The sequence below is a fragment of the Lathyrus oleraceus genome, chromosome 1 (genome assembly GCF_024323335.1).
Source record: "Lathyrus oleraceus cultivar Zhongwan6 chromosome 1, CAAS_Psat_ZW6_1.0, whole genome shotgun sequence".
NCBI classification, from domain to species: Eukaryota; Viridiplantae; Streptophyta; class Magnoliopsida; order Fabales; family Fabaceae; genus Lathyrus; species Lathyrus oleraceus.
In genome coordinates, this window is record NC_066579.1 from 95,067,783 (window position 1) to 95,139,871 (window position 72,089).

Consider the following 72,089-nt stretch of genomic DNA (forward strand, 5'->3'; position numbering starts at 1 on the left):
AAGGTAGGGGTATGCAGCCTACCCCCCACTATTCAGTTGAGTCTTCTCCTTGCTCCCATTACATGGTTGTAGCATGGAGATCAAAAGCCCAAGATCTGTGCAGTGCACATTGAGTCAGAGTCTCCGAGTATAGAAGGGTCCCCCCATTCTGGACCCATGCTCATTTGTCAGACGCTCTCCCTGGTTAGGGATAAGAGCTGTGAGGTCTGATCCTCACTTCACCTTTCATCTGCTTCACCTTAGCCTCGTAATGGCAAGGTTAAGAGCAAACACAACCTGTACAGACGATTGCTTAGGCAGTCAAACCTGATTGATTGAGCCCCCTTGTTTGGCTATAGTGCGTGTTATGTGGATATCTGATTGACATGTTTGTTTGAGATACCTGTTCTCATTTGATGATATATGATTGTATGCTTGTGTGCTAGCTTCTTTCCTGGTTAGGTTAGTTTGCTTATGCAAGTAGGATAGAAAACCGAACTTAGGGTTAACGATGCATGACAACATTAGGCTCGAGTCTCAGCTCCCTAGTTGTGTATCTTTCCCCGGTTTCTGGTTAGCAATTTAGTCCCTTTCAGGGGAACTACATCGCCCTGATCCTCGTTCCAGACGAGGTATGTAGGCAGGTGGTCGTGCGAGACCACTCCGGGCAACCTTTTTATTTTTTTGCGTGTGTTTACTTGTTATCTGACTGTGTGTTTGGCTCGGATGCCGACGTAAGCCCAGTGATTGGCTGTCGGGCTCCACGTTTGCCGTTTTGAGTGTGTTTTGGTTCGGATGCCGACGTAATTCCATCAAGTGGTTGTCGGGCTCCATGTTTGCCACCCTTGCTTGTTTGTATGTTTTGTGTTGTTTGGCGTGCGTAAGCCGAACTACAGTGGCTCTGATTCTTGTTCCAGACAAGATATGTAGGCATAAGGTGCGATACCTTATCGAGCTCGTTCCTCTTAACCCCACCTGCGTTCCCTGTGTGTGTGTGATGTTTTAGCAACCTATTCTTTATTCTAGGACGTGGATCCCGTCGAGTACGACGGACGTGAGGGGTGCTAATACCTTCCCCTTGCGTAACCGACTCCCGAACCCATTCTCTTGGTCGCGAGACCATGTCTTTTCCAGGTTTCTCTGAGCGTTTCCTTTCCCTATCTTGGGATAAATAACGTTTAGTGGCGGCTCTGTGTGTTTTTATTTTTGAGTCTCGCCGGTTGATTTTTCGCAGGATGCGACAGCTGGCGACTCTGCTGGGGACACCCTCGATGTAGACCTATGCTGGTCCATCGTCCTTAAGCGAGTCCCTCCTAGCGTTTTAGGATTGGTTTGGGTTGCTTATTGTGTGTTGTTTATTTATTGCATTTATTATTCTAACCCATGTATATATGTGCATTAAATACTTGCATGCATCATACTATCATGTTGTTGCCGTCCTCTGCAGGTGGTTCTGTTGTTTGGGGTGGGTGTTCTGAGTGGGGCTAAAACCCAGGCCCGAGTATACACCTAGGATTAGCGTGGTCTCGCGTCGCTTACATGTCGGTTGGGCATGATGTTGCGATGTGACATACCACAAGCCGGACGAGGTTCATCTGAGAAGTGCTCTTCCAGTGGGGTTTTCCACTTTGGTTGGGTTATCTCTTTTGAGCTGTTGACTCTGGTGACCGATCATTTCCCGGATCTGTGGTTTAGACGATCTCAGGAGAGCTACAATGGCACACCCGAAAGGGCAAACCCATTGAGTATCTCTGCCCGATTGTCGAGACTATTATCCGCCTTAGGATGACCTGTTTAGAATTTACCTGTGAGGGGAGGGTTGATTATTTCAGACGCATTGCTCAGATGGTGACTTTTGGTTCCGTGGATCAGAGACATATTTATGAGTCGGATTTATGGTTATTTATTGCCGTGACGCCGGAGTGCTGTCCGTGATTTATCAGTGGGGATCCGTTTATTTCAGGATTCCCCGGGTCGAGATATTTATCAGTGGGGATCCGTTTATTTCGGATTCCCTGGGCCGATTCAGATGGTGATGGTGTGTCTGCTCCGAGACCAGTGGTGATGATGATGATGTATCTATCTTCCGTTTATTTCGGAACCCGTGGGTCTGATTGATGATTGTACACTCCTCAGATGGTTATGATCAGTTCAGAGATCAGATTCAGTACAGATGATCAGATGGCTTGGAGGATGGCAACGCATTGCATTCATTCATCAGCATCATTACATCTTGCATTAATTACATCTAACACATGTTTACCCATATGCAGGGACCCCTTTGATCGAGATCCTGGTTGAGAGATTTTCTATCCAGACATGAGAAGACCCGGTTTGAAGGATGATGTGGCCTACAGTTTCTTTGATCCAGACATCAGTGTGCTGAAGGATATGATAGCATTGATTACACCTGACCATGTGGGGTTGTTTCGTGAGATGTATGGGGGCATTCTGAAGGTGGTTTTCAGGCTCATGGACAGAGACAGGAGCGCCATCCATACTCTACTTCAGTTTTACGATCCTGAGCTGAGGTGTTTTGTCTTCCCAGATTATGTGCTAGGGCCCATGATGGAGGATTATGCTGATATTCTGAGTATCCAGATCAGGGATCAGGTTCCTTTCCGTGTTACCAAGGACGAACCTGATATTGGTGGGATTTCTCGTGCCTTCTATCTGAGTCCAGAGGCGGTGAAGGGTAATCTGAAGGAGAAGGGGAAGTTGCCTGGTTTTCATCTGAGTTTCCTAGAGGCTAAGGCTAAAGAGCAGTCAGAATTGGGGAATTGGGAAGCTGTCTGTGCTTTGGTTGCTGCGGGCATTTATGGGATCATTCTGTTTCCGAACCAGAAGAACTTTGTGGATATCAATGCCATCCGCCTGTTTATTCGAAGGAATCCTATCCCTACATTGATTGGAGATGTCTATTATTCGGTTCATAACCGGAATGAGAAGAGGCGTGGGGGATTAATTCGATGCTGTGCGCAGTTACTATTCAAGTGGTTTATGGGTTACTTGCCATCCAAGGGTGCTTTTGTTCTTCTAGGTCAGAATGTTAATTGGGCGACCAAACTGATGGGTTTGAGGGCTAAGGACATAGATTGGACTCACAGTAGTGGAGTTGGACAGGATTTCATATGCAGTTGCAGGGGTTTTCCCAATGTGCCGCTTATAGGGATCCAGGGTTGCATTAATTACAACCCGACACTTCTTAAGAGGCAGATGGGATTCGCTATGGAGCTTCCACCATACAAGAGTGATGTTCAGGAATCTGTGTACTTCCTAGTTGAGGGTAATCAGGATAGGGTGAAGCAGATATCCGAGGCATGGCGCAGCATTCAGAGAAAAGGCAAGGCTTCTTGGGGTAAAGCTAACAACAGATCTTTTCCTCCGTTCGATGATTGGCTCAGAAAGAGAGTGGAGCTTACTTGTCTACCGTTTCCTATGGTCGATCCGTGGTATCCGTTGGTTGAGGAGACTCCTTCTACTGTTAGTATGGATGAGTTCTTAGAGATGAAGCGGGAGAGAGATCAGTTGCTTGCAGAGAAGACAGAATTGGAGATGAGTGTTGCTCGGGTTCAGAGGGTTAATCAGGAGCTCAAGGAAAAGATGGAAGATCAAGACAAGCGACATGCCTTGGAAGCCAAACGCTTTGAGATGGATACAGCCTACTATGGGAAGATTAGCCAGGATTTAGCATCGTCCAACCGGGAGCATGACATCACGAAGGAGAAGCTATTCAGAGCATCAAAGGTGATCGAAGATGAGAAGAGGAGGCAAATCCTGGTGAGGGATCAGAGAGATGAGAGAGCCAGAGTCCTCGCTGCAGAGTGGGAAGCGGAGAAAGCAAAGATCAGGGCTGAGAGAGATCATTACATGGCAGAGAGAGACCACTACTTCAGGCAGATGAAGATTCATCAGAAAGAAGTTGGGAGACTGCAGCAGGAGAACACCGAGCTCAGGTTCGCCGTAGAGTTCGCGAGGATGGAAGATGAGATAGGGTCGTCTGTGGGACCCTCATCTGGCTAGATCTTTCATTTGTGTTGGATTACCGTCAGGCTTGTTGACGGAATTCACTTTGCTTGTATTTCTTCCCTGACTTTGGAGATTTATATCTGGCCTGATGTATGACTATGGCACTGATTGTGCACTCTTTGGTTATGTAATGATGGTTTCTATTCAGTGATGGTTTTCAAGCTTTATTTGCTTTACCGTATGCACTTACACAAGCACACACATGGTTGGGGGTATTCTTGCTAAATCGCATATCTCCGATCTGCACAATGAAATCCAACCCTGCAAATCAAGATATTGATGCCGGATTATTATTTGTCTCAGTGATACCAGGATCAAGAGACAAAGTGTCCTTCATATGGATAGACACTGCATCCATGCATTAATCATAATAACTGTGTTTTATTTTGCAGGTAACTGTTACTAACGCGCTTGTTTGTCACAGGAATCATTGCTCGCGCTCGAAGGACAGTACCTTTGCACTCAACACGCCCTCACAGATATTATACCAGACGCAATACTCCCAGACTCATGGAGCTTCCCAGTGCTGATATGCTTGAATTGAAGGATAAAATGAACGAACTGATCAATATAATGCAAGGCTTTGCAATTGGTCAGAAGGCTCTCGCAGACAAGGTTGAGAAACTCGAGCGGGTTTCTGCTGTGAACAGTGGGGTCAACCTGGATGGAGTCTCCAACCAGGGGCAGGGATCCAGAGATGGTGGAAAGAGGACGACTGTGGGCCTCGTGAACAATGCTGGTGGTCAACCTGGGCCTAGTCAAAATATGAAGGACAATTTTGTGCCTCCGTTTTATGGCTTTGATGATGATCAGGAAGAGGACAGAGAGGCTGATCAATTTTCCATACAGAACGAGCCTTTTGTGCCTTACAATATTCCTCCACAGAATAAAGAAATTCAGCTGCTGGCTGAGAAAATAAAGGTCTTGGAGAGTTATGCCACGCCTGGGGTGGTAAATATGTCCAACATGGGGCTGGTGGAGGGGATTGTAATCCCTCAGAAATTCAAGGCGCCCGCATTCGACAAATACAATGGCAGTTCTTGCCCGGAAACTCATCTCCAGGCATTTGTCCGCAAAATCTCAGCATACACCGCGGATCAAAAACTGTGGATGTACTTTTTCCAGGACAGCCTGTCTGGAGGTTCCTTGGAATGGTATACCAAGCTGAAATCTGCTGACATCAAAAGCTGGCAAGATCTTGGGGATGCGTTCTTCAAGCAGTACCAGTTCAACGCAGATATGGCTCCGAGCCGTACCCAGCTGCAGGGTATGTCTCAAAAGCACAATGAGGGCTTTAAGGAGTATGCTCAGCGATGGAGGGAACTGGCTGCTAGGGTGCAACCTCCGCTTGTGGATAGGGAGATGTCGAACTTGTTTATGGGGACCCTGCAGGGGCCGTTTGCAGAAAGAATGGTGGGCTGTCCTGTCACCAATTTCTCTGACATTGTGGTGGCAGGAGAAAGAATCGAAAGTTGGTTAAAACTGGGAAAAATTCAGGGTAATGCTTCCGCATCTTCTTCCGGTTCGAAAAAGCCGTTTGGTAATAACGGTGGGCAGAGGAAGAAAGAGGGAGACACCAGTGCAGTTTACACTCAACGTGGACCCAGTAGGGACCGTTACTTCCAGCACAATGCTGCGGTAACAATTCCTGCTGAGTCTCAGCCAGCACAACCGCAACAGCAGCAACAGCAACAGAGACAACAACCCTTTCAGCAGAGGCAGCAAAGGGCTGGTTATCAGATCCGGGGCAGAGCACAGGATCGTCAGTTTGATAGGCCTCCAGTGAGCTATGCTTTCTTGTTTAAGAAGCTGCAAGATTTGGGCCTAGTGCAGACTAGAACTCTGGCGCCTTTGAGACCTGATCAAAGGCCGACCAGCTATGATGAGAACGCGAAGTGTGAATTCCACTCAGGTGCGCCTGGGCATAATATTGAGAACTGTAAAGCTTTTAAGCACACAGTTCAGGATTTAGTGGATTCCAAAGCAATCAATTTCGCACCATCTCCCAATGTCAACGCAAATCCCATGCCCGCGCATGGTCAACGGGGAGTAAATGCAATCTTCGAGGAGATGAGGGTTGGATTGTCTGAGATTGATCAGTTGAGGACGCCCTTGGCTGAGTTGAAGAGTCAATTGTTGAGAAATGGGGTATATCCGGGCTGCGGGTCTGAGTGTGCTGAGTGCACTATGTCGGTGAACGGTTGTGAGCTTCTGAGGAAGCATGTCCAGGGTCTGATGGATAATGGTGATATTTTGATTGAGAGGGCTGATGAGGAGAAGGAAGAAGTCTCCACCATAACCATTTTCTATGATCCGGTTGATTTGTCGAACCTTACTGAAGAGGCTCCAGTTACCATCACGGTACCTGGGCCGATTCCCTATGACAAAGATGATGCCGTACCGTGGCATTATGGGGGAGAGGTGTACTGTAATGGGGAGAGGATTGAAGAGCAATCTGCTAGTGAAACCGCCGTGCTAAAGGTGGATAATGCCGGTCCCAGCGGTTTCACTCGCAGCGGTAGGCTGTTTGCTCCTGATGCGTTGAGGAGAGGGGAGGAAGAAAAAGAGAAAAAAGAAAAGGCCGAGGCTTTAGCCAGGGCAAAGGGAAAGGCTGTGATTGAGAATAGTGGAAGTACTCCTGTGATGACACCGGCGCCCGCGGGGTCGGATAACAAAATTGATGATGATGCGGAGGAGTTCCTCAGAATCATTAAAAAGTCAGAGTATAAATTGGTCGATCACTTGCAGCAAACTCCTTCCAAGATCTCAATTCTTTCTTTGTTGCTGAGCTCAGAAGGGCATAGGGAGGCCTTATTGAAAATTCTGAAGAAAGCCTATGTGCCTCAGGAGATCACAATCAACCAACTGGAGACGGTCGTATCCAACGTGCATGCCAGCCATGGGTTGGGCTTTACTGATATGGATTTGACCGTAGATGGCAGAAACCACAACCGGGCTTTACACATTGCGATGGAATGCAAAGGAGCCGTGCTTTCGCATGTGCTGGTTGATACCGGCTCCTCTTTGAATGTGTTGCCTAAGAAGGCCCTGGCAAAGCTAAACTGTGATGGGCTGATTTTGACCCCGACTGATCTGATTGTGCGGGCATTTGATGGGTCAAAACGGGCTGTGTTTGGGGAGGTGGAATTGCCAGTAAAGATTGGACCCGAGGTGTTCAAGTCGACTTTCTACGTCATGGACATTCAGCCGGCATACAGTTGCCTGTTGGGTCGCCCATGGATTCATGCTGCGGGAGCAGTTACATCGACTTTGCACCAGAAGCTGAAATATGTCTGGGGAGGTCAGGTTGTCACGGTCTGCGGAGAGGAGGACATCTTTGTCAGCCACCTGTCTTCGTTCAAGTACGTGGAGATGGATGGTGAAATATGGGAGACGCCTAGCCAGGCATTTGAAACCGTCAAGGTGGAGAATGCCCTGTTCGCGAAGGAAGAAGAGAAACCATCCATCGCTTCATATAAGCAGGCTGCTGAGGTGGTCAAAAGTGGAGAAGCTCTTGGTTGGGGCAAAATGATGGAGGTTCCAGAGAAAAAGGATCGCTTTGGGGTTGGATATCAACCGGGCCGAGGCTCAGGGCGAGGAAGAGGAGGTCGTACGTCTGTAACCTTCACAAGCGCCGGAATGCTGGATCCGGATCACGTTTGCATGCTGGGTGAAGACTCTGATAGCGACTGCGACATCGACCAATGGATAAAGCCGTGCGCACCAGGGATGGAAATCCACAACTGGAGGGCCGAAGAAATCATCCGGGTCACTCTCCTCGAAGAGTAATATTTTTCTTGTTTTCTTTCTTATATGCATGCAAACCATACGTGTTGCCCGACACGTAATGGTCCATTGTAAGGGCCACCTCATGTTCATAATTTGCATTTCTGCATCATTAATAAATGGATGTTTTTCAGTCAAAAAACGGTGTTCCCTGTCTTTCATTTATTTTTGCAGTTTAAAAACAAATAAAAATGGCAATGTTTATTTTCATTTTTCCTTTTTGATTTGTCTCGTCCCAAAGTCGAAAAATAATTCTCCGGATCTCGTTGATAACAATTTGGTTACCCCTCATATGACTTCGACAATCCGAGCAATCAGGCTGAAGAAGAAGGCAAAGAAGATTGTGATCTACTGGAATTAACCAGGTTGTTGAGACAAGAGGAGAAGGTGATTCAGCCGCCCGAGGAGCGGGTTGAGATTGTTATTCCACGCACCGCCGAGGTCAGGAAGGAGATGAAAATTAGAGCCGCTTCAGAGGCGAATCGAGAGCAGAATGGTAGCCTTGTTGAAGGAGCAGGTGGACGCATTCACTTGGTCATGTCAGGATATGCCAAGGTCGAATACCGGTGTCGTTGTGCACAAGCTCCCATAGAAAGGAGACTGTCCTCTAGAGAAGCGAAACGCCAGTGCCTTGTCAGAAAGCCATGTTGACTTTGTTTCATGATACGATTCGTCATGAAATCAAATGCTATGACATGATAGCAAAGTCCCAAACAGAAGAGGAGCATCTGGCAGACCGGGGCAGGTCGTTTGACCAGTTGAAACAATTCAAACTGAGGTTGAATTCGAGTAAGTGCACTATCAGAGTGCGGTCCGGTAAGATGTTGGGGTTCATTGTAAGGGAGGAATCGAGGTTCATCCTGCTTTAAAAAAAAAAAAAAAAAAAAAAAAAGAACAATAAAAGAAAAGCCTGAACCGAGAATAAAAAGGGGTTCGTGGTTTCTTAGAAAGATTGAACTACCTGTCATGGTTCACATCTCATCTAACAGCCACAGGCGAACCTATGTTCAAGATGTTGAAAAAAGATCAAACGGTCAGGTGAAATAATGATTGCCAAGGGGCATTGAAAAAAATAAAAGAAAAGTTGCAGGAACCTCTGATTCTGATACCTTCTGAGGAAGGAGCAATCTTCAATCTCGTACTTGACGGCCTTTGAGGGGTCTATGAGGTGTGTACTGGGGCAGCATGACGAGTCTTGTCGAAAAGAGCATGCAATTTGCCTTAGCAAAAAGTTTACCGACTGTGAAACAATACATTCACTGTTCGAGAAAACTTGCTGTACTTTGGCATAGGCTGCTCGCTGACTGAGACAGTATGCTGATTCATGTCACTTTGCGGATTTCCAAAAAGGATCCGATCAAGTAGGGGTTTGAGGAGCTAGCATCGACCGGATGGGTTGCAAGAGTGCAAAATAATGTTGACTGATTTGGGATACTCTCAGAAAGCAATCAAGGGGTGTATTGTCTGATTACATCGCTCCGCAACCCATTGAGGGTTATCAACCGATGAAGTTTGAGTTCCCTGATGAGGACATCTCGAGGTACTCAAATCGAAAGATTGAGAGTGACCGATCCCGGAGGAGGGGCCTGACCCCAAATCCGAACGGATTCTGATGTCTGATGGGGAGGTTAAGGAGAATAAGCTTTTGTTGCCCGGATAACGTTTGAATGCACCAACGATGGCGGCGGAATACGAAGTTGGTATCCTGGGTATCGAACGTCGGTACGTACATCTACTGGGGCAACTCCTTTCTCATTGGTATATGGAATGGAGGCGGTATTACCTGGTGAGGTTCAGATTCCCTCTTTGAGAGTCCTGAGGGACGTGAAGTTGCGAGAGGCTGAATGGGTGAGGACCCGGTACGAAGAGTTGAGCCTGATTGAGGAAAAGAGGCTAGTAGCCATCTGTCATGGGCAGTTGTACCAGCAAAGGATGAAGCGTGCTTTTGGCAGAAAGGTACGACCTCGGGTATATTACGTAGGTGATATGGTGCTGAAAAGGATCCTTCCTCCTCAAAACGATCGTAGGGGCAAATGGACACCGCATTATGAAGGTCCATTCGTGGTCAAGAAGGTCTTCTCTGGCGGAGCCTTGTTGCTAACGACCATGGATGGCGAGGATTTTCCATCCCCTGTGAATGCGGACGCAGTTAAAAAATACTTCGTATGAAGAGACCCGCTGGACGAAAAGAACAAAATAGTCCAGGCAAAAATGGGCATCCCGGCGAACCAAAAACAGAAAGAAAGGTTCGGGCAAAAATTAGGGATAAAATGAAAAATTGTACACTCGGCAAGTCGAAAACCTGGAAAGGCGACTTGGGCAAAAATGGGTATCCCGGTGGACTGAAAACCCGAAAGGGCGGTCCAGGCAAAAGAGGGATTGAAACGAACAATTGCGTCCCGCATGATCGTTTGCGCTTTGGTTAAAGCATCATGGATAATACCCGGTAGGGATCAGTTGGAATCGTCTTGTTCAGAAGGCAGAAAGCATGGAGAGTCTGAGGACATATGGGGTGTGACCGAGTTGGAACTCGATGAGATCACGGGTTTCACATTGCCATTAGGATAGATTTTTCCTTTTGTGCAATTACCTCTTTTCAGGAATTGCTTCCTTTTGTATTGCTCAATTTGAGCCACACACTTTTTCCAATCAATAAAATGCATATTCAGTCAAATAATTTTGTTTTTGTTTTTCATTACCGCTTTGATTGCAAAAACATCCGGATATTTTTGATAAAGAATCTTGCATTTTAAAACATACAGGTTTCCTTCCAATGCATGTTTATAAGATTGAAGGCTTGAAATCTTATTTGGAAGGTTGGGTGACCCAAGTGTTGAAATCTTGACACGCCTGGGGCACGGTTTTATCTAACGATCTGTTTTGCAGGAGCTGTTGGATATTTTCACTCACTTGCAGGTTGTGATGTGGGAGCTTTGTAACAGATCCCCAGAGAGTTCGCTCAGGAACGTAAGTGGCGAAGACGTTGCGACGTACGACGGTCCTTAATGGTAATCAAGAAGACTCTTCAAAGTCGGAAGACTTGAAAGTATGCGATTCCCCGCAGAGTCCGATCAGGGACGAGTGTATGAAGAAAGGACGGAGAGACGACGAGACGTCCGACGACCTTTGGAATTAATCAAGAAGACTCTTCAAAGTCGGAAGATTGGAATTTCTGTATAAAACCCAGGAGTACGTCTCTCGTCGAGCGCGGAGCGACTTGGAATACAAGATGATGGAGCAGAAAAGGTCCAGATGAGTCTGGGAGTTCTCCAAAGTGGAAAGCTGATATGAGTATTGGAGGTGGATACCGTGGTTCGACGAGTCGACGGGTGTTTTGTACCAACTTTTTTCCCAGCTAGGTCCCCAAGCAGAGTAATGAGGACCAAATTCCCCAGCAGATTCCAGATCTGTGGGTTCCCCAGCCGAGTCGGGATGGTTATACCGGCAGGTAAATGGAGCTTCCTCAGCAGCCAGGCCAGAAGGTTGTTATTCCCCGAGTGGAGCGGGCTCTTTTCAAAGAAATATATCTCCAACAGCGTTCATCCTATCGGAGGATTGAACAAGTTCCCGTAGTGGACAGATATCGGCATCCCCAGCTGAGTTGATTCTACCTATGGATTGCATGGGTTGTCCCAGCGGAGTAGTATGCAGTTCCCTAGCAGGATCAGGATGGTTATCCCCGGCAGGTGATAGAGTGATGTTTCCCCAGATGAGTCTGGAGATTGCTGTTCCCCTGGCAGAGTCTCTGTGAGTATTTCCCCAGTAAAGTCCGCAGGTATCTGTGAGGGTTTTCCCGAAGCGGAGTCAGGATTGATATCCTCAGCAAGTCAAGATTGTTGTATCCCCACAGAGTGTTGGTGGTGCTTATCCCCAGCAGTTTCTCGAGCGGATTGGGTGCAAAGGAGGTTCTTCCCCAGCAAGGGTTGCCTTTTCCCAGCAGCAGTGTTATTCCCCAGCAGGGTGGAATTGGAGCGGTGACGAGTTCCTCAGCAGAGTGTCTCATGCTCCCCAGAAGAGTCCCTTGAGGGGGATACCTTTTATGCATTCATCATAAAAAAAATAAACATGGCATATTGCATAGAAAAATAAATAATCGCGTAGCATTTCCATAATTATGGAGCATTACGCAGAAAAAATCAATCATGCATCATTGCGAGCATAAGCTAGTCTCAAACCGTGGTTACTGTTCGAGAAGTGGTTTTGCCCAAAGGTGAAGAGGTGTTACTCCGAGGAGTTCAGCATCGTGATTAAATCAAAGGTATTTCCCCAGTAGTGCGATACTGGAGTAATTGTTTTCCGTCGGACAGAGATGGAAAGGTTATGCGATCAGCGCAATTCAAGCCTTGGTTACCGATTGGAGTCTTTACTTCGCCTGAGGGTGAAGATATTACTTTGAGGAGTTTAGCATCATAGCGTCAGATCAGCAATGTTCCCCAGTAGTGCGATATTGGAGGAGATGTTTCCGTCGGACAGAGATGGAGATAAAATCAGAAGACGTTACGCGATCAGCGCGATTTTCGGGGTTCAAATGGAGAAAAGAAATGCTGAGGCATGTTCTGGGGTTCAAACGGAGAAAAGGAGATACTGAGGTATGTTCTGGGGTTCAAATGGAGTTGGAGTTGAAGATTGTATCCGGGATGCGGTCCGCAGGATTATCTTCTGTTCATGTGTCGCCTTAGACTCTGGCGGAGGCCAATGGAGGTCGTTATAGGTGTCTTCTGAGGAAGAGATGCACACGCTACCTTCCTTTTGTGAAGGTTTACCCTCTGACATGTCGCCCTCAGAGTGGTTTGGTGTTATTTCCGACGTTGCCAGCGGAATTATCACGGGAGAATGGAGAAAAGGATATGCTGAGGCATTTTCCTGGGGTTCAAATGGAGAAAGGATATGCTGAGGCATTTTCCGGGGTTCAAATGGAGAAAGGGAGATGTTGAGGCATTTTCTGGAGAACGGGGTTCATATTGGCGATCGCGAGTTATCGTCAGGCGACTGGGGTTCAAACTGGAGATTGGGGTTCACTATTTTGGCAAAGAAGGAGTGCTGAGGCATTTTTCGGGGTTCAAATGCAGAGATCTGAGGATCATTTGCGCAAAGAGAAAATTTCGGGGTCCAAGAAAAAGAAGATAAGAAAGAAGATGTTGGGGTTCAAATGCAGAGGTCTGAGGATCGTTTGCACAAGCAGAAAATTTTCGGGGTTCAAGAAAAGCAAAAAAACAAAAAGAAGAGAGATAATAATCCTGAGCGGATGTGTGGTGTTCAGGCCATGGTTATCCCTGAGTTACCATTTATTTTGGTATCCAGGCTGACGTTGTTCAGAGTTTGTTTCTTCGCCGATGCTGACAGGCGTTGTTAATTATTATCCCATCAGAGTGCAAATTGTTCGTCTGTTCTTGGTATTCAATTACTCTTCATCCTGATCATCCGAAAGCCGAGGCTATTTCGTATCGACAGGTTCACAGTGGATTGAATAGGGGCAGCTGTAACACCTCAAAATTTGCCCTCCTCTCTTGGGACTAGGATTAACATATTACATATCATTTTAGGTCATTAGGCATTGCATGTTGCATATCATGTGGTTACATTGTGCAAGTCATCCTCACAAGTCTTGGTCAGAAGATGAAGAGGTCAAGTGCAAGCCTAGGGTTTCATTGGACTGGTTATTGATCATCTGAGGAGGGGGCAGTTCAAATTAGGGTTTTGTGATTCTCAAAGGATGTTGGTATTCATCTTGATTGAAATGATACATCATCATCATCATGGTTGGTTATCATCAGAAGAATCAAGTGATTGAAGCAGATTCCTTGAGATTAGGGTTTTGACCACTGGTCAACCCTAATCAGTTGTATGGGGCCAATCAGGGCATAATCAGGAGATGGGGTTTGTGAAGGTTATGGGGTTCATTATGTGATTATATTGTGCTTATTGAGGCTAGGGTATCACCCTTGAGCCATTTCAGTTGAAGATTGGAGCTCAGATTGATCTATGCATTGCCAGATTCATCTATCAGATGAAAAGTCAACTGTGGTCAACTGTACATGATCGGATAGATTTGAAGGTGAAAATGAGTTGGATACACTTCATTCATGTTGGAACAAGTGATATTTGACATCTCAAAGCTTAAGAATGGAGAAAATCAAGTCAGGACAAAAACTGCCAAAAATAGACAGTGACTTGTAATTGAAGTTTCCAAAAATGGAAAGTTTTGGACCTCAAGGCCACGTGTCCAAGGAAGCTTCAAATGAAAATTTGTTCAACATGAAAGTTGTAGATCTTGTTCTCACCTTTCCAAAAAGTCCAAGAACTTGAAAATCCAATGTATGGTTGGAAAATTAGGGATCAGTGAAATTCAGAAATGACCCGTAATCAGGAGGCCATAATTTCCACATACTTTGTCCAAATTGCAAGTTCTTTATATGCACAAACTCCATTTGACATGTACTTTGAGGGTGCATCATTGGATTTTCCCAAAAATGGCCAAGGTAAAAAGTCACTTTTCAACTGGACAGTTGAATTGGACCAGGGGCAAAATTGTCCAACTGTCAAAATATTTGGAATTTTGAGATGGGACTTTTTCCAACACCTCAGGAATGGCATTTAGAATGTGTTTGAATCCTCATTTCATGGCTAGGCTTTGCAAATTGAGTTTTGGTTTGAAAAGTGCAATGGTTGAAATTGGACATTATGCCATCAAAGGGTGAAATTGCGAAATACATGACCAATTGAAATGAGAATTGTTTCTACACATTACATATGGTATTTTGGACTTGTTGGAACCAAATTTGAGCTGGCATGTGCTGTCATGTGGAAGTTACAATTATGCCCTCACTTGTTAATAACCAATTTCACTTAACATTTCCAAATTGCTAATTATGTGATTAGAGCTTGGATTAAGTGCACATATATATTCATAATCATTGGTTAAACATAACAGAAATCACATTCTCCAAAGTTGGATCTCAAAACTCTCCAAATTCTCTCAAAAACCCTCAAGAACACAAACACCTTCAATCTCAAGTTTCTTCATCAAATCTCCACCAATTCACACGATTCTTGTTGCATTCAACCACAATCATCATCTTGTACATCTGTTTGGATAGTTTGGAAGGAAAGGAAGGCTGCATCGTGACTGTTCCAAATCTCATCATCCATGGCAAATCCGAATTGTGGACACTAGAAGACATGGCAATCGATCTCAAGCTCGTCATTCAACTTCTTGAAGTCTCTAGTGCACTTGTTTGAAGGAATCGAGTGCGAAGAACACACATACGTTTCTGCCATTTCCAGGTACCTTCGAAATTCGTTCGTCATGATTCGTTCAATGATTATGTGCGTGTTGTAGAACTTGCTACGTAGAGCATCATGATAGCCTTAGTTTTGAGAATGGTTGACTGTAGCGTGAGAAATCGCGATTTGAAAGTATGAACACAAACCCTAGGTTGCTCGATTCAGGAATTTTAGGAACTTTTAGGATGTAATAATGTGATATTTGTGTTCCTCGCATTGAGACGGTTCGAACGAGCTATCGCTTGCCAATTTCCATTGAGTTTCAATGTTCATCGTGATTTTCATTTTCTGGGCAAACTCTTGGTTGAAGACGATGAAACAAGGCTGTAGATCCAATTTTCTGTTTGAAATTTCAAATTAGAGGTTTACCGCCCGCGCCACTGTTATTTACGATTATGCCATTGTGATATTTAATTAATTTTGTTTAATTCTTAAAAAATTATAAAGACCTTAAAAAATTCACAAAAAATAGTAGAAAAATCCTAAAAATATGGAGATTTTTTCTTTGACTTTGTTGTTGAGTTTAGAATTTGTTTGACCTATTGGTCAAAGTTGTGCATGGCAAAAATATTGTTTGACCTAGACTTATTTCACATGTGCTCAAAATTGATACATTTTACCATTTGGTTCATGAAATGCTCATAGTGTTAAATAAATTCTTGAAAATTTTTGTGATGATTGTGGACTAATTGATGTTCATTTATATGTAAATTTCATGCATTTTTGATACCTGGTCAATGAGCAGCAAATTCTGGAACTTAGGTGTGACAATTTGTGTCACACCTCATTATGTCAACTTGCTGGATTTTTTTGATTGGCTTATACTTGTTGAAATTGATTGAAATTTTGCATGATGCTTAGTTAACATGTTAGGAAGCTATGAGAATTTTTGTGGAATTTTACACTGAATTTTCAAATTGATTGTGAATTTTCCTTTCTGGTGGTTGAATTTGCAAGCTCATGTGACATAGGTTAGTAGAATGATTGGGAAATGCTCATATGGTATTGTATGGTCATGAAATTTGGTATGAATGTTGTAGACACATAATGTGACATCCCTGTTTTGGTCTCATCCATTTCTTTATTGTTTTTATTGAGTTATGAATTTTTGAAGTGGATGTATGCATTGATGTTGTGGTTTGAAGCATGAAATTGTGACTGTTTTTGTTGATTTTCATTGACATGGTTCTATTTGCCCAATTGAGCTCAAATTTGACATGGTAGACCTTGATTGCCCCCTGTTTAGGTGTAATTAATTTGAGAATTTTTGGATGTGTTTTGATGTGGATTTGAATGCAATACTTCTGTTTGTGTGCTTGGTGGTTCATTTGAACTAGTTTGCCTTATTTTGAGCATAATATGAGCATAATGAATGATCTAAACATGAGACCAATGATGTTTGCTCTTGTTTGATTTTAATTTGAGATTGGTTGGTGGATATCTTGCTGTTTAAGAATTTTTATTGCCTTTGGACCCTAGGCTTGGCCTAGTGGTCTAGTTGCTAATGTTTGCTTGATTTTTCAGGATCAAAAAGCAATGCACATGGATAATGATCCAAATCAATTTTGATTGATGTTGTTGATATTTGTATACTAACGTAACTTGGTTTTGTAGGTTTTGAAGCTTGGGCTTAGGCTTTAAGCTTGCCTTTGGTTGTGCATAGCTTGTATAGTTTGTCTGATTGAACTTGCTGTTTGGTTTTGTCTGTCTGAGTACTAACTGTGTTTGATTGTTTCCAGGTACTTTAGTTGCTCAGTTCCTTGTGAACTTTTGCTTTGCTTTGCTTAAGCAACTTGCATAGAGGTATAACTTCCTAACTTCATGTAGTCTGGAGACCCGGCTGTTACCGGGCCGGGCAAATAAATGTCTGAAGTCCTCCTTAAGAGGCAATGATTGTGGTTGTTTATTTTTAAGCCCAAGCAGGTGAAAGTCCTTTAAATAAGGCAATTGGTGGAAGGTAGGGGTATGCAGCCTACCCCCCACTATTCAGTTGAGTCTTCTCCTTGCTCCCATTACATGGTTGTAGCATGGAGATCAAAAGCCCAAGATCTGTGCAGTGCACATTGAGTCAGAGTCTCCGAGTATAGAAGGGTCCCCCCATTCTGGACCCATGCTCATTTGTCAGACGCTCTCCCTGGTTAGGGATAAGAGCTGTGAGGTCTGATCCTCACTTCACCTTTCATCTGCTTCACCTTAGCCTCGTAATGGCAAGGTTAAGAGCAAACACAGCCTGTACAGACGATTGCTTAGGCAGTCAAACCTGATTGATTGAGCCCCCTTGTTTGGCTATAGTGCGTGTTATGTGGATATCTGATTGACATGTTTGTTTGAGATACCTGTTCTCATTTGATGATATATGATTGTATGCTTGTGTGCTAGCTTCTTTCCTGGTTAGGTTAGTTTGCTTATGCAAGTAGGATAGAAAACCGAACTTAGGGTTAACGATGCATGACAACATTAGGCTCGAGTCTCAGCTCCCTAGTTGTGTATCTTTCCCCGGTTTCTGGTTAGCAATTTAGTCCCTTTCAGGGGAACTACATCGCCCTGATCCTCGTTCCAGACGAGGTATGTAGGCAGGTGGTCGTGCGAGACCACTCCGGGCAACCTTTTTATTTTTTTGCGTGTGTTTACTTGTTATCTGACTGTGTGTTTGGCTCGGATGCCGACGTAAGCCCAGTGATTGGCTGTCGGGCTCCACGTTTGCCGTTTTGAGTGTGTTTTGGTTCGGATGCCGACGTAATTCCATCAAGTGGTTGTCGGGCTCCATGTTTGCCACCCTTGCTTGTTTGTATGTTTTGTGTTGTTTGGCGTGCGTAAGCCGAACTACAGTGGCTCTGATTCTTGTTCCAGACAAGATATGTAGGCATAAGGTGCGATACCTTATCGAGCTCGTTCCTCTTAACCCCACCTGCGTTCCCTGTGTGTGTGTGATGTTTTAGCAACCTATTCTTTATTCTAGGACGTGGATCCCGTCGAGTACGACGGACGTGAGGGGTGCTAATACCTTCCCCTTGCGTAACCGACTCCCGAACCCATTCTCTTGGTCGCGAGACCATGTCTTTTCCAGGTTTCTCTGAGCGTTTCCTTTCCCTATCTTGGGATAAATAACGTTTAGTGGCGGCTCTGTGTGTTTTTATTTTTGAGTCTCGCCGGTTGATTTTTCGCAGGATGCGACACTATGGAGGTGCACAATAGTGATTGTGTTAAATTGCAGTTCGGTATGCTTTAACACATCCCAAATCCCCCGGCAAACCTATGAGAATGACATCTACGCAAATTTAACGACCAATGGGACTTTAACCCATGGAAAAGCTTCGCTAGATCTGAGTGTCGCAAATGGAAGCACCACCATGACCATGTCTTAACTGATGTTGTGATGCCAACTGAAGAAAAACCAAGTCGTAATTATATAGCTTGGTACAAATCGGTTGGATTTGAGTTCATCGCCGAGGATACGTACCTATACGACCCACGCCAGGAAACTTACACACCAGAAGGCTCAACATCTAACCCCCAACAACATTGTCAGACTGACTACTCACACCCCCTATCCATCAAACTTCCCGATCCACAAACATACAAACCTACAATCCTAACATGCCAAACACCTAACCATAATACCAAGAGCATACCCCGTACCACAACTAGATCATCATCAAGACATCCAACATCACTTTGCACCCAACACATCACCTTACCATAGCCGCCTTAGCCAAAACACTCAACAATCATTTAACATCAATCGTCCCTCCTCCTACCATAGACAAGAAACCCAAACACCTCAAAACCAAAACCTTGAACAACCATATGGCTATCAAACGCCACAACAACCATTTCAACCTTTCCTCGACACATCATTCACACCAATGTCTCCCTTCAATCGTCCTGATCGCCCTCCAACAACTCAAACACAACCCAACTACTCTGGCATGGGTCATGAACTTAGCTATGGTGGTGAATCATCAACATGGGTTAGGGCCACGAGTTCGGGTAGCTAGGGGATGTGGGACCAGAGGTTGGTTAGGTGATCCCGATCATCGACATTAGTCTTTTTTGTGTAAACGAGTATTAATATTAATATGAATTGGTCCGATTTCAACTTTATCTATCATGTACAATGTTTTTCAAAAAAAATTACGAAACACACACAGGTGCCAGACCAATTGGCGCCTCCTTTAAAACTTAAGGCATATGCGCCAATTGGATTAACAACACAAGGTATCCTAGCCAATCAAATTGGCTCCTCCTCTCTAAGTTTAAGAGCAGGCGCCAATTGACAGAACAAGATTATTTTGAGATTTTTTTTCTGAAAAACAGGGGTATTTGGGTACAAAAATTGTGACTACTCCCCTTTAGTCAATAATGTATGCGTCAGTTCTATTGACGCATTGGTAACGTATGCGCCAAATATTATGGCGTCTAGGTGTATTTTTTTAGTGTATATGCCATTGCCGTCTCCTCTTTATAGAATTTTTTTTGTTTAAAATATTATTATTTTGATGAATAATTTAAAATATTGATTATTTAGAAATTTGAATTAAACAAATTGTATATTCATAATATTTTTATATTGGTTTTTATAACACGTGCTACAAAGTAAAAAGTAGTACTATTATTTTGGTCTATCGGCCTAATAAAGGCGCATTACATGAGAATAAACCTTAAAAATAAGAAAAAGTGGGGTTGGTGTAGCTGAAGAGGCGAGATTTAATCAAAATTTTAATTCTAATCAAGAGAGATTTAATGATAAAATTATCTTCTCTATATATGAGAAATAAAAATTAAAAATTAAAAATTAAAATCCCCGTCAAATATTAGCATGCTTTTTCTTTTATGACCTAAGCTTTATTGCTAATTTCCACCTTCAGTTTTAGATTGATTGTTAAGAGAACTTTGAAAAACAAGTTTAAACTCAAGATGGTTGACTTCAATGGCAATTTGCATTGTTCATGAGAAACCTTAAGGGTACTCCGTCCGTGCCCTCATTTCCATGGCCAATCCAATTGTGCCACATGCTTTTCTCGAATGCTCTAATATTTCAACCAAAACATTTGAAGAAAACAAAACCCAAAACAATAGAATACTTTTTGGGAGTTTAAGCGTGGAAGCACAACTTACATGGTAAAGTTATCTGATTAAAAAGGTTCTTCACCTCTATTAGTGACAAACCTGAAGAGAAAGCTTCAATCTCTATCAGAAAGTGGGGAATCACTTCTCTTTAGTAAGGGATACTCTGGGCTTTCTTTCTTCTCCTTATATGATGTAAGGCGTGTCAGGTCCGTTAACTCTTGAAATATCAATCCAGGTTTTTTAAAATTGTTTATGTGGTCTAAAGATTTTAATCATACAATCTTGAAGCAAACACCTGCTCAAGTATGGATACACATCCATGGCCTATTCCAAGAATATTAGAGGCCCAAGATTGTTTTTGTTATTGCTAGTAGTATATGAACGCCCATTTGCACTAACTCGGTAACTAGTAACAGTTGTTTTGACAGATCCTTTGGTCATTATGTTCGTGTCTTGATGGACTTAGATTCATCTAATGAGCTCAGATATAAGATATGTGTTGACTGATAGAGCTGTAGCGGTGTATTCGTCGCTATATGATTTATTGATTAAACCATAAGCAAAGTATACAAAGAAATCGAGTCGCCACCGCACTTTTATTTATCCAAAGGAATGGCTAAAAAGCGAACAAAAGCCTAAGAAGTTTTACACATAGAAAACTAATGAAAAGATCAGAGAATCTGGGTAAGGGGTAAATTACGCAATGGGAAGGTGTTAGGCACCCATCACGTCCTAGGTACTCCTAGGGAGCCCTTTTCACACTTGTTGTATAAAAATGTTTATTTGTTTATGACATATTGTGCAAACATGAATGGGATGATGAGAAAAGAATGTACAATTTTATTATTTTTGTGTTTGAACGGATGAACCCGTTGCCTACGTACCTTCCATCAAAGGTAAGGATCAAAACGCCGTAGTTCGGCTAAAAGATTTCCAAATTGTCAGTGGGTTCAATTTTAAAACAAAAGCTCTAAGGCTTTTCATTACCAATGGGAGAAAACTCAACCTGAATCAACAATCCACCATGCGAGGACGACTTCGACGTACTAGAGGGGTTAACCCTGTTTTCAGTACGGAAGTCTTACAATCAACTCACTAAGGACAAGGTAAGATTTACATCAACCACTATGGTAATTGAAACCTATGGCTAATGTGTGACAACATATTAACAATGGACAGAGCCACAAAACAATTGAATGGGTGAAGTTAATTGATTATGAGTATTCACAAAATATGGTCAAAGTATGATTAGGATTGATTCAAAGAAGTGTTATGAAATGGGGTTTGAAAAGTCAAGGACTTAGGGTCCAGGTTTCTAATTTGAAAAGAGATGAGAATGTTTGCACAACATGTATTTACAAGTTTTGAAAGCAACATGTGAAAAGGGATTTTTGACAAAAAGGGTATGGATGAAGGAATGTAAAACTTCCTAGAAGTTCACCTCTTGAAATCATATAGAAGATGATTCAAGTGTGTCCTTTGGAATGAGGCAATAAAGCAAGCAAACAAATAAAAGGCAAGGTGATACCGGATGCCATCAATGGACTTATACCAATCTCACAAACAAAAGCGGACACCGGATACCAATAAATGGATTTACACCAATCTCCTAAAACAACACAATGATACCGGATGCCAATAAATGGTCTTACTCCAATCTCACAAACAAAGGCGGATACCGGATACCAATAAATGGATTTACACCAATCTCCTAAAACAAAACAATGATACCGGATGCCAATAAATGGACTTACTCCAATCTCACAAACAAAAGCGGATACCGGATACCAATAAATGGATTTACACCAATCTCTTAAAACAAAACAATGATATCGGATGCCAATAAATGGTCTTACTCCAATCTCACAAACAAAACAAAACATGGATGTCAGATGCCAATCTATCTGGACTTACTCTAACCTCCACAAGATGATCATAGGAATACTAAGGCCAACAACATGGACTTACAATAGCACCCTCACAAAGCAAACACAAAGCATGGATATCAGATGCCAATCTATCTGGACTTATTCTAACCTCCAACAGATGATCATAGGAATACAAAGGCCAACAACATGGACTTATAATTGCATCCTCACATACAACAAACAAATAGAAGCACTAAGCAAAGAGGATATGAGTGGCCAATGACATGGTCTTACACTCTATCCCTTCCAAATCATAGGAACAATGGCTAATGAATGGACTTACTGTTGTCCTCAATGGGCAAACTCAAACAAGTCACAAAGATATGAAATGATGATCATGCAATAATGAACAATTAATGATGATAAATGCACCAAGATATGCAAGCAAACATGTATAGATGAGCCAAGCAATCAATCAAACAAGGTCATTTAGCACACACTATAACCAAACAATTAGGCTCAATCAAAGGTTAGACTTTAAAGTCAATTGGAATGGGGTAAATGGGGCTCTTAACCTTAACATTGAGAGTTAAGGTGAAGCAAATGAAAGGATATGAGGGGTGTGCCTCATCACTCTTATCCCTGGTCAGGGAGAGCATTGAATATCAGAAGGTGTGGGAGTTCAGAAAGTTGGAACTCTCTCCACAAGTTAATGACTCTATAGATCTTGGGTTAGGATCCACAATGCTACAACATGTAATGTGAGCAAAGGGAAGACACACAGAATAGTAGGAGATGGACTATACATCTCTTCTATCTACCAATTGCCTTATCAAAAGGACTTTTCCTGCTTGGGGACAAAGATAAACAAGCACAAACATTGCCTCTTAAGGAGGACTTCAGACAGGTGCCTGGCTAAGTAACAAGCCAGGTCTTCCAGACTACATGAAGAAGGAGGTGTTATACCTCAATGCTAATGCTATCAAGCAAAGCAAAAGCAAGTTCACAAAGGAACTATAGCAACTAATGTACCTGAAATCAATCAAATATAATCAGTACACCAATCACAAAGTCAAAACAGACAAGATAAGGACCAACAGTCAACACAATCAATCATATGTGCAAAGCACAAGCTCAAGGCAAATGAGCTAGAGGCATCCTACAAAACAAACCAAGTTAGTTCAACAATCAAATAAAACAAACTCAATCAACTCGAATTAATCTCCTTAAAGCAATTGCTTCTTCAACCTGAAAACAAACTCAAACATGAGAAGTAAACCCTTAGGCCAAAGCCTAGGGTCAAAGGAGGAGAAATAGACCAAAACAGAACATGAAAGTTGATCAAAATCAAGATTAATCAAATAAGAACAAAGTCCAATTGGTCTCATATCAAAACTATGCACCAAATCCATTTCATAAACAAATCATGTCAAACTAGGCAAGTTGGAATCACATAGGAGCAAACAGAATGAACACAAGCATATCAATACCAAAATGGCTCAATAAATTCCAAGAAAAATCATGCCTAACCAGAACACATCCATTGAGCAGCACACCAAAAATCATTGCATTTGGATAAGTGGAAGCAAGTCAATTAAAATCCCTAAGTCAAAGCATGTTCTAACAAGCTCATACAAGGTACCAAATCATGCATCAACTTCAAGCAAACATAAAACAGAAACCAAACATGATAAATGAATGAGACCAAAGCCATGGCAAACTTCAAGATGTCTATAATACACATGCCAAATTTCAAGTCCATCCAATGCATATCAAGGATTTCTCAAATCATGGAAGTTGAACACTCAAGAAAAGTTCACAAATGACTAAACAGCAAAGAAAATCCCAATCAAATAGGAAAAGGATCTAAAAAATTCTACAAAAAGTCATGCTCAAACTAGACATCCAGAAGTGTCATCATGCAAAAATTCAGAACAATTGGCATATGAATGGTATGGCAAATAAAATCAAGAACATGAACAAGAAATGGTGTGACACACATTGTCACACCTCCAAAGATCACATCATATCTCACAATCTAGGAACTCAAAAATAGCAAACCATATACCAAAATGACCAGGAATGAGTCTACATTATGCATGTAAAATTTGAAGAATTTCCAATTGAGCATCATCATTTCATGATCAAAATAGTAGGCAAGGTGCAAGGAATGGTATGTGAAAACAAACCCTAGGCCTTTCTAAAAGAATCATGTCAATTGGATGATTATTGAGAGAGTTATGATTTTCTGATGGTGAAAGAAAAATAAAAAAAAATGAAATGGAAGCATGAACATGATAAGCACATATGAAAGAAAATGCAACAAGGCCATTGGATGGATGCTGAGGCGGGGAATCGAACCCCTGAGTAATTCAAAAATGAGCGCCACTTAAGTGAAACGCCGCGTTTCACTTAAGTGCATGGCGCGTTCTGATTGGTTCATGGCGCCACAAACACGAAATTCATGCAAAGGCACGGCAAAATGGATCAAAGCTAATTCTGGACACGAAATTGAAGCATTCATCATCATCTTCAAACTGTTCATACTCATCAAGAACATAATCTCACAGAAATCCACAAAATTTATATGGATCGAATCAGCATTCAACATAGATCAACAATATCACGTTAATTTGTTCTAATTTTATGCATGGCAAAAGATTCGATAGAAATAAGTTTCAACATGTAAACTTCAAATCAAGATATCTTGCTCAAATCTCAATGGAAATTCACGATTCAACTTGCAGTGTGATCTATGAACTAGGATCTACAAAAGCCATATCAAGATTTCAAGGATTGTCACGATCGAATTCTCACCTTATGAAGATGCAGCACCTGGATTCGAGCTCCTCAAGGCCTGGATGATGAAAACAGATCTTCAATGATGGTGAGGAAGATGAATGGAAGTGAAACTTTAGCTCAACACAACTTGAATGCGCAGAATTTTCCAATTGCCATGTGAATGCATCAATGTTCAACAGTGGTGATTCTTCAAGATTTTCCACAATTCTTCTTCAACAGATCTCCAATTATACCTACAGATGAAGATTAGCACAAGAACAAGCAAAGAGAATCAAGAATTTCGATGGAAAAAATGAAAAAAGTTTGGAAGAATTTGAGAGAATTTGGAGATTTTTGGATTTGGATATGAGATTGTGATCGTTCCTAATTGATTTTCTGTTATGATTAAGGTCTTATAGTACCTGTTAATCCAACTGTTAAACATGATTAGGCAAAAATGAATTGGATTAGTGAAATGCTCATGTTATGTAAAAATGCCAAAATGCCCTTTTTCAAATGGAACCAATGGAACAGTGAAATTCCTCTTGCAGCAAGTCCAAATTTCTGTTTTGAAGTGATTGGCATTGGTTTGGAGTGAAAATTGTGCTTGCTTTTTAAAATCACTTTTTTTCCACCAAAATTTAAATTGGTTCACTTGAAAAATGGACTTTTGATGTGATGATTTTTGATGAAATGTGATGATGGATTATGATAAAGCATGTCAAATGGAGTTTTCTCAAAAAAGAACCACATGAATTGGCCTTTTGATGCAAAAGTTATGCCTCCTTGAAGTTCAACTTTTCTTGAGAATGATTTGATCATAACTTGCCAACCACAAATGAGAAATGAGTGTTCTTGGACTTTTTGGAAAGGTAAGAGCAAGATCTTCAACTTTCATGTTGGACAAAATTTGATTTGAAGCTTTCTTGATGATGTAAATTTGAGGAGAAGACCTTTCCATTTTTGCCAGTTTGAAATTACAGGTCACTTACTATTTTCGGAAACTTTCCATCTGACCTCAAATTCCTCAATGATGATGTTTGACATGTTATATGAGGCTTTTATGGACATGAATAAGACCTTTCCAACCATCTCACACCTTCAAATCCCTGATTAAATGCACAGTTGACCACAATTGACTTTGCTAGGGTTTTGGTTGACTGGGCAGTGCTTTGATGACTTTCAAGCCTCTACCACTTGAGATCTTGATTCCAAATGATATCACAACTTAAATGAATCTCTTATGAATGATCATGGTGCCCAAATTCTCCAGAATGGCCACCATCCATTGTTCAATGAATGCCTTTGACTGGCTTGACCTAGTTTTGCTTCATCTGCAAGTAACAAGGTTAGATGACAATATTTTTGTACTTTTGGTTAGTAAACAAATGAAAAGCAATGATATACAAATGCTAAACATGCTTGGTGATCAAGAACCACACTCACAAGATAACCCACCCACTAGGAGGAAGCAAAGGTGCACAATGATCCTTGCAGCAATGTCATGATATGATATGATGCTATGAGGGATCTTAGGGACAAAATTGGGGTCTTACAGATGCCCCTATTTAAGGTCATTCCAGCCGGAGAAATGAAGTTTAGAAATCTTCAGCTTGACGCGGTAGAATGGGCTTAAATAACAGTAATGAGACAAATTTTGATCCCTAAGAGACCTCACGATGCAAATGTATGTATGCAAGAGACACAAACTCTGTGGGGATATGGTTCACACAGAAGAAAAGACGATCCATCAGAGTAATACACTCACCAGGAACAGAGACTCTAACAGGACTCTTATTGGGGATAAAAAAGAAAAAGAATGCGTGAGCAGGACACGACTCTGATTTGGGGAAAACAACACTGACACAGCGTGAACAAGACACGACTGGACTAGAGACCTCACTGGGGGAGTAAAGGACTCACACTGGGGATAGGAAGCAATTCCAAAGGAAAACACTCACATTGGAAAGACTCAAGCTGACTCGCGAAATGCGTGTACTGAGAAGAACACCAATACAGCAACACAAATAGAAACACAACTCCGCTGGGGAAATCTAGAAAAGACATTCCAGGGGAAGCCAAAGGACGAGATGTTACCGGTTAGTGAGTAACAAACTCAGGAAGAATGAATATCTAAGACCGGTATAAGGGTGAGAGATATCAATCAACCAAACATCTGAGAAAGACCTGAAAAAGGTACATAATCTCAGGAAAATCTGACTCCACAGGGGACCAAGGTCATAATAGGGAGCAGATAGGAAGGAAACACCCAGGATACCGGGTTGTAGGTATGTAACAGGTGACCGACCAAGGCGTGAATTGGTGTGTGTTCCAAAACACTCATCATCCTGAAGAAAGCTAGAAAAGCAGACTTGTTTATAGGATGGATATTTGATTCTGTAAAGAATGCAAATCTTACTCAATTGGGGAAACAAACAAAGGATTCGACAAAAGAGTGCATGAGATATATTATCTATAGCCGTCAAAACGTAGATAATATCCTCGCATGGAAGATTATCCTGAACCGGGTTGTAGGTTGTTTATAGGATAAAATCCAAAACCGTGAATTGGTTTGTGTTCCAAGACACTCATCACCCTGAGGAAAGCTAGAACAACAATCCTGTTTATAGGATGGATATTTGATTCTACAAAGAATACGAATCTTACTCTGCGGAGAAAACAATCAAAAGATTGACCCAAGAGCGAAAGAGACATAATATCCATTACCGTTAGAACGTGGATAGTATACTCAAAAGGAAGATTATCCTGAACCGGGTTGTAGGTTGTTTATAGGATAAAATCCGAAATCGTGAATTGGTTTGTGTTCCAAGACACTCATCACCCTGAAGAAAGCTAGAACAACAATCCTGTTTATAGGATGGATATTCGATTCCACAAGGAATACGAATCTTACTCTACTGGGGAAAATCAACAAAGGACTCCAACCGAAGAGCGAAAAAGATATATTATTCATTACCGTCAGAACGTGAATAACATACTCAAAAAGGAAGAGACACCAGAGATACCGGTTAGGGCATATAATAGGTGACTAACCAAAAAGAGAGACAATCGATACCAAGCATACAGGTAAACGAAAGACAACTCAAAGGGATAAATTGCAAGCATCCGGCAATTATCCAACAACAAATATTCGATTCCGCAAAAGGGAAAAAACGAATCTTACTCGACTAGGGAAACACAAAAGGTTTCGACTGAAGAGCGCATGAGACATATTATTCATAGCCGTCAAGACGTGAATAATAACCTCGCATGGAAGATTATCCTTAATCGGGTTGTAGGTTGTTTATAGGATAAAATCTGAAACTGAAAGGCATCGGGATACCAAACTAGGTATATAAAGATGACCGATCAAAGGGAGCAACAGACATTACCAACAAGAGGGTAAATGAAAGAAGACTCGCCGGGGATAAATTGATGAAAATCAATGATCCGGGGAACACAATCACTGACAAACGGTGAAAGGGCCCGCCGGGGATGAAATTGCTAGCATACGACAATTATCCTCAAAAGACTTGTTGGGGATATAAGTGCTTACTCAAGCAGCTTATCCAAACAAAGGGAAATCAACATCGAGAATTAGATGACGATAACCGCAAAGAGGGGATTACATCTACCAAAGATTGGATAGAAAACCACAGAAGGGGAATTGTCATCGGTTGGGATGAACAACAAAGTTAACTCTGCTAGGGGAGAAAACAGGGTTTACAGCTACCGGTTAGTAGGTAGAAAAACCGCAAAGATAGGACTTACGACTGCTGGTTTGTAGGCAGAAGGCCAAAAGTTCCACTGAGGATAAGACGAATGAGCGCCGGTTTGTAAGCAACTATTCATTTATACCACAGGGAAGCACGAGAGACAGTTGAAAAATGCCAATTTAGGATCGAACCAAAAGGCGGACTGAATCAAGACTCTTCCTGATGAGGATATAACTCAAAAGGGAAAACCCGTCCCAATGTGTGTTGGGAGGGAACGGAAGTAACCGTCATCCACGAGGATGTATCTCAGTGGGGAAATGCATGAAAGGATAGACACTTTCTGCTTAAGGGCTGACTCTATTTTGAGAGATTTAAACACCCGACATCTGCTAAGGGAGATCTATAAAGAAGATCTATATCACCATAGCAGGGAACAACAAACAAAAGATATATGGCAAAAATGCAACATGAATATCTGAATGTTTATGAGTATGCATGAATATGCGTGATTTATGTTTGATGAATGCTGACAAAACAGACATTTCTAACACACACGGGACCAGGAATCAAACATCCGGTACTATACTTCCAGGGAGAACCAAGGAGGTCCAACTGGAAAGCCAATCTGCTGGAGATCTTCAAGCTGAAAAGCAAAGATCTGCGGGGGCAAAAGATCGGAGATATCACAAAATCTCTGAGTGATGGATCAACAAATAACCCAACTGAGGTACAGAAAGTCACAACAGGCATAAACAGCCACAAAGACAAATCTGTCGGGGAATGGGAGAAATCCCAAAACATCTGTAGGGGAACAAGAGCTCACTGCACAGGCGAGAACTGCCATGAAAGCAACTCCAAATAACTCCACTGGGGAACAACCCACTAAGGGAGAACAGATCATCCACGTAGAATTCAACTGCACAAGCAACTCTACTTGGGGATGATACCAGTATTCCATCGGGGAACATACCCACTGAGGAGGAAGAAAAGATCACACAAGTAGATTCTGCAATAAGACACTCTACTGGGGATCAAAGGCAATCAGGGAATCAGCCCAGTCTCTAGATGATAGATCATCAACCAACCCTTCTGGGGAAACAGAGGTCAATCAGCATAAACGGCTACAAAAGCAACTCTGTCGAGGATATCAGCTCTGGCGGAGACTCTGAGGGAATACCACAAACGCAATCCTGACTCTGGCGGGGATTCTGGTTCTGTTGGGGATTTTGCACGAATACAATCCACCAAACCACAAATATACTGACGGTTCCACTGGGGAAATTCACTGAGAAACCCACTGAGGATATGGAAAGCTGGGGATCAACCACCAGATGCTGACTCTTCTGAGAAGGAACCCTCAACTGCTGAGGAGGAACACAATCACTGCCCTGCTGACGGGATAAGCACTTTGATGGGGAGATAGCAACTCCGCTGGCGACTTGGCCGGGAAAGGGAGTACTGCTGGGACAAACGAAGTCTTCAACAAACGCTCTGCTCAGGGGATATATCACAGATTCCACCATTGACTGTGCTGAGGAAAGATAGCAACAACCCTGCTTGCAACAATGTTGGGGAAAACGGTAAAGTACCGGGATATCAATCCACCAACCATTGAATCTTCAAAAAGAAAGCAACCATGCTGAGGAGAGAAACAACAACTCCACTAGCGACTGCAACGGGGAGAGACGGAGTACCTGGGTTTCCAACCACCAACTACCGAATCTACCACAAGGAGAACAACCATGCTAGGAGAGAATATTGTTGGAGAAGAAAACGAAGCCTTCACCAAACACTCTACTTGGGGAACAACCCCAACAACAACTCTGCTTGGGGAACAACCCCAATAATCAAGTAGGAGAAATAGGATACAACCCATGCCAGGAATATGAACAAATGTCTTACCTGTTGGGAATCATGCCACCCTTGGGAGAGCACTGAGAAATTCTTGAGTATCCTTTCATCATTGTGAATGTTCACTTCGTTTAAAACAACAATTTTGAAAAATTCTTTGTTTTAAAACAATGACATTTTATCAATTAAAACATGCAAAACATTTGTTGAATTGAAACAAATAAGAGTGCAAATAATTGGATAAAAAGCTCAAATTTATTTGATGGAATGGTAGCCTGCAAATGGCAAGACTCCATAGATTTGTACAAATTTGAAATCAGTGATATATATTGGAAGAGGGCTACATTGAACATAATGATCCTTTCTCTACCAATTTGAATCTCGATGTATTCGAAGCTTCAGTTGACGACGAATCGAGAACCTCTGTCGAAAAGACAGCTGCGGAACAGAAAGTCTTGTCAGGATGCAGTTACTTGCCAAATCCCTAATTTTTGCCTAGATTGCCCCAGGGTGAGGTACTCAATCTAGCGGGATGCAAATATTCTCTTTCCAAGTCTCTAATTTTTGCCTGGATTACCCTTTCGGGTTTTCCACCGAGACGCTCATTTTTGCCTAAGCCGCCCTTTCGGGTTTTCAACTTAGTGAGCTATTCTGTTTTTTCATTTGCATATACTTTTTTTTAGGCAAAGTATTTCTTGACTGCATCTGAATTCACAGGACGAGTGAAATCCTCCCCATCCATTGTTGTAAGCATCAAAGCACCGCCTGAAAAGGCTCTCTTGACAACATATGGACCCTCGTAGTTTGGAGTCCACTTGCCCCTGGAATCGGGCACGAAAGACAAGACTTTCTTGAGCACGAGGTCACCTTCTCGGAACACACGAGGCTTGACCTTCTTATCCAATGCTTTCTTCATTCTCTGCTGATACAACTGACCATGGCACATGGCAGTCAATCGCTTCTCTTCAATCAGATTCAACTGGTCATAACGACTCTGAATCCACTCAGCATCAGTCAACTAGGGACTTGAGGGTATCATTTTTCTTTTTCTTTCTTTTGAAAAAAAAAATTCTGATTTTTGATTGATTTTTTTCTTTGATTTTGTTTTTCACCCTCTTCTTTTTTCTTTCTTGATTGCATTCACAATGCCCCAGTTTGACTGTTCTGCTGATTCTCAAGATACAGCTGAATGAGCTTCTTTTCGTGCTCAAGAAGACGGGTAATCTCATTAGGAATCCCCTTCAACATCATCTTCCTCTGCTTCGAATACAAAGAATTCAAGATTGGGAGATGGCGTTGGATCATTATGTTCAATGGGTTTAGAAATCCCTGCATAATGATTTTGATATGAAAAGCTTTTTGAAATCAAACAAGGCAATCATTATGCAGATGAAAAGTTTGATTTTATGCTTTTTCAGGGTTTTTTGTGATCACTGATTTCATGCAAAAAGCAAAAAGTGAAAACAAATGGAAAAACAAATGTTTGACAATGCATTAATTGAATGAAAATATCATTGCATTAAATGCTGCCAACAATGTCATCACTTCTCCTTTTGGCATGGGAGAAGGGTTTTAAACAAAGTGAACAATTACTCTGATCTATGGATGACTGTAGGAACATCTACAGCGACCCAATTGTGGCAGACACCACCAGGAATGACGAAATTGTTCAGATCTTCTGTATCCTCTTCCAAGATAGCAGCAGCTTCTTCCTCAAGTTGATCAGGATGGATGAATCCTCCACTCTTGAACAAACCTTGCTCATTATATGCCCCAGAACAGTAGCCAATGCCAGCCCGGGATTTATTGTCTTCAAGCTCAATCACCTTCCCTAGACCAGCAACTGCACCACATTCAATGGCCAGTTTCGCATCTTTGTAGGAAGTGAATGAAGGAGACTTCTTCTCAATTGGTTCATCAATGGATAAAGCTTGGAAAGGAGTTCCAACTTCATCCTCAGCGTCAATGCAGGAGAAGGAAGACAAGTGGCTAACCAGGAATAAATCCATCAAAAGCACTTAGTCTGGCAAATCCCTCCTCTGAGTTCACCATTCTCTTGCTCAGGATGATCCATCAATCTGGCAGAGTTGGCTCTGGTATAGTACCGGCAAAGTGCATCTTCAAAATAAATGAAGAGCACGGGGATCAGACCACAGGACCAGAAGCTGAGAACGACGCCTGCCTATGCAAATGATGCATGCAATGCTCGTGCAGATGATTTGTTTTTATTTCAAAGGAACTCAAGGGTTTTATTTGCAAACTTTGAAATATCAACATTTTGATCGTATATGAGAATATTTCATCAGATATATCAGGTGAAATTTTTTTCCGGTTTTTTCCATGTTTTGAAATTTTTTGCAAATAAACTCCTTTGAGTTCCTTGAAAATTTTCTTTTTTTCTGATGACATGGATGCAGATGAATGCATGAATGCATGAATGCAACAATCACACTCAAGGATCAAGCAAGTCACACCAGACAAAGGTCATGGGAAAGCTCATTGTATCCCTAATATCAATCATCCATTTTGGTGGATTTAGGTTTTCACCTTATCAACACCCAAGTTCCATTTATATTAACGGTACATGAACTGGCTCGAACATCCTTAATATCAACCATCCATTTTGGCGGATTATGGTTTGCACCTTATCAACGCCCAAGTTCCATTGATATTAAGGTTGTCTGAACGACTCAACCATGAATCACGGGTTTGCTGAGATTCACGAGCATGGAGTCTCGGTTAAGAACCATCCAAAGGGAGTGTACTAGGGTTTAAACTTGCCAGACATGTTCTACCAGAGGTTCCCATAATCATCATCCCATCTTTCGGATATTAGCGGATATACGAATACTCGTATTCCAAAAATATTCTCAAGAGAGACTCTTATGAGTGAGTATTGCGTAACAATCGCATCAGAACTGACATTTGAACGACCTCCGCACTACGTCCTAAAAATAGGCCAAGATGGGCTTGGTAAACTAAGGTCCTTGGCTTCTTAGGCACATGATTGAAAGAATAATGCCTAACCACAAATAACTTGTGTGACATTATTAATCCAACATGACCTCCACCAAGTGAATGGACTCGCAAGTCAACTGGCTAAGGAATACTCCACACCAGTCAACAAGACTATGCCATTCTCCTATCCTAGAGTGCACTCGAGTTCGGGTATAGAACTCATCTCATAGAGATCACCAAAGCAAACAGCAATTGTATATCAAGCAATTCAAACATTACAATCAATACAGTTATCCCAAATTGTACAAAAATATGTCAAATAACAAATAACAATATATCACAACAAGGGTGAGAAGTAGGCAATACCACCAGGGAAGGTCTAATGTTATTGTAACACCTCAAAATTTGCCCTCCTCTCTTGGGACTAGCTTTGCATTTTTGCATATCATTTGTAGGTCATTAGTAATTGCATATTGCATATCATATGGCTACATCAAGCAAGTATTCCTCCTAGGTCTTGGTCAGAAGATAAGAGGTTGAGATTCAAGCTGAAGGTTTCATTGAATTGATCACTAGCCATCTGAGGATTGTGCTACAAATTAGGGTTTCTTGGTTCTCAAGGAGATTGATCTTCATATTGGTTGAAATGATACATCATCATCATCATGGTTTTGTCATCACCCAGAGATTCCTTATGCTTGATCATATTCCTTGAGATTAGGGTTTTGACCACTGGTCAACCCTAATCAGTTGTATGGGGCCATTCAGGGTTTGTGAAGGAGATGAGGTTTTCAATGGATATGGGGATCATTTCATGTTTATATTGAGCTTATAGAAGCTAGGGTTACATCATTGAGCCATTTCATCAGGAGTTTGAGGCTCAAGTTCATCAGTCAAGCTAAAATTTATCTATCAGTCAGAAAAGTCAACTGTGGTCAACTTGGCCAGGATTGATGGATTTGGAGGTGGGAGAGGGTTAGATACACTTCATTCATGTCTAAACAAGTTTCATTTGATATTTCAAATATCAAGAATGAAGAAAATAAAGTCAGATGGAAAGTTTCCAAAAATAGCAGGTGACCTGTAATTGGAAACTGCCAAAAATGGAAAGTTTTTCACCTCAAAATTATATGTCCAAAAATGCTTCAAATGAAATTTTGTTCAACATGAAAGTTGTAGATCTTGCTCTCACCTTTCCAAAAAGTCCAAGAACACTCATTTCTCATGTGTGGTTGGCAAATTGTGATCAAATCATTTTCAGAAAATGTTGAAATTCAAAGTGGCATAACTTTTGAATGGAATGGCCAAATTGGGTGATCTTTCTTTGAGCAAACTCCATTTGATGTGTACTTTCATGATGCATCATCACCTTTCATCAAAAATCATCATAGCAAAATGTCATTTTTCAAGTGAACCATTTGAAAATTGGTGGGAAAAATAGTGAATTTCCAAAATACATGTGATTTCCATACAAGACCAATTGCAACACATCATAAACATCAAATAGAACTTGTTTGAACTGGTTTGGTACTGTTGCATTGACTGAATTGGAAAAGGACATTTTGGCCATTTGACATAAAATGCATTTTTGCTAATTTCACTTGGAATTTGCTAATTGTGATTAACAAATGGATTAGCATATGGTATAAAGGCATAATCATAACAGAAAATGGATAATCACATTTCATTTTTCAGATCTAACAAACTTTTCATCCAAATTCTCTCAATCTTCTTCAAACTTTTTTCCACATTTTCCATTGATTTCATCATCTATTGTGCTTGTTCTTGTTTGATCCATCTTCTGCAGGACTGTGTGTACATCTGTTTGCAACAAGATCGTGGCTAAGGTTGAAGAATCGTGACTGTTGCAATCTCACTCATCCATGGCAAATTGAAAGTTCTTCAATCTGGAGCATAATTGAGCTGAGACACATACTTCATTCAACTTCTACATCATCAAGCATCATCTGTTTTTGCAATTGAGACCTTGAAAGCGCCAAATCACGAACTGCATCCTCCATAAGGTCAGATTTCGATTTCAGTAATTCTCTAAATCATCATATGGCTTGTGTAGATCTAAGTTCATAGAGCACGATGCAGCTTGTAGTTTTGATTTCCATGCTGAATCGAATGAGATATCTTAATTTGAAGTTTGGATGTGAAACCTAATTTTGCTCGATTCGTGAAGTATGATTAGAGTTAGGTCAAATCATTGTTAGTTCCATGATCTAGGTTGAACGCTGGTCATTTTGATATATGGCATGATCATTTTGGTTGAAATATGTTCTTGATGATTTCTGGAAATGTTGAATGTTGATGAACGATGAAGAACACGCTCCAGGCTTCAGTTTGATCCATTTTTTCCGGCTTTGATTTCAAATAGCTGTTTCCCGCGAGTCCTAGCCAATAGCATAGTGCCATCGCTTTTATTGAAGCGCTGCGTTTTGCCCTTGCCATCACATATTTACAATTTTGCCATTTCTGAATATTATTTCATATTATTTCATTTTCTTTTTTCCATTTTATTTCATTTTGATCATTCATCTTAGAAAATTCATAAGTAATTCATTTTTAATCCAAATTTGATGAGACTTTTTTCACCATTCTCCTTGTGATGTGTAGTTTTTTATGATGATTTTTAATATTTTTGTGCACATGTGGAAAAATAAAATGCTTAGGGATTGTTTGAAAGTGTCATTTATGTGTATGTTTTGCCATATTGATCATGAAATTTTGATGCCTTATCCAAAATGTGTGAAATTTTATATGCATGTTCTTGACTCTCTCCTGGTGATTTTGATATATAGTTTGCTAATTTTGAGTTTCTGGTTAGAGAGATATGATGTGATCAAGTTGAGTGTGACAATGTGTGTCACACTATGTTATGCCATGTTCTTGAATTTTGTTTCCATGCTTCTGCTTTGCCATTTGCTCTCAATATTTGCATGTGATTACTTGTGTATGTCTAGTTTCACCATGATTTTTTGTAGGATTTGTTGATCCATTTCCTATTTGATTGGGATTTTTGTTTGCTATTTAGTCATTTTAGGGTTTTTCTTGAGTGATCAACTTACATGACTTGTGAAATTCTCATACCTTATCATATGAAGATGAAATTTGGTGGAGTGGTTCTTAACATGCTTAAATTCATTTTGGATTTGGTCCCATTCATTTATCATTTGTTTCCACTGTTTTACATTTGCTTGAAGTTGACACATGCTTTATGACCTAGTTTGGGTTGTTTTTGCATACCATGACTTTCTGAATTTTATTTCCCTACTTCCACTTGTCCAAATAGCATGAAATTTGATATGATACTCATTAAATGTGTTCTGTTTAGGCTTGAATTTTTGTGGAATTTATTGAGCTGTTTTGATATTGATTTGGTTGTGATCATTCTGTTTGCTCTAATGTGTTTCCAAAGTGCATAGTTTGGCATGTCTTGTATATGAAATGGATTTGGTACATAGTTTTGATGTGAGACCAATTGGATTCTCTTTTTGCTTGATAAATCTTGGTTTTGATTAATGTTCACTTGCTGTTTTGAATTTTTCATCTCCTTTGGACCCTAGGCTTGTCCTAGTGGTCTTGTTTCTCATGTTTGAATGTGATTTTCAGGTTGAAGAAGCAAATGCTTCAAGGAGATTAATGCAAGTTGATTGAGTTTGGTTTATATGCTTGTTATGAACTAACTTGGTTTATTTTGTAGGATGCTTGGCTCACTTGAGTTGATTGTGCTTTGCATAATGCATTGTCTGATTGTACATTGTCTGTTGGTTCTTATGCTGTTTGTTTTGACTTTGTGATTGGTATACTGATTGTATTTGATTGATTTCAGGTACATTAGTTGCTAATAGTTCTTTGAGAACTTGCTTGTGCTGCTGCTTGGTTGTATAAACCAATTGAGGTAGACTCTCTTGTCTCCATGTAGTCTAGAAGACCTGGCTTGTTATTTAGCCAGGCAACTGTCTGAAGTCCTCCTTAAGAGGTGATGTTTGTGCTTGTTTATTTTTGTCCCCAAGAAGGTAAAGACCTTGATTAAGGCAATTGGCGGATAAAAGAGATACGCAATCTATCTCCCGCTATTCTGTTGAGTCGTCCCTCTGCTCACACCACTGTGTTGATGCATTGGGACATTAACCCAAGATCTTGTACAATTGTACAGTTGAGTCAGAGTCATGAGCGTAGAAGGGTTCCCACTTTCTGAACCCACGCTACTTTGTCTGAAGCTCTCCCTGGTCAGGGATAAGAGCTGTGAAGTCTAATCTTCACTCACCTTTCATCTGGCTTCACCCTGACTCTCAATGTCAGGGTTAAGAGCTAACACCACCCTGATACAGTTGTGTTGCTTTTGCAACTTAACCCTTGATTGAGCCACATCTGTCTGTATATAGTGTGTGCTAACTGTGAATGTTTGATTTGTTTTGGTTATGCTTGCATGCTTTGCTTTTTCCTGGTTAGGATTAGCTTGCTGTTGTGCAAGTAGATAGCGAACCTTAACTTAGGTATGATTATGCATGATAACATCTAGGCTCGAGTTAGTCTCCCTAGTTGTGTCTCCCTCTGTTATCTGGTTAGGCTAGTCTTTCTCCCCTGTTGAGGGGAACTACGTTGCCCTGATCCTCATACCAGATGAGGTACGTAGGCAGGAGGTCGCACGAGATCTCTCCGGGCAAACCCTCTTTTTCTTTTTGTGTGTGTTTGCTTGACAGTTGCTAGGCTCGAGTTCCCGACTCCTTAGTAACTTGTTGCTTGTTCTTCTTGTGTGTGTAGGAGACGGATGTAAGCCCAGCCATTGGCATTTCGTATCCTCTTGTTGTGTGCTTGGAGTCCGGTATAAGTCCATCAAGTGGCATCTGGTTTCCAGTGTGGGTTGGTTTGGTTCGGAAGCTGATGTAAGTCCAACTATTGGCGTTCGGGTTCCATGTTTGCCTTTTTGTGCGTGTGTTTGTCTCGGCGTGCGTGAGCCGAACTACGGTAGCTCTGATTCTCGTTCCAGACGAGATACGTAGGCATAGGATGCGATATCCTAGCGAGCCCTCTTTCCCCTTTTCCCACCTGTGTTTCTTATGTGTGTGATGTTTGTTTTAGCAACCTTTTCTTTCTTTTAGAGCGTGGATCCCGTCGAGTACGACGGACGTGAGGGGTGCTAATACCTTCCCCTTGCGTAACCGACTCCCGAACCCATTCTCTTTGGTCGCGAGACCATTTCCTTTCCAGGTTTACTTCGAGCGTTTCCTTTCCCTCATTTGGAATAAATAACGCACGGTGGCGGCTCTGTGTTGTTTTTGTTTCAGCCCACCGGTTGTTTTTCGCGGATGCGACAGCTGGCGACTCTGCTGGGGACAAAGAGAAGTTGACCTGTTGCTGGTCCATCTTCCCTAAGCGAGTCTCTCCTAGCGTTCTAGGATAGTTTAGGTTGCTTGTGCTTTATTTATTGCATTTATTATTCTGACTGTATATATTTGCATAAATATTTGCATGCATCATACTATCATTTTGCTATCCTCCATGCAGGTGGTTCTTCTGTTTTGGGGATGGGTGTTCTGAGTGGGGCTAAAACCCAGGCCCGAGTATACACCTAGGATTAGCGTGGTCTCACGTTCCTCACATGCTGGTTGGGCATGTTGTTGCGACGTGACATACCACAAGCCGGACGAGGTTCATCTGAGAGTGCTCTTCCTTTGTGGGGTTTTCCACTCTGGTTGGTTTACCTCTTTTGAACTATTGACTTTGGTGACCGATCATTTCCCGGATCTTTGGTTTAGACGATCTTAAGGGAGCTACAACGGCACACCCGAAAGGGCAAACCCGTTGAGTATCTCCGCCCGATTGTCGAGACTATTATCCGCCTTAGGATGACTTGATTAGAATCTACCTGTGAGGGGAGGGTGATTCTTACAGATGCATGTTCAGATGGTGACTATTGGTTCCGTTGATCAGAGTCCTATTTATAAGTCGGATTTATGTCCATTTATTCCTGAGACGCCGGAGTGATGTCCGAGTTATTTATCAGTGGGGATCCGTTTATTTCGGGATTCCCCGGGCCGATTCAGAGATGGTTATGGGTATCTGCTCAGAGATTGTCTGATGATGATGGTGATGTATCTTCCGTTTATTTCGGAACCCTTGAGTTGGATTTGTGGTTACATATTCCTTTAGATGGTTGTGATCAGTTCAGAGATCAGGGCTGTGATTCAGAGCAACAGATGTTCGGATGACTTGGAGGATGGCAATGCATTGCATTCATTCATCAGCATCATCACATTTTGCATTTACCTGCATCTAACACATGTTTATCCATATGCAGGGACCCTTTTGATCGAGATCCTGGTTGAGAGACTTTCTGCTCAGATATGAGGCCCGATTTGAAGGACGATGTTGTCTACAGTTTCTTTGACCCAGAGATCAGTGTGCTGAAGGGTATGATAGCTTTGATTACACCTGACCATGTGGGGATGTTTCGTGAGATGTATGGGGGTATTCTGAAGATGGTTTTCAGACTCACTGACAGTGACAGGAGCGCCATTCATACTCTTCTCCAGTTCTATGATCCTGGTTTGAGGTGTTTTGTATTCCCAGATTACTTACTCGGGCCTTTGATGGAGGACTATGCTGGCATATTGGGCATTCAGATCAGAAATCAGGTTCCTTTCTATGCTACTAAGGAAGAGCCTGATATTGGTGGGATTTCCCGCGCTCTTTATTTGAGTCCGGAGATGTTTAAGGGGAGTCTGAAAGAGAAGGGGAAGTTGCTTGGTTTTCATCTGAGTTTCCTAGAAGCTAAGGCTAAGGAGCAGGCGGAGTTGGGTAACTGGAAAGCTGTCTGTGCTTTGATTGCTGCGGGCATTTATGGGACCATTCTGTTTCCTAATCAGAAGGGCTTCGTGGATATTAATGCCATCCGCTTGTTTGTTCAGAGGAATCCTATCCCTACCTTGATTGGAGATGTCTATTACTCGGTCCACAATCAGACCAAGAAGAGGCGTGGGGGATTGATTCGATGTTGCGCTCAACTGCTATACAAGTGGTTTATGGGTTATTTTCCTTCCAAGGGTGCTTTTGTTCTTCTTGACCAGAATGTTAATTGGGCGACCAAGCTGATGGGTTTGAGGGCCAAAGACATAGCTTGGACTCACAGTAGTGGGGTTAGACAAGATTTCATCTGTAGTTGTGGGGGTTTTCCCAATGTGCCACTTATAGGAGTTCAGGGTTGCATTAATTATAACCCGACACTTCTTAAGAGACAAATGGGATTCGCTATGGAGCTTCCTCCGTTCAAGAGTGAGGTGCAGGAAACTTTGTACTTCCCGGTTGAGGGCAATCAGGCCAAGTTGAGACAGGTTTCTGATGCGTGGCGCAACATTCAAAGGAAAGGCAAGTTTTCTTGGGGTAGAGCCAATAATAGGTCTTTTCCTCCGTTCGATGACTGGATCAGAAAGAGAGTGGAGCTTACTTGTCTACCGTTTCCTATGGTGGATCCTTGGTATCCGTTGATTGAGGAATCTCCTTCTTTCGTCAGTATGGAAGAATTCCTCGAGACGAAGAGAGCCAGAGATCAACTACTTGCAGAGAAAGTTGAATTGGAGATGAGTGTTGCTCGGATTCAGACGGCTAATCAGGAGATTAGAGTGAGGATGGAAGATCAAGACAAGCGACATGCCCTGGAAGCAAAGCGCTTTGAGATGGACACTGCCTACTATGGGAAGGTCAGTCAGGCTTTGGCGTCTTCAACAAAGGAGCACGACATCACTAAAGAGAGATTGGCTAGAGCTTCAAAGGTCATTGAAGATCAGAAGAGGAGGCAAATTCTCGTGAGGGATCAGAGGGACGACAGAGTCCGAGTTCTTATTGCTGAGTGGGAGGCCAAGCTGAAGGTTAAGGAGTCAGAGAATGTGAAGATCATCGCTGAGAGAGATCATTGTATGGCCGAGAGGGATCATTACATGGCTGAGAGAGATCATTATTTCAGGCAGATGAAGATTCACCAGAAGGAGGTGGGGAGATTACAGCAAGAGAACACCGAGCTCAGGTTCGCCGCAGAGTTCGCGAAGATGGTTGATGAGATAGGGCCTTCTGTGGGACCCTCATCAGTTTAGACTTTTCTTTTGTGTTGGATTACCGTCAGGCATGTTGACGGAATTCATTTGCTTGTATTTCTTTCTTGATTCTGGAGAATTGTATCTGATTTGCATCAGTTTTGATGTATGACTATGGCACTTCTTGTGCAATTTTGCTGTGTGATGGTTATTTTCATTCAGTGATCAATCTTCAAGCTTTATTTGCTTTACCGTAAGCACTCACACAGCACACACACATGGTTGGGGGTATTTTGCTGAAATCATATATCTCTGATCTGTATGATGAAACCAGATGCTGAATGTCGGAATATTGCTGCCGGATTGTTATTTGTCTCGATGAAGCCAGGATCAAGAGACAAAGTGTTCCTCCTGTGGATAAACACTGCATTCATGCATGATCATAATAACTTGTGTTTTATTTTGCAGGTATCAGTTCTAACGTGCTTGATTGTTTCAGGAATCATTGCTCGTGCTCGCAGAGTTGTACCTTTGCACTCAACCCGTCCTCACAAATACTTCACGCGACGCAATACTCCTAGACTAATGGATCTCCCAAATACTTATATTCTCGAGCTGAAGGACAAGATGAACGAACTGATCAACATCATGCAGGGTTTTGCAGTTGGTCAGAAAGCGCTGGCTGACAAAGTTGAAAAGCTCGAGCGGGCTTCAGCGGCAAATAGTGGTGTGAACCTGGATGGTGTCTCCAACCAGGGGCTGGGTGGTTCTCGAGATGGTGGTAAAAGAACAACCGTGGGTATAGTGAACAATGCTGGTGGGTTTGGTGCCGCTGGTGGTCAGCCTGGTCAGAATATGAAAGACAGTCTTTTCCCGCCCTTCTTCGGGGTCGATGACGACAGAGAGGAAGACAGAGAAGCGAACCAGTTTTCCATGCACAACGAACCTTTCGGTCAATACAGTGCCCCACCACAGAATAAGGAGATTCAGTTGCTGGCTGAAAAGATCAGAGCTTTGGAGAGTTATGCCACTCCCGGGGTCGTCAACATGTCAAATATGGGGCTGGTATAGGGGATTGTGATCCCGCAGAAATTTAAAGCGCCCACGTTTGATCGGTATAATGGGAGTTCCTGCCCCGAGACTCATCTGCAGGCGTTTGTCCGAAAGATCTCTGCATACACCATGGACCAAAAGCTGTGGATGTACTTCTTCCAGGACAGTCTGTCCGGAGGCTCACTGGAGTGGTACACCAAGCTCAAGTCCTCAGATATTAAGAATTCGCAAGATCTGGGGGACGCATTCTTTAAACAGTATCAGTTCAATGCTGATATGGCTCCGAGTCGTACCCAGCTGCAGGGTATGTCTCAGAAGAATAACGAGGGGTTTAAAGAATATGCTCAGAGGTGGAGGGAGTTGGCTGCCAGAGTGCAACCTCCTTTGGTGGACAGAGAGATGTCTGATCTCTTTATGGGGACTTTGCAGGGGGCATTTGCCGAAAGAATGGTTGGTTGTCCGGTGACCAACTTTTCAGACATAGTGGTGGCTGGTGAAAGGATAGAGAGCTGGCTGAAGCTCGGGAAGATACAGGGTAATGCTTCATCTTCAGGATCGAAGAAGCCCTTCAGTAATGGCCAGAGGAAAAAAGAGGGTGATACGGGCGCGGTTTATGCTCAGAGAGGACCCAGTAGGGATCGTTACTTCCAACACACTGCTGCAGTAACCATTCCTGCTGAGAATCAGCCTGCACAGCAGCAACAGCAGCAACAACAACAACAAAGACAACCGTTTTAGCAGAGGCCTCAGAGGGCTGGTTACCAGGTCAGGGGAAGAATGAACGACCGACAGTTCGACATGCCACCTGTGACCTACTCTTTCTTGTTGAAGAAATTGCAAGATCTGGGGTTGGTACAGTTGAGAACTCTTGCACCTTTGAGACCTGATCAGAGGCCAGCCAATTACGATGAAAATGCCAAATGTGGATTCCATTCGGGTGCTCCCGGACATAACATAGAGAACTGCAAAGCTTTTAAGCACGTGGTTCAAGACCTGGTGGATTCGAAAGCTATCAACTTCGCACCATCTCCCAATGTCAATGCTAATCCCATGCCCGCGCATGGTCAGAGGGGGGTGAATGCTATCTCTGAGGAGGGCAGGATAGGGCTGTTGTCTGTTGATCAACTGAAGACTCCTTTGGCTGAAGTCAAGAGGCAGTTGTTGTTGAATGGGGTTCATCCGGGTTGCGGTGTTGATTGTGTTGTGTGCACTATTTCTGTCAATGGATGTGAATTGTTGAGAGAGACTGTCCAGGGTTTGATGGACAAGGGAAGTATTCTGATTGAGAGGGCTGATATGGGAAAAGAAGAGGTCTCCATCATAACGATTTATTTTGACTCGGTGGATTTGTCTACTCTAGCTGAGGCGGCTCCAGTTACCATCACGGTACCTGGACCAATTATGTATGACAAAGATGATGCCATGCCTTGGCATTATGGCGGAGAGGTGTACTGTAACGGAGAGAAGGTAGAAGACCAGACTGCTAGTGAAACCACCGTTTCAAAGGTGGATAATGCCGGTCCCAGCGGTTTCACTCGCAGCGGAAGACTGTTTGCTCCTGATGTCTTGAGGGGTGGGGAAGGAGAAAAAGAGAAAAAAGAAAAGGCCGAGGCTTTAGCCAGGGCGAAAGGGAAAGCAGTGGTGAATAATGGTACTCCTGATGTGACACCGACGCCTGTTGGGTCGGAAGAAAAGCTTGATGATGATGCAGAGGAATTCTTAAGGATCATCAAGAAGTCTGAGTACAAGCTTGTGGACCATCTCCAGCAGACTCCCTCCAAAATATCGATCCTATCTTTGCTATTAAGCTCTGAGGGGCATAGAGAGGCTCTATTGAAAATTCTGAAGAAAGCCTATGTTCCTCAAGAGATAACCATTAACCAGTTGGAGACGGTCGTGTCTAACATGCATGCCAGCCATGGGTTGAGTTTTACAGACATGGATCTGACTGTGGATGGGAGGAATCACAACCGGGCTCTACACATTGCAATGGAGTGTAAAGGAGCCGTGCTTTCGCATGTGCTGGTTGATACCGGCTCCTCATTGAATGTGTTGCCGAAGAAGGCTCTGGCAAAGTTGAATTGTGACGGGCTGATTCTGACACCCACTGACCTGATAGTGCGGGCATTCGATGGGTCGAAGCGGGCCGTATTCGGAGAGGTTGAGCTGCCGGTGAAGATAGGCCCGGAGGTGTTTAAGTCGACTTTCTACGTCATGGATATTCAGCCGGCATACAGTTGCCTGTTGGGTCGTCCGTGGATTCATGCTGCTGGGGCAGTGACCTCGACTTTGCACCAAAAGTTGAAATACATTTGGGAAGGACAGGTTGTCACTGTGTGCAGAGAAGAGGACATCTTTGTCAGCCACCTGTCCTCATTCAAATACGTTGAAATGGACGGCGAAATCTGGGAGACCCCGAGTCAAGCATTCGAAATCGTTAAGGTGGAGAATGCTCTGTTTGCAAAGGAAGAGGAGAAACCGTCCGTTGCTTCGTACAAACAGGACGCTGAGGTGGTGAAGAATGGAGAGGCTCCTGGCGGGCAGGATGATGGATATCTCCGCAAAGAAAGACCGCTTCGGAGTAGGGTATCAGCCAGGCAGAGGCTCGGGACAAGGCAGAGGACGCCGTACGTCAGTCACCTTCACTAGTGCCAGAATGCTGGATCCGGATCACATCTGCATGATGAGTGAGGAAGCTGATAGTGACTGCGAGATGGACCGATGGATAAAGCCATGCGCGCCAGGGATGGGAATCCAGAACTGGAAGGCTGAAAAGATCATCACGGTCACTCTGCTGGAAGAGTAATATTTTCCTGTTTTTGATTTTATTTGCATGAAAGCCATACGTGTTGCCCGACACGTAATGGTTCATTGTAAGGGCCACCTCATGTTTAAATTTGCAAATTTGCATCATCAATAAAAGGATGTTTTTCAGTTAAAAGCGGTGTTCCCTGTTTTTCATTTATTTTTGCAGTTTAAAAATAAAAACAAAATAAAAAATGGCAATGTTTTCATTTTCATTTTGATTTGACTCGTTCCGATTCTAAGCAATGCATGAATCCACATTCATGCAGATGCGATCATTCTCCGGATCTCATTGATAACAATCCTGTTACACCCTTGTATGACTTCGACAATCCAATCTATCATGCTGAAGAAGAAGGCGAAGAAGATTGTGAACTGCCAAGGGAGTTAGCCAGATTGTTGAAACAAGAGGAGAAGGTGATTCAGCCGCACGAAGAGCAGATTGAGGTTGTGAATTTGGGTACCGACGAGGTCAAGAAAGAGGTGAAAATCGGGGCTGCTTTGGAGGAAAGTGTAAAGGGCAGAATGGTGGTATTGTTGAAAGAGTATGTCGACATCTTTGCCTGGTCTTATCAAGATATGCCAGGGTTGGATACCGATATTGTTATGCACAAGCTACCGTTGAGAGCAGATTGTCCTCCAGTGAAGCAGAAGTTGCGCAAAACTCGACCTGACATGGCGATGAAAATTAAAGAGGAAGTGCAGAAGCAGTGGGATGCCGGTTTCCTTATTGTCACTAATTATCCGCCTTGGGTCGCGAACATCGTGCCAGTCCCGAAGAAAGATGGGAAAGTAAGAATGTGTGTGGACTACCGAGATCTGAACAGAGCTAGTCCGAAGGATGATTTCCCATTACCTCACATTGATGTGTTGGTAGATAATACAACTCAATTCTCGGTGTTTTCCTTCATGGATGGCTTTTCTGGCTATAATCAAATCAAAATGTCGCCAGATGATATGGAGAAAACAACGTTCATTACACCGTGGGGCACTTTTTGTTACAAGGTGATGCCATTCGGTCTCAAGAACGCCGGTGCTACTTATCAGAGGGCCATGGTGACTTTGTTTCATGATATGATTCATCATGAAATTGAATGCTATGTTGATGACATGATAGCAAAGTCCCAGACAGAAGAGGGACATTTGGTAGATCTGGCCAAGTTGTTCGACCGGCTGAGACAGTTCAGACTGAGGTTGAATCCGAACAAGTGCACATTCGGAGTGCGGTCCGGTAAATTGCTGGGGTTCATTGTAAGTGAGAAAGGAATTGAGGTTGATCCTGCTAAAGTGAAAGCAATAAGAGAAATGCCTGAGCCAAGAACAGAGAAGGAGGTTCGTGGTTTCTTAGGTAGATTGAACTACATTTCACGGTTCATATCTCATCTAACAGCCACGTGTGAACCGATTTTCAAGTTATTAAGAAAAGATCAAACGGTCAGGTGGAATAATGATTGCCAAGCGGCATTTGAAAAGATAAAAGAATATTTGCAGGAGCCTCCGATTCTGATGCCTCCTGTGGAGGGACGACCGTTAATTCTGTACCTGACAGTCCTCGAGGGGTCTATGGGGTGTGTATTGGGGCAGCATGACGAGTCTGGTCGAAAAGAGCATGCCATATACTACCTTAGCAAAAAGTTTACCGACTGTGAAACAAGATATTCACTGCTCGAGAAAACTTGCTGTGCTTTGGTCTGGGCTGCTCGCTGACTGAGGCAGTATATGCTGGTTCATACCACTTTATTGATTTCCAAGATGGATCCAATCAAGTACATTTTTGAGAAGCCAGCATTGACCGGACGGGTTGCGAGGTGGCAAATGATTTTGACTGAATATGATATACAATATACCTCTCAGAAGGCGATCAAGGGGAGTGTATTGTCTGATTATCTCGCCCAGCAACCCATTGATGATTATCAACCGATGAAGTTTGAGTTCCCTGATGAGGACATCATGTTTCTCAAATCGAAAGATTGCAAGGAACCAATCCCGGAGGAGGGGCCTGACCCTGAATCCGAATGGATTCTGATGTTTGATGGGGCCGTTAACGTGAATGGTAGCGGTGTTGGTGCTGTTTTGGTTACGCCGAAAGGATCTCACATTCCTTTTGCTGCCCGGCTAACATTTGAGTGCACCAACAACGTTGCTGAATACGAAGCTTGCATATTTGGGATTGAAGAGGCGATTGATTTGAGGATCAAGAACCTTGTTATATATGGAGATTCAGCTCTGGTTGTAAATCAGGTTAACGGAAAATGGTATACGCATCAATCTCATTTAATTCCATATCGGGATTATACGAGGAGATTGTTGACGTTTTTCACCAAGGTGAAGATGCATCATGTGCCTAGAGAAGAGAATCCTTTGGCAGATGCTTTGGCTACTCTGGCTGCCTTGATTAAGGTGCAGTGGTGGAATCAGTTCCCCAGTGTTGAAGTAGGTCGTCTGGATAGACCGACTTATGTGTTTGCTGTTGATACAGCGCCTGATAATGAGAAGCCGTGGTATTACGATATCAAGCGCTATCTGGAGACTCAAGAGTATCCTGAGGGAGCATCTAAAAAGGACCGAAAGACTCTACGGAGGTTGGCCATGGTGTTCTACCTGAATAAAGATGGGGTTCTGTATAAGAGGAATTTTGATTGGGTCTTGCTCAGATGTGTCGATGATAAAGAAGTAAGCCAATTGATGAAAGAGGTTCATGAAGGATCGTTCGGTACCCATGCCAGTGGGAATGCAATGGTGAAGAAGCTGCTGAGAGCAGGCTATTATTGGATGACAATGGAGGCCCAATGTTTTAATTTCGTGCGGAAGTGTCATAAATGCCAGATTTATGCTGACAAGGTGCACGTGCCTCCAAATCCATTAAGTTTGATGTCGTCCCCATGGCCGTTTGCTATGTGGGGCATTGATATGATCGGGAAGATAGAGCCTACGGCTTCGAATGGCCACAGGTTCATATTGGTGGCTATTGATTACTTCACCAAGTGGGTGGAAGCAGCCTCTTATACGAATGTGATGAAGCAGGTCGTTGCCAGATTTCTCAAGAGAGACATCATTTGCAGATATGGGGTTCCCGAGAGAATCATTACTGATAATGGTTCTAACTTGAACAATAAGATGATGGCAGAACTGTGTCGGGAATTCAAGATTGAGCATCACAATTCTTCTCCTTATCGTCCGAAGATGAATGGGGCGGTTGAGGCAGCCAATAAGAATATAAAGAAGATTGTGCAGAAAATGGTGATAACCTATAAAGACTGGCATGAGATGCTGCCGTTTGCATTGCATGGGTATCGAACGTCGGTGCGCACATCTACTGGGGCAACTCCTTTCTCGTTGGTATATGGGATGGAAGTTGTGTTACCGGTTGAGGTTCAGATTCCCTCTTTGAGAGTCCTGATGGACGTGAAATTGCAAGAGGCTGAATGGGTAAGGACCCGGTATGAAGAGTTAAGCCTGATTGAGGAAAAGAGGCTGGCAGCCATCTGTCATGGGCAGTTATACCAGCAGAGAATGAAGCGTGCTTTTGACAGAAAGGTACGACCTCGGGTATATCACGTAGGTGATATGGTGCTGAAAAGGATCCTTCCTCCTCAAAACGATCGAAGGGGCAAATGGACACCCAATTATGAAGGTCCATTCGTGGTCAAGAAGGTTTTCTCTGGAGGAGCCTTGTTGTTAACGACCATGGATGGCGAAGATTTTCCATCCCCTGTGAATGCGGACGCAGTTAAAAAATACTTCGTATAAAGAGACCCGCTGGACGAAAAGAACAAAATAGTCCAGGCAAAAATGGGCATCCCGGCGAACCAAAAACAGAATGAAAAGGTTCGGGCAAAAATTAGGGATAAAAGGAAAAAAATTTGTACACCCGGCAAGTCGAAAACCTGAAAAGGCGACTTGGGCAAAAATGGGTATCCCGGTGGACTGAAAACCCGAAAGGGCGGTCCAGGCAAAAGAGGGATTGAAACGAACAACTGCGTCTAGCATGATCGTTTGCGCTTTGGTTAAGGCATCATGGATAATACCCGGCGGGGATCAATCAAAAGCGTCTTGTTCAGAAGGCAGAAAGCACGAAGAGTCTGAGGACATATGGGGTGTAACCGAGTTGGAACTCGATGAGATCACGGGTTTCACATTGCCATTAGGATAGATTTTTCCTTTTGTGCGCAATTACCTCTTTTCAGGAATTGCTTCCTTTGTATTGCTCAGTTTGAGCCACACACTTTTCAATCAATAAAATGCATATTCAGTCAAATAATTTTGTTTTTGTTTTTACCGTTTTGATTGCAAAAACATCCGATTATTTTGATAAAGAATCTTGCATTTTAAGACATACAGGTCCCTTCCAATGCATGCTTATAAGATTGAAAATTTGAAATCTTATTCGGAAGGTTGAGTGACCCAAGTGTTGAAATCTTGACACGCCTAGGGCATGGTTTTATCTAACGATCTGTTTTGCAGGTACCGTTAGATATTTTCACTCACTTGCAGGTTGTGATGTGGAAGCTTGTGACAAAACAAATCCCCATGGAGTCCAGTCAGGGGCGAATGAATAGAAGAACGGTGAAATGACGGCGAGACGTACGACGATCCTTGATATTAATCAAGAAGACTCTTCAAAGTCGGAAGATTGAAAAGTCTGTATAATCCCAGGAGTTCGCTCTCCGTCGAATACGAAGCGGTTGGGAATACAAGATGATGGAGCAGAAAAGGTCCAGACGAGTCTGGGAGTTCTCAAAATTGGAAAGCTGACATGGGAGTTGGATATGAATGCCTCGATTCGACGAGTCGACGGGTGTGCAGTACCGGACTGTCCTCCTCCCCAAGCAGAGTCGGAATGACTAATTCCCCAGTAAATTCAAGGTCTGTGGATTCCCTAGCAGGGTCAGAATGGTTATCCCCAGCAGGTTTTAGATCGATACTTCCCCAGTCGCCGGGTCTGAAGGTTGCTATTTCCCAGCGGAGGTATCTGTGAGTGGTGGTTCCCCAAACGGAGTCGGGATGTATATCCCCAGCAAGTCAAAGACTGTTGTTTCCCCACAGAGAGCGTTGGTGGTTCTTATCCCCAGCAATTCCCCAAGTGGATCGGGTGCAAAGGAGGTTTTCCCCAGTAAGGTTTGCCTTTTCCCAGCAGCAGCGATATTCCCCAGCAGGGTGGAGATCGGAGTATTGGCGAGTTCCTCAGCAGAGTGTCTCTAGCTCCCCAGAAGAGTCCCTTGAGGGGGATACCTCTTTTATACATTCATCATGAAAAGATAGCATAGCATATCGCATAATAAATCGCGTAGCATTTCCATAATTATGGAGCATTACGCTGAAAAAATCAATCATGCATCATTATTGCAAGCATGAGCTAGTCTCAGACCGTGGTCATCGTTTGAGAAGTGGTTGCCTGAGGGTGAAGGTGTTACTCCGAGGAGTTTGGCACCGTATTTTTATCAACAGTACTTCCCCAGTAGTGCGATACTGGAGGAAACTTTTCCGTCGGACAGAGATGGGAATGAAGATCGCGATCAGCGCGACTCAGGCCGTGGTTACCGCTTGAGGTTTGGTTTCACCGGATGGTGAAGATGTTACTCTGCGGAGTTCAGCATTGTGACGTTGGGTCAACAATATTCCCCGGTAGTGCGATACTGGAGGAGATTTCTGTCGTGCGAGACAGAAGTTGGAAGATGTTACTCTGAGGAGTTTAACATCATGATGTCAGATCAGCAATGTTCCCCGGTAGTGCGATACTGGAGGAGACTTTTCCGTCGGGCAGAGATGGAAATGTTACGGGATCAGCGCGATTCAAGCCGTGGATACCGCTTGAGATTTGGTTTCACCGGATGGTGAAGATGTTACTCGGATGAGTATTAACATCATGACGCGATCAGCGCGATTCAAGCCATGGATACCGCTTGAGATTTGGTTTCACCGGATGGTGAAGATGTCACTCGGATGAGTTTAACATCATGACGCGATCAGTGCGACCATCGGGGTTCAAAATGGAGAAAAGGAAATGATGAGACATTTTCTGGAGAACGGGGTTCAAATGGATATTGGAGTTGAAGATTATATCCGGGATGAGATCCTCAGGATTATCTTCTGTTCATGTGTCACCTTAGACTTTGGCTGAGGCCAATGGAGGTCGTTATGGGTGTCTTCTGAGGAAGAGATGCACATGTTACCTTCCTTTTGTGAAGGTGTACCCTCTGATATGTCGCCCTCAGAGTGGTGTTTGGTGTTATTTCCGACGTTGCCAGCGGAATTATCACAAGAAATTGGAGAGCGGGGTTCAAATGGAGAAAAGGAAATGTTGAGGCATTTTCTGGAGAACGGGGTTCAAATGGAGAAAGGGAAATGTTGAGGCATTTTCTGGAGAACGTGGTTCACAATGGCGATCGCAAGTTATCGTCAGGCGACTGGGGTTCAAATGGAGAATGGGGTTCATTATTTTGGCAAACAAGATGTCGGGGTTCAAATGCAGTGATCCGGGATCATTTGCGCGAAAGAAAATTTCGGGGTTCAAGAAAATGAAAAAAGATTATTAAAATTTTCGGGGTTCAAGAAAAGCATTAAAAAGAGATGATAATCCCCAGCGGATATGTGGTGTTCAGGCCATGGTTATCCCTGTGTTACCATTTATTTTGGTATTCAGGTCGACGTTTCTGTTTCGGTGATCAGGCCGACTTTCTCCGTACCAGACGGATGTTTTTCTTCAAGGTTGTTCTTATGCCGATTCTGACAGGCATTGTTAATTATTTTCCCATCGGAGTGCAAATTGTTCGTCTGTTCTTGGTATTCAATCACTCTTCATCCTGATCATCTGAAAGCCGAGGCTATTCATATCGACAGGTTCACAGTGGATTGAATAGGGGCAGCTGTAACACCTCAAAATTTGCCCTCCTCTCTTGGGACTAGCTTTGCATTTTTGCATATCATTTGTAGGTCATTATTAATTGCATATTGCATATCATGTGGCTACATCAAGCAAGTATTCCTCCTAGGTCTTGGTCAGAAGATAAGAGGTTGAGATTCAAGCTGAAGGTTTCATTGAATTGATCACTAGCCATCTGAGGATTGTGCTACAAATTAGGGTTTCTTGGTTCTCAAGGAGATTGATCTTCATCTTGGTTGAAATGATACATCATCATCATCATGGTTTTGTCATCACCCAGAGATTCCTTATGCTTGATCATATTCCTTGAGATTAGGGTTTTGACCACTAGTCAACCCTAATCAGTTGTATGGGGTCATTCAGGGTTTGTGAAGGAGATGAGGTTTTCAATGGATATGGGGATCATTTCATGTTTATATTGAGCTTATGGAAGCTAGGGTTACATCATTGAGCCATTTCATCAGGAGTTTGAGGCTCAAGTTCATCAGTCAAGCTGAAATTTATCTATCAATCAGAAAAGTCAACTGTGGTCAACTGGGCCAGGATTGATGGATTTGGAGGTGGGAGAGGGTTAGATACACTTCATTCATGTCTAAACAAGTTTCATTTGATATTTCAAATATCAAGAATGAAGAAAATAAAGTCAGATGGAAAGTTTCCAAAAATAGCAGGTGACCTGTAATTGGAAATTGCCAAAAATGGAAAGTTTTTCACCTCAAAATTACATGTCCAAAAATGCTTCAAATGAAATTTTGTTCAACATGAAAGTTGTAGATCTTGCTCTCACCTTTCCAAAAAGTCCAAGAACACTCATTTCTCATGTGTGGTTGGCAAATTGTGATCAAATCATTTTCAGAAAATGTTGAAATTCAAAGTGGCATAACTTTTGAATGGAATGGCCAAATTGGGTGATCTTTCTTTGAGCAAACTCCATTTGATGTGTACTTTCATGATGCATCATCACCTTTCATCAAAAATCATCATAGCAAAATGTCATTTTTCAAGTGAACCATTTGAAAATTGGTGGGAAAAATAGTGAATTTCCAAAATACATGTGATTTCCATACAAGACCAATTGCAACACATCATAAACATCAAATAGAACTTGTTTGAACTGGTTTGGTACTGTTGCATTGACTGAATTGGAAAAGGACATTTTGGCCATTTGACATAAAATGCATTTTTGCTAATTTCACTTGGAATTTGCTAATTGTGATTAACAAATGGATTAGCATATGGTATAAAGGCATAATCGTAACAGAAAATGGATAATCACATTTCATTTTTCAGATCTAACAAACTTTTCATCCAAATTCTCTCAATCTTCTTCAAACTTTTTTCCACATTTTCCATTGATTTCATCATCTATTGTGCTTGTTCTTGTTTGATCCATCTTCTGCAGGACTGTGTGTACATCTGTTTGCAACAAGATCGTGGCTAAGGTTGAAGAATCGTGACTGTTGCAATCTCACTCATCCATGGCAAATTGAAAGTTCTTCAATCTGGAGCATAATTGAGCTGAGACACATACTTCATTCAACTTCTACATCATCAAGCATCATCTGTTTTTGCAATTGAGACCTTGAAAGCGCCAAATCACGAACTGCATCCTCCATAAGGTCAGATTTCGATTTCAGTAATTCTCTAAATCATCATATGGCTTGTGTAGATCTAAGTTCATAGAGCACGATGCAGCTTGTAGTTTTGATTTCCATGCTGAATCGAATGAGATATCTTAATTTGAAGTTTGGATGTGAAACCTAATTTTGCTCGATTCGTGAAGTATGATTAGAGTTAGGTCAAATCATTGTTAGTTCCATGATCTAGGTTGAACGCTGGTCATTTTGATATATGGCATGATCATTTTGGTTGAAATATGTTCTTGATGATTTCTGGAAATGTTGAATGTTGATGAACGATGAAGAACACGCTCCAGGCTTCAGTTTGATCCATTTTTTCCGGCTTTGATTTCAAATAGCTGTTTCCCGCGAGTCCTAGCCAATAGCATAGTGCCATCGCTTTTATTGAAGCGCTGCGTTTTGCCCTTGCCATCACATATTTACAATTTTGCCATTTCTGAATATTATTTCATATTATTTCATTTTCTTTTTTCCATTTTATTTCATTTTGATCATTCATCTTAGAAAATTCATAAGTAATTCATTTTTAATCCAAATTTGATGAGACTTTTTTCACCATTCTCCTTGTGATGTGTAGTTTTTTATGATGATTTTTAATATTTTTGTGCACATGTGGAAAAATAAAATGCTTAGGGATTGTTTGAAAGTGTCATTTATGTGTATGTTTTGCCATATTGATCATGAAATTTTGATGCCTTATCCAAAATGTGTGAAATTTTATATGCATGTTCTTGACTCTCTCCTGGTGATTTTGATATATAGTTTGCTAATTTTGAGTTTCTGGTTAGAGAGATATGATGTGATCAAGTTGAGTGTGACAATGTGTGTCACACTATGTTATGCCATGTTCTTGAATTTTGTTTCCATGCTTCTGCTTTGCCATTTGCTCTCAATATTTACATGTGATTACTTGTGTATGTCTAGTTTCACCATGATTTTTTGTAGGATTTGTTGATCCATTTCCTATTTGATTGGGATTTTTGTTTGCTATTTAGTCATTTTAGGGTTTTTCTTGAGTGATCAACTTACATGACTTGTGAAATTCTCATACCTTATCATATGAAGATGAAATTTGGTGGAGTGGTTCTTAACATGCTTAACTTCATTTTGGATTTGGTCCCATTCATTTATCATTTGTTTCCACTGTTTTACATTTGCTTGAAGTTGACACATGCTTTGTGACCTAGTTTGGGTTGTTTTTGCATACCATGACTTTCTGAATTTGATTTCCCTACTTCCACTTGTCCAAATAGCATGAAATTTGATATGATACTCATTAAATGTGTTCTGTTTAGGCTTGAATTTTTGTGGAATTTATTGAGCTGTTTTGATATTGATTTGGTTGTGATCATTCTGTTTGCTCTAATGTGTTTCCAAAGTGCATAGTTTGGCATGTTTTGTATATGAAATGGATTTGGTACATAGTTTTGATGTGAGACCAATTGGATTCTCTTTTTGCTTGATAAATCTTGGTTTTGATTAATGTTCACTTGCTGTTTTGAATTTTTCATCTCCTTTGGACCCTAGGCTTGTCCTAGTGGTCTTGTTTCTCATGTTTGAATGTGATTTTCAGGTTGAAGAAGCAAATGCTTCAAGGAGATTAATGCAAGTTGATTGAGTTTGGTTTATATGCTTGTTATGAACTAACTTGGTTTATTTTGTAGGATGCTTGGCTCACTTGAGTTGATTGTGCTTTGCATAGTGCATTGTCTGATTGTACATTGTCTGTTGGTTCTTATGCTGTTTGTTTTGACTTTGTGATTGGTATACTGATTGTATTTGATTGATTTCAGGTACATTAGTTGCTAATAGTTCTTTGAGAACTTGCTTGTGCTGCTGCTTGGTTGTATAAACCAATTGAGGTAGACTCTCTTGTCTCCATGTAGTCTGGAAGACCTGACTTGTTATTTAGTCAGGTAACTGTCTGAAGTCCTCCTTAAGAGGCGATGTTTGTGCTTGTTTATTTTTGTCCCCAAGAAGGTAAAGACCTTGATTAAGGCAATTGGCGGATAAAAGAGATACGCAATCTATCTCCCGCTATTCTGTTGAGTCGTCCCTCTGCTCACACCACTGTGTTGATGCATTGGGACATTAACCCAAGATCTTGTACAATTGTACAGTTGAGTCAGAGTCATGAGCGTAGAAGGGTTCCCACTTTCTGAACCCACGCTCCTTTGTCTGAAGCTCTCCCTGGTCAGGGATAAGAGTTGTGAAGTCTAATCTTCACTCACCTTTCATCTGGCTTCACCCTGACTCTCAATGTCAGGGTTAAGAGCTAACACCACCCTGATACAGTTGTGTTGCTTTTGCAACTTAACCCTTGATTGAGCCACATCTGTCTGTATATAGTGTGTGCTAACTGTGAATGTTTGATTTGTTTTGGTTATGCTTGCATGCTTTTCTTTTTCCTGGTTAGGATTAGCTTGCTGTTGTGCAAGTAGATAGCGAACCTTAACTTAGGGATGATTATGCATGATAACATCTAGGCTCGAGTTAGTCTCCCTAGTTGTGTCTCCCTCTGTTATCTGGTTAGGCTAGTCTTTCTCCCCTGTTGAGAGGAACTACGTGTCGCATCCTGCGAAAAATCAACCGGCGAGACTAAAAATAAAAACACACAGAGCCGCCACTAAACGTTATTTATCCCAAGATGGGGAAAGGAAACGCTCAGAGAAACCTGGAAAGACATGGTCTCGCGACCAGAGAGAAAAGGTTCGGGAGTCGGTTACGCAAGGGGAAGGTATTAGCACCCCTCACGTCCGTCGTACTCGACGGGATCCACGTCCTAGAATAAAGAATAGGTTGCTAGACATCACACACACACAGGGAACGCAGGTGGGGTTAAGAGAAACGGGCTCGATAAGGCGTCGCACCTTATGCCTACATATCTTGTCTGGAACAAGAATCAGAGCCGCTGTAGTTCGGCTTACGCACGCCAAACAACACAAAACGACACAAACAAGCAAGAGTGGCAAACATGGAGCCCGACAACCACTTGATGGAATTACGTCGGCATCCGAACCAAAACACACTCAAAAGGGCAAACGTGGAGCCCGACTGCCAATCACTGGGCTTACGTCGGCATCCGAGCCAAAACAAACAATCAGATAACAAGTTAACACACACAAAAAGAAAAAGGTTGCCCGGAGTGGTCTCGCACGACCACCTGCCTACATACCTCGTCTGGCACGAGGATCAGGGCGATGTAGTTCCCCTAAAAGGGACTAAATTGCTAACCAGAAACCGAGGGGAAAACACGACACTAGGGAGCTGAGACTCGAGCCTAATGTTGTCATGCAAAGTCACCCTAAGTTCAGGTTTCTACCTACTTGCATCAATGCGATCTAATCCTAACCAGGAAAGAAGCTAGCACACAAGCATACAATCATATATCATCAAATGAGAACAGGTATCTCAAACAAGCATGTCAATCAGATATCCACATAACACGCACTATAGCCAAACAAGGGGGCTCAATCAATCAGGTTTGACTGCCTAAGCAATCGTCTGTACAGGCTGTGTTTGCTCTTAACCTTGCCATTACGAGGCTAAGGTGAAGCAGATGAAAAGGTGAAGTGAGGATCAGACCTCACAGCTCTTATCCCTAACCAGGGAGAGCTGACAAATGAGCATGGGTCCAGAATAGGGGAACCCTTCTATACTCGATGACTCTGACTCAATGTGCACTGCACAAGATCTTGGGCTTTTGATCTCAATGCTACAACCATGTAATGGGAGCAAGGAGAAGACTCACTGAATAGTGGGGGACAGGTTGCTTGTCCCTACCTTCCACCAATTGCCTTACTTGAAGGACTTTTCCTGCTTGGGCTTAAAAATAAACATACACAAGCATTGCCTCTTAAGGAGGACTTCAGACAATTTGCCCGGCCCGGTAACAGCCGGGTCTCCAGACTACATGAAGTTTAGAAAGCTATACCTCAATGCAAGTTGCTTAAGCAAAGCAAAGCAATAGTTCACAAGGAACTGAGCAACTAAAGTACCTGGAAATAATCAAACTCAGTCAGTACTCAAGCAGACAAACTGTAAACAATAAACAGTTAACCAATCAAACTATACAACACAAGGCAAGCCAAAGCTTAAGCCTAAGCCTCAACACCTACAAAACAATGTTATGTTAGTGTACAAACATCCACAACATCAATTAAAACCAACTTGTATCATTCTCCATGTACATTGCTTTTTTTGATCCTGAAAAATCAAACAAATATTAGCAACTAGACCACTAGGCCAAGCCTAGGGTCCAAAAGCAAGAAAAAACTTAAAACAGCAAGGCATTCACTAACCAACATCAAATTAATGTCAAACCAGAGCAAACATCATTGGTCTCATGTTTATATCATCCATTATGTTCAATTCATGCACAAAACAATCCATAATAGGTCAAATAAACCACCAAGCATACAAACAGAAGTATTGCATTCAAATCCATACCAAAACACATCCAAAAATTCTCAAATTAATTACACCTAAACAGGGGGTATTCAAGGTCTACCATGTCAAATTTGAGCTCATTTGGGCAAATGGAACCATGTCAATGAAAATCAACAAAAACAGACACAATCATAGGCTCCAAAGCACAACATCAATGCATACATTCACTTCAAAAATTCATATTTCATTGAAAACAAAAAAGAAATGGATGAGACCAAAACAGGGATGTCACACAATGTGTCTAGTACATGCATATCAAATTTCATGACCATACAATACAACATGAGCATTTCTCAATCATTCTACCAACCTAGGTCATATAAGCTTGCAAATTCAATCACCAGAAATGAAAAATCATGATCAAATTGAAAATGCAGTGCAAAATTCTACAAAAATTCACCAAGCATCCTAACATGTCAATCAAATACCATGCAAAATTTCATTCAATTCTAACATGTATAGGTCAATCAATTAAATTCCACAAGTTGACATCAAGAGGTGTGACACAAATTGTCACACCTAAGTTCCAGAATTTGCTGCTCATTGACCAGGTATCAAAAATGCATGAAATTTACATATAAATGAACATCAATGAGTCTACAATCATCACAAAAATTTTCAAGAATTTATTTTACATTTTGTGCATTTCATGAATCAAATGGTGAAATGTATCAAAAATGGACACATATGAAAGAAGCCTAAGTCAAACAATATTTTTGCCATGCACAACTTTGACCAATAGGTCAAAAAAAACCTACACTCATCAACAAAGCCATAGAAAAAATTGCCATATTTTTAGGATTTTTCTACTATTTTTTATGCATTTTTTAAAGTGTTAAAAATATTTCTAGAATTTTTTATGAATTAATCTTAACTAATTAAATTCCATAATGGCATATCTGTAAATAATGTGAACAGTACCGCGGGAAACAGCTTATTTTGAAAATTCAAACAGAACAAAAGATCAAACAGTAAAACAGTTCAGCAACTTCGTCTTCCTCGCGCGGTACATACTCCTCCAAGTCCCAAAATCGGTTTTGCTCAAAACTCAACCAAATCTCACAAATGAATAACCGTTCTCTTCCTCTCGCGACGTACATGACGAATATGCTACCTATTTCCTCTAACACTCACTATATCCTACGGATCAGACGATTAAAGGTTTGGCAACATACTTTCAAATCTAGATTTCTCTCGCTACGAGCAATCATTCGCAAGACTAAAGCTATCATGAGGACCTATGTGAAACACTCTTTCTAACGCACATAATTATTGAACAAATGGTGAGAGTCGATTTTTGCTCAAACCTGGAAATGCAGCCGCGATTTTGATGTTCTCAGCGCTCTTTTCTTCAAAACAGAAGTAGAAATATGATGAGGAAGGTGATATGTGCGTCCAGTTCCACTTGATGTTGATCCTAGAGCTCTTGATTCGAATTTGCCATTGATGAGGTGTTCTTGAACAGTTGCGATCGGCCAAGCTTTTCACTCCAATCTTCCAAAACAGTTGGTGTAGATGATGATGTGAGTTCAATGCAACAAAAATCGTGTGAATTGGTTGAAGAATGATGAAGAATTCTCAATTTGAAGTTTCAATGTTCTTGATGAAATTTGAGAGAATTGGAGAGTTTCTAGATCCAATCTTGGAGAATGTGTTTTTCTGTTATGATTAGGCAATGATTTAGATTATATATGTTGGCTTAATTGTAGCTTAATCCATCTAATTAGCAAAATGGCATGTTAAGTGAAATTGTAATTTTGTAAACAAGGGCAAATTTGTAATTACACCATGCCAGCTAGTGCCATCTGTTTTGACAGCTCAAGCAATCCCCAAATGACATATGTGATGTGTAGAAACTTGTTTCATGTCCATTGGTGGAGTATTTCTCAAAATCACATGTGTGTGGTAATTGATCCATTTTTCACCATTCATTTTCCAACCCAAAACTCAAACCATGTACATTAACCATAAAATGATGATGCCAACAAGTTTAAAATGCCATTCCTGAGGTGTTGGGAAAAGTCCCATTCAAAAATTCCAATTATTTTGCCATTTGGACAATTTTGCCCCTGGTCCAATTCAGCTGTCCAGTTGAAAAGTGACTTTTTGCCTTGGCCATTTTTGGGAAAATCCAATGATGCACCCTCAAAGTACATGTCAAATGGAGTTTGTGCATATAAAGAACTTGCAATTTGGACAAAGTATGTGGAAGTTATGGCCTCCTGATTACAGGTTATTTTTGAAATTCACTGAGCCATAACTTTCCAACCATACATTGGATTTTCAAGTTCTTGGACTTTTTGGAAAGGTGAGAACAAGATCTACAACTTTCATGTTGAACAAATTTTCATTTGAAGCTTCCTTGGACACGTGGCTTTGAGGTCCAAAACTTTCCATTTTTGGAAACTTCAATTACAAGTCACTTTCTATTTTCGGCAGTTTTTGTCCTGACTTGATTTTCTTCATTCTTAAGCTTTGAGATGTCATTTAACACTTGTTCCAACATGAATGAAGTGTCTTCAGCTCATTTTCACCTCCAAATCCATCAGATCATGTACAGTTGACCACAGTTGACTTTTCATCTGATAGATGAATCAGGCAATGCACAGATCAATTTAAGCCCCAATCTTCAACTGAAATGCCTCAAGCATGAAACCCTAGCTTCAATAATCACAATATAACCATAGAATGATCCTCAAAACCATCACAGACCTCATCTCCTGACTATGCCCTGATTGGCCCAATGCAACTGATTAGGGTTGACCAGTGGTCAAAACCCTAATCTCAAGGAATGAGCTTCAATCTTCTGATGACACCCAACCATGATGATGATGATGTATCATTGCAATCCAGATGAAGACCAACATCCATTGAGAATCATGAAACCCTAATTCACAGCCCAATCCTCAGATGGCCATGATCAATCAATAAACCCTAGGCTTGCACTTTGACTTCCTCATCTTCTGATCAAGACTTGGGAGGATGGCTTGCACAATGTAACCACATGATATGCAATATGCAATGCTTAATGACCTAAAATGATATGCAATATGTTAATGCTAGTCCCAGGAGAGGAGGGCAAATTTTGAGGTGTTACAGCTGCCCCTATTCAATCCACTGTGAACCTGTCGATACGAAATAGCCTCGGCTTTCGGATGATCAGGATGAAGAGTGATTGAATACCAAGAACAGACGAACCATTTGCACTCTGATGGGATAATAATTAACATCGCCTGTCAGCATCGGCGAAGAAACAATCTCGAAACAAGAATCCGTCTGGTACGGAGAAAGTCGGCCTGAATACCGAAATAAATGGTAACACAGGGATAACCATGGTCTGATCACCACTCATCCACTCGGGATTATCATCTCTTCTTTTTTATTTTCTTGAACCCCGAAATTTTCTTTGCGCAAACGATCCTCGGATCTCTGCATTTGAACCCCGGAAAATGCCTCAGCACTCCTTTTTGCCAACATAATGAACCCCGATCTCCAATTTGAACCCCAGTCGCCTGACGATAACTCGCGATCGCCAATATGAACCCCGTTCTCCAGAAAATGTCGCAACATCTCCTTTTCTCCATTTGAACCCCAGAAAATGCCTCAGCATCTCTTTTCTCCATTTGAACCCCAGGAAAATGCCTCAGCATACCCTTTTCTCCAATCTCTCGTGATAATTCCGCTGGCAACATCGGAAATTACACCACACCACTCTGAGGGCGACATGTCAGAGGGTAAACCTTCATAAAGAAGGTAGCATGTGTAACTCTTCCTCGGAAGACACCTATAACGACCTCCATTGGCCTCAGCCAGAGTCTAAGGTAACACATGAACAGAAGATAATCCTGAGGACCTCATCCCGGATAAAATCTTCAACTCCATCTCCATTTGAACCCCAAAAAATACCTCAGCATTTCTTTTCTCCGATTGAACCCCGATCTCCAGAAAATGTATCCACATTTCCTTTTCTCCACTTGAACCCCGGAATCGCGCTGATCGCGTAACGTCGTCTGATATCATTCCCATCTCTGTCCGACGGAAACATTTCCTCCAATATCGCACTACTGGGGAACACTGCTGATCTGACGTCCTGGTACCACACTCCTCAGAGTAACATTTTCAACCAGACACTGACTGATGACTGGGAGAAAACTCGACGTTTACTGGACATCGAGCAATGATGTTGACAGGACATCGAACAAGGATGTTGACAGGACATCAAACAAGGATGTTGACAGGACATCAAACAAGGATGTTGACAGGACATCAAACAAGGATGTTGACAGGACATCAAACAAGGATGTTGACAGGACATCAAACAATGATGTTGACAGGACATCAAACAAGGATGTTGACAGGACATCAAACAATGATGTTGACAGGACATCAAACAAGGATGTTGACAGGACATCAAACAAGGATGTTGACAGGACATCAAACAATGATGTTGACAGGACATCAAACAAGGATGTTGACAGGACATCAAACAAGGATGTTGACAGGACATCAAACAAGGATGTTGACAGGACATCGAACAATGATGTTGACAGGACATCAAACAATGATGTTGACAGGACATCAAACAATGATCGACCAGACATTAAACAATGACTGGGAAATAACTCGACGTTTACTGAACATCGAATGATGATGTTTACTGACACCAAACAAGCTCGACCAGACACTTACTGATGACTGGGAAATACTGTGGTTCCAAACTCCCAATGCTGAACTCCTCGGATTATCGTCTTCACTGTCCGGCAAAACCAATCCTCAAGCGGTAACCACGGCTCGAATCGCGCTGATCGCGTAATCTTTCTATCTCCCTTCATTCCCATCTCTGCCCGACGGAAAAGCTTCCTCCAGTATCGCACTACTGGGGAATATCTCTGAGTAACCCAAGATTCTGAACTCCTCGGAGTAACACCTTGCTCTTCGGGCCAAACCACCTCTCAAACAGTAACCACAGCTTGAGACTAGCTTATGCGTGCAATATGATGCATGATTGATTTTTTCTGCGTAATGCTCCATAATTATGGAAATGCTACGCGATTATTTATTTTTCTATGCAATATGCCATGCTATTTTTCATGATGAATGCATAAAAAGGTATCCCCCTCAAGGGACTCTTCTGGGGAGCATGAGACACTCTGCTGAGGAACTCGTCACCGCTCCAATTCCACCCTGCTGGGGAATAACATTGCTGCTGGGAAATAGGCAACCCTTGCTGGGGAAGAACCTCCTTTGCACCCAATCCACTCGAGGAACTGCTGGGGATAAGCACCACCAACACTCTGTGGGGATACAACAGTCTTTGACTTGCTGAGGATATCAATCCTGACTCCACTTCGGGAAAACCCTCACAGATACCTGCTGACTTCACTGGGGAAATACTCACAGAGACTCTGCTAGGGGAACAGCAACCTCCAGGCTCAACTGGGAATGCATCAATCTAAATCACCTGCCGTGGATAACCATCCTGATCCTGCTAGGGAAACGAATGCTACTCCGCTGGGGACAACCCATGCAATCCATAGGTAGAATCAACTCAGCTGGGGATGCAAAAATCCGTCAGTTACAGAAACTCGTCCAATCCACTGGTAGGATGAACACTGCTGGAGATATATTTCCTTGAAACCCGCTCCACTCGGGGAACTGCTAGAGATATATTTCTTTGAAAAAGACCCGCTCCACTCGGGGAACTGCTGGAGATATATTTCTTTAAACCCGCTCCACTCGGGGATAGCAACCTTCTGGCCTGGCTGCTGAGGAAACATCACTTTAAACCTGCCGGGGATAACCATCTTGACTCGGCTGGAGAAGTTTACAGACCTTGAATCTGCTGGGGAGCTAGTCCTAAGATTCTGCTTGGGGACCTAGCTGGAACAATGAGAAAAGTTGGTACAGAACACCCGTCGACTCGTCGAACCACGGTATCCACCTCCCAATCTCGTATCAGCCTTCCACTCTTGAGAATTTCCAGACTCGTCTGGACCTTTTCTGCTCCATCATCTTGTATTCCCAATCGCCCCGCGCTTGACGAAGATCGAACTCCTGGGATTTATACAGATTTTTCAACCTTTCGACTTTGAAGAGTCTTCTTGGTTATTTCCAAAGGTCGTCGGACGTCCTTCGTCGTCTCTTCCTACCGTTCTTTCTGCACTCGTCCCTGATCGAACTCTGCGGGGAATTACATACTTTCAAGTCTTCCGACTTTGAAGAGTCTTCTTGATTATCATCAAGGATCATCGTACGTCTCAACGTCTTCGTCATTTTCATTCCTTCGTCCCTGAGCGAACTCTCTGGGGATCTGTTACAAAGCTTCCACATCACAACCTGCAAGTGAGTGAAAATATCTAACAGTTCCTGCAAAACAGACCATTAGATAAAACCGTGCCCCAGGCGTGTCAAGATTTCAACACTTGGGTCACTCAACCTTCCAAATAAGATTTCAAGCTTTCAATCTTATAAACATGCATTGGAAGGAACCTGTATGTCTTAAAATGCAAGATTCTTTATCAAAAATATCTGGATGTTTTTGCAATCAAAGCGGTTATGAAAAACAAAAACAAAATTATTTGACTGAATTTGCATTTTATTGATTTGAAAAGTGTGGCTCAAATGAGCAATACAAAAGGAAGCAATTCCTGAAAAGAGGTAATTGCGCTCAAAAGGAAAAATCTATCCTAATGGCAATGTGAAACCCGTAATCTCATCGAGTTCCAACTCGGTTACACCCCATATATCCTCAGACTCTCCATGCTTTCTGCCTTCTGAACAAGACGATTCCTGATTGATCCCCACCGGGTATTATCCATGATGCTTTAACCAAAGCGCAAACGATCATGCTAGACACAGTTGTTCGTTTCAACCCCTCTTTTGCCTGGACCGCCCTTTCGGGTTTTCAGTCCACCGGGATACCCATTTTTGCCCAAGTCGCCTTTCCAGGTTTTCGACTTGCCGGGTGTACATTTTTTCATTTTTATCCCTAATTTTTGCCCGAACCTTTCTTTCTGTTTTTAGTTCGCCGGGATGCCCATTTTTGCCTGGACTATTTTGTTCTTTTCGTCCAGCGGGTCAATTATACGAAGTATTTTTTAACTGCGTCCGCATTCACAGGGGATGGAAAATCCTCGCCATCCATGGTCGTTAACAACAAGGCTCCGCCAGAGAAAACCTTCTTGACCACGAATGGACCTTCATAATTCGGTGTCCACTTGCCCCTTCTATCGTTTTGAGGAGGAAGGATCCTTTTCAGCACCATATCACCCACGTGATATACCCGAGGTCGCACCTTCTTATCAAAAGCACGTTTCATCCTCTGCTGGTATAACTGCCCATGACAGATGGCTGCTAGCCTCTTTTCTTCAATTAGGCTCAACTCTTCGTACCGGGTCCTTACCCATTCAGCCTCTTGCAATTTCACGTCCCTCAGGACTCTCAACGAGGGAATCTGAACCTCAACGGGTAACACAGCCTCCATCCCATATACCAATGAGAAAGGAGTTGCCCCAGTAGACGTGCTGGTGGTACGGTACCCAGGCTACAAGCTTCGTATTCAGCCACCATCGTTGGTGCATTCAAATGTTATCTGGGCAACAAAAGCTCATCCACCTTAACCTCCCCATCAGACATCCGAATCCGTTCGGATTCAGGGTCAGGCCCCTCCTCCGGGACCGGCTACTCTCAATCTTTCGATCAGAGCACCTCGAGATGTCCTCATCAGGGAACTTCAAACTTCCTCGGTTGATAACCCTCAACGGGTTGCAGAGAGATATAATCAGACAATACACCCCTTGGTCGCTTTCTGAGAGTATCCCAAATCAGTCAATATTCTTTTTCACTCTCGCAACCCGTCCGGTCAATGTTGGCTTCTCAAACCCATACTTGATCGGATCCATCTTGGAAACCCACAAAGTGGTATGAACCAGCATATACTGTCTCAGTCGGCGAGCAGCCTATGCCAAAGTACATCAAGTTTTCCCGAACAGTGAATGTACTGTTTCACAGTCGGTAAACTTTTTGCTAAGGTAAATTGCATGCTCTTTTCGACAAGACGCGTCATGCTGACCCAACACACCTCATAGACCCCTCGAAGGCTGTCAAGTACAGATTAACAGTCTCTTTCCATAGGGAGGCAACAGAATCGGAGGCTCCTGCAAATATTCTTTTATTTTTCAATGCCCCTTGGCAATCATTATTTCACCTGACCGTTTAAATTTTTTCAATGGCTTGAATATAGGTTCGCACGTGGCTATTAGATGAGATGTGAACCATGACAGGTAGTTCAATCTATCTAAGAAACCACGAATCTCCTTTCCATTCTCGGTTCAGGCATTTTTTTTTTTTTTTTTTTTTTTTTGAGCAGGATCAGCCTCGATTCCTCCTTTTTACAATAAACCCCCAGCAGCTTACCGGACCGCACTCTGATAGTGCACTCGCTTGAATTCAACCTCAGTTTGAATTGTCCCAACTGGTCAAACGACTTGGCCAGATCTGCCAGATGCCCCTCTTCTGTTTGGGACTTTGCTATCATGTCATAGCATTGCATTCGGTTTCATGATGAATCATGTCATGAAACAAAGTCACCATGGCTCTCTGATACGGGCACTGGCGTTCTGCTTCTCTGGAGGACAGTCTCCTTTCTATGGGAGCTTGTGCACAATGACACCGGTATTCGACCTTGGCATATCCTGACATGACCAAGTGAATGCGTCCACCTGCTCCTTCAACAAGGCTACCATTCTGCTCTCGATTCGCCTCTGAAGCGGCTCTAATTTTCATCTCCTTCCTGACCTCGGCGGTGCGTGGAATAACAATCTCAACCCGCTCCTCGGGCGGCTGAATCACCTTCTCCTCTTGTCTCAACAACCTGGTTAATTCCAGTAGATCACAATCTTCTTTGCCTTCTTCTTCAGCCTGATTGCTCGGATTGTCGAAGTCATATGAGGGGTAACCAAATTGTTATCAACGAGATCCGGAGAATTATTTTTCGACTTTGGGACGAGACAAATCAAAAAGGAAAAATGAAAATAAACATTGCCATTTTTATTTGTTTTTAAACTGCAAAAATAAATGAAAAACAGGGAACACCGCTTTTTGACTGAAAAACATCCGTTTATTAATGATGCAGAAAATGCAAATTTATGAACATGAGGTGGCCCTTACAATGAACCAGTACGTGTCGGGCAACACGTATGGCTTTCATGCAAATAAAATTGAAACAGAAATATTACCCTTCAGGATGAGTGACAGTGCTGATCTTTTAAGCCTTCCAGCTTCCTGGTACGCACGATTTTATCCACGATCAATCTCCCAGTCACTGTCAGTTCCTTTACCCACTGTATAGGCGTGATCTGAATCTAGCATTCCGGCACTGACAAAGGTGAACGACGGACAACGTCCTCTGTTCTGCTCAGACGAGTCTTGACCTGGATGATAACCAATCCCAGACATATCCGCTTTTACCACAATGCCTATGATCTGTCCCCAGCCTGGGATCCCTCCACTTCTTACCACCTCCAACGCCTGCTTGTAAGAAGAAATGGATGGCTTTTTCTCTTTCTCAACACCAATGGCATTTTCCACCTTGACGGTTTCAGCTGCCAGACTGAGTGCTTTACACCTCACATCGTCCATTTCTGCTTTCATCATTCTCTGGACCGTTTCCCCAACTACTACACCCTCTTTTGTAGCGATGGCGGCACAACAATCACCAACCCAAGAGAAAGCCCCCTCTTTCCTCCGAGGTTCTGAGACCACAGGCCTCGGAGCTTTTAACTGATCCCCATTCACCAACCCAATCATCTTCCTATCTCCGGAAATTGCCTTCATCTCCATCTTACCATGCGTGGGCATGTGATTATCATTAACATTGGGAAATTGTGCAAAATTAATGACTTTGGAATCCACCAGATCTTGGACAGCATGCCTGAATGCTTTACTGCCCTCAATGTCATGCCCTGGCGTTCCAGAATGGAATTCGCACTTGGCATTCTCATCGTAACTGGCAACCCTCTGATCCGGTTTCCCTGGAACCAATATCCTTGGCTGCGCCAACCCAAGATCCTTCAACTTTTTAAACAGAGAGGCGTAAGTCACGGGCGGCTTATTGAAATGACGATCTGTCGTCCTCCTTCTCACTTGGCCCACAACTCTTTGTGTCCTCTGTTGAGGTGACTGTTGCCGCTGTGGTGCAGGCTGATTCACCAACAGGAATGGTTACGGTGGCAGCATAAGAGTGGTAACGATCCTTACCGCATTCTCTTCTAGTCTGCGCACCACCCGATTCAACCTTCTTCTTGGGCTGACCACTGTCAAGGGATTTCTTCACCACAGAGCCAGAGGGATTTGTTACTTCGGATGACGGAGCCTTTCCCTGAACTTTCTCCTTGATCATCCAACCCTCAATCCTTTCCAATCTCTCGACCATGGCTTTCTGCCCCAAGGCAAGCCCTTGCACAACACTGAACAAATCCCTCACCATCTCTTTCAGTTCGAGGATGTCGGCGTTGGGAGAATCCATCAGTTTGGATTTGTTGCCCCTAGCAGGATATCTGAGCAAACGAGCTATGCGCACCGGTTGACACCTACAAAACAGCAAATGGGTTAATATGCATGAATGCAACGTCTATCCATATGAGGAAGATTCTGTCTTTTGATTCTGGCTTCATCGAGACAGACAACATTTTGACATCCACATTCTGAAATTCAAGATATCTCTCAACCAGATTCTCAATCAATAATACTCCCCATATGGCTAGACATAGGTTAGGTGCAGATGAATGCAAAATGATGCTGATGAATGAATGCAATGCGTTGCCATCCTCCAAGCCATCTGATCATCTGTACTGAAACCTGGTCTCTGCACTGATCATAACCATCTGAGGAATGTACGATCACAAATCTGACCCACGGGTTCCGAAATAAACGGAAGGCAGATACATCATCATCATCACCATCACCAATCTCTGAGCAGACACTCACAACCATCTGAATCGGCCCGGAGAATCCTGAAATAAACGGATCCCCACTGATAAATAACTCGGCCCGGGGAATCCTGAAATAAACGGATCCCCACTGATAAATATCTCGGCCCGGGGAATCCTGAAATAAACGGATCCCCACTGATAAATCACGGACAGCACTCCGGCGTCTCGGCAATAAACGGCCATAAATCCGACTTATAAATATGACTCGGATCCACGGAACAAAAAGTCACAATCTGAGTCACCATCTGAACATGCATCTGTAAGAATCACCCTCCCCTCACAGGTAAATTCTAATCAGGTCATCCTAAGGCGGATAATAGTCTCGACAATCGGGCAGAGATACTCAATGGGTTTGCCCTTTCGGGTGTGCCATTGTAGCTCTCCTGAGATCGTCTGAACCAAAGATCCGGGAAATGATCGGTCACCAGAGTCAACAGCTCAAAAGAGATAACCCAACCAAAGTGGAAAATCCCACTGGAAGAGCATTTCTCAGATGAACCTCGTCCGGCTTGTGGTATGTCACGTCGCAACATCATGCCCAACCGGCACATGAGCGACGTGAGACCACGCTAATCCTAGGTGTACACTCGGGCCTGGGTTTTAGCCCCACTCAGAACACCCACCCCAAACAGAGGAACCACCTGCACAGAGGACGGCAACAGCATGATAGTATGATGCATGCAGACATTAATGCAAATATAGAGAGTTAGAATAATAAATGCAATAAATAACACATACAAGCAACCTAAGCTAATCCTAGAACGCTAGGAAGGACTCGCTTAGGGACGATGGACCAGCACAGGTCTACATCAGATGTGTCCCCAGCAGAGTCGCCAGCTGTCGCATCCTGCGAAAAATCAACCGGCGAGACTAAAAATAAAAACACACAGAGCCGCCACTAAACGTTATTTATCCCAAGATGGGGAAAGGAAACGCTCAGAGAAACCTGGAAAGACATGGTCTCGCGACCAGAGAGAAAAGGTTCGGGAGTCGGTTACGCAAGGGGAAGGTATTAGCACCCCTCACGTCCGTCGTACTCGACGGGATCCACGTCCTAGAATAAAGAATAGGTTGCTAGACATCACACACACACAGGGAACGCAGGTGGGGTTAAGAGAAACGGGCTCGATAAGGCGTCGCACCTTATGCCTACATATCTTGTCTGGAACAAGAATCAGAGCCGCTGTAGTTCGGCTTACGCACGCCAAACAACACAAAACGACACAAACAAGCAAGAGTGGCAAACATGGAGCCCGACAACCACTTGATGGAATTACGTCGGCATCCGAACCAAAACACACTCAAAAGGGCAAACGTGGAGCCCGACTGCCAATCACTGGGCTTACGTCGGCATCCGAGCCAAAACAAACAATCAGATAACAAGTTAACACACACAAAAAGAAAAAGGTTGCCCGGAGTGGTCTCGCACGACCACCTGCCTACATACCTCGTCTGGCACGAGGATCAGGGCGATGTAGTTCCCCTGAAAGGGACTAAATTGCTAACCAGAAACCGAGGGGAAAACACGACACTAGGGAGCTGAGACTCGAGCCTAATGTTGTCATGCAAAGTCACCCTAAGTTCAGGTTTCTACCTACTTGCATCAATGCGATCTAATCCTAACCAGGAAAGAAGCTAGCACACAAGCATACAATCATATATCATCAAATGAGAACAGGTATCTCAAACAAGCATGTCAATCAGATATCCACATAACACGCACTATAGCCAAACAAGGGGGCTCAATCAATCAGGTTTGACTGCCTAAGCAATCGTCTGTACAGGCTGTGTTTGCTCTTAACCTTGCCATTACGAGGCTAAGGTGAAGCAGATGAAAAGGTGAAGTGAGGATCAGACCTCACAGCTCTTATCCCTAACCAGGGAGAGCTGACAAATGAGCATGGGTCCAGAATAGGGGAACCCTTCTATACTCGATGACTCTGACTCAATGTGCACTGCACAAGATCTTGGGCTTTTGATCTCAATGCTACAACCATGTAATGGGAGCAAGGAGAAGACTCACTGAATAGTGGGGGACAGGTTGCTTGTCCCTACCTTCCACCAATTGCCTTACTTGAAGGACTTTTCCTGCTTGGGCTTAAAAATAAACATACACAAGCATTGCCTCTTAAGGAGGACTTCAGACAATTTGCCCGGCCCGGTAACAGCCGGGTCTCCAGACTACATGAAGTTTAGAAAGCTATACCTCAATGCAAGTTGCTTAAGCAAAGCAAAGCAATAGTTCACAAGGAACTGAGCAACTAAAGTACCTGGAAATAATCAAACTCAGTCAGTACTCAAGCAGACAAACTGTAAACAATAAACAGTTAACCAATCAAACTATACAACACAAGGCAAGCCAAAGCTTAAGCCTAAGCCTCAACACCTACAAAACAATGTTATGTTAGTGTACAAACATCCACAACATCAATTAAAACCAACTTGTATCATTCTCCATGTACATTGCTTTTTTTGATCCTGAAAAATCAAACAAATATTAGCAACTAGACCACTAGGCCAAGCCTAGGGTCCAAAAGCAAGAAAAAACTTAAAACAGCAAGGCATTCACTAACCAACATCAAATTAATGTCAAACCAGAGCAAACATCATTGGTCTCATGTTTATATCATCCATTATGTTCAATTCATGCACAAAACAATCCATAATAGGTCAAATAAACCACCAAGCATACAAACAGAAGTATTGCATTCAAATCCATACCAAAACACATCCAAAAATTCTCAAATTAATTACACCTAAACAGGGGGTATTCAAGGTCTACCATGTCAAATTTGAGCTCATTTGGGCAAATGGAACCATGTCAATGAAAATCAACAAAAACAGACACAATCATAGGCTCCAAAGCACAACATCAATGCATACATTCACTTCAAAAATTCATATTTC